The 72,089-nt window shown below is 33.1% G+C and overlaps 6 protein-coding genes and 1 pseudogene across 9 annotated transcripts in view; 4 read left to right on the top strand and 3 right to left on the bottom strand.

Annotated features, from left to right (window-relative positions):
* LOC145592963 (exosome complex exonuclease RRP46 homolog) overlaps positions 1–2,948 on the top strand; it is a 6,789-nt gene extending 3,841 nt beyond the window's left edge. Inside the window, exons 4-8 of the mRNA XM_081649482.1 lie at positions 326–346; positions 676–748; positions 895–962; positions 1,384–1,513; positions 2,561–2,948. Of these exons, the coding sequence (XP_081505608.1) occupies positions 326–346; positions 676–748; positions 895–962; positions 1,384–1,513; positions 2,561–2,676 (408 nt within the window). The 3' untranslated portion in view covers positions 2,677–2,948. The remainder of the gene's footprint in view (positions 1–325; positions 347–675; positions 749–894; positions 963–1,383; positions 1,514–2,560) is intronic.
* A 4,173-nt stretch (positions 2,949–7,121) lies between these two features.
* LOC145591718 (protein JINGUBANG-like) lies at positions 7,122–8,688 on the top strand. The gene has a single exon (XM_081648222.1). It carries the CDS (start codon positions 7,122–7,124, stop codon positions 8,577–8,579), a length of 1,458 nt encoding a protein of 485 aa, XP_081504348.1. The 3' UTR covers positions 8,580–8,688.
* A 5,474-nt stretch (positions 8,689–14,162) lies between these two features.
* LOC145592962 (aquaporin TIP4-1-like) lies at positions 14,163–16,427 on the bottom strand. Its single transcript, XM_081649481.1, has 3 exons — positions 16,121–16,427; positions 15,378–15,619; positions 14,163–14,688 (listed from the first exon to the last, which is right to left on the bottom strand). The coding sequence occupies exons 1-3, from the start codon at positions 16,248–16,250 to the stop codon at positions 14,311–14,313; spliced, it is 750 nt and encodes a 249-aa protein (XP_081505607.1). The 5' UTR covers positions 16,251–16,427; the 3' UTR covers positions 14,163–14,310.
* A 7,516-nt stretch (positions 16,428–23,943) lies between these two features.
* On the top strand, positions 23,944–31,155 carry LOC145591397 (lactoylglutathione lyase GLX1-like). 3 transcript variants are annotated; one of them, XM_081647836.1, is made up of 10 exons: positions 23,944–24,211; positions 25,553–25,757; positions 25,841–25,965; positions 26,127–26,191; positions 27,272–27,484; positions 27,585–27,632; positions 28,333–28,440; positions 28,564–28,704; positions 29,849–29,920; positions 31,137–31,155. In XM_081647836.1, the coding sequence occupies exons 1-9, from the start codon at positions 24,052–24,054 to the stop codon at positions 29,888–29,890; spliced, it is 1,107 nt and encodes a 368-aa protein (XP_081503962.1). In that variant the 5' UTR covers positions 23,944–24,051; the 3' UTR covers positions 29,891–29,920; positions 31,137–31,155. The 3 variants fall into 3 exon arrangements, with proteins under 3 accessions (XP_081503962.1, XP_081503963.1, XP_081503961.1); XM_081647837.1 differs by lacking the exon at positions 31,137–31,155 and adding an exon at positions 30,658–30,676; XM_081647835.1 differs by lacking the exon at positions 31,137–31,155 and having other exon boundaries at positions 29,849–30,073.
* LOC145591396 (VAN3-binding protein-like) lies at positions 30,015–33,106 on the bottom strand. The gene is made up of 9 exons (XM_081647834.1): positions 32,981–33,106; positions 32,279–32,562; positions 32,106–32,174; positions 31,549–31,617; positions 31,077–31,449; positions 30,749–30,913; positions 30,618–30,667; positions 30,411–30,468; positions 30,015–30,309 (listed from the first exon to the last, which is right to left on the bottom strand). The coding sequence occupies exons 1-9, from the start codon at positions 32,985–32,987 to the stop codon at positions 30,116–30,118; spliced, it is 1,269 nt and encodes a 422-aa protein (XP_081503960.1). The 5' UTR covers positions 32,988–33,106; the 3' UTR covers positions 30,015–30,115.
* A 21,873-nt stretch (positions 33,107–54,979) lies between these two features.
* Positions 54,980–57,576, bottom strand: LOC145591716 (uncharacterized). The gene is made up of 5 exons (XM_081648221.1): positions 57,202–57,576; positions 56,982–57,103; positions 56,636–56,781; positions 56,518–56,540; positions 54,980–56,428 (listed from the first exon to the last, which is right to left on the bottom strand). The coding sequence occupies exons 1-5, from the start codon at positions 57,574–57,576 to the stop codon at positions 54,980–54,982; spliced, it is 2,115 nt and encodes a 704-aa protein (XP_081504347.1).
* Positions 57,577–61,153: 3,577 nt separating this feature from the next.
* On the top strand, positions 61,154–67,814 carry LOC145591395 (protein NRT1/ PTR FAMILY 1.1-like; annotated as a pseudogene). The gene is made up of 5 exons (XR_014102304.1): positions 61,154–61,631; positions 61,859–61,976; positions 65,159–65,376; positions 65,756–66,327; positions 66,774–67,814. The product of XR_014102304.1 is annotated as a protein NRT1/ PTR FAMILY 1.1-like (transcript).
* Positions 67,815–72,089: the final 4,275 nt, after the last annotated feature.

Raw genomic sequence — 72,089 nt, 5'->3', positions numbered from 1 at the left:
CTGATGTTTTGACTGTCCATTCTCATGTTTGCTAATTTAATGTGAGTTCGTTTATCAAACTGAAACTACAGTGAAACTATCTCTAATCTCCACTAATTCACTACAGTTCTAGAAAAGAAGAAAATTTAAATAGTTCAGAAATTATCTTATTGTATGTGATGGTGCTTGCAAATATTCTTTACTTATTTTCAAACTGAACTGCTCTTTTATAACAATCCACCAAACTGCACCTAGCATATCAATGCAACCCCTTTCACATCCCCACTCCCCTCACCCCATATTGGAAAAAGGCTGTTGTAATTTTTTTGTATGTGTTTATTTGCAGGTTGTTAATGATGATGGTGCTGTATCCTTATGTTAATCTACTTGCACAATGTCTTGTTGTACACATTGATATTCTTACTGGTTTCTTATCAACTTTGTCTTCTTCTATCTTTACCTGTGGGGCTGTGATTATTCTTTTCTCTCTTTGTTTATTTTACTTCCAATTTCCTTACTGCTTTTCTTCTAGCTGATGTGGTGCTGATAATGAGCAAAAATTTGACTACTAACCCCGTGTCGTTGTGTACGTACTTGGTTTAATCCCTAATTTGCTTTGCTTTACTAGTCCATGAATCAAAATCCAATTACAAGATCTTGTATCATTAAAATTTCCTTGACTGAAACTGCCACTAGCTTCTTCCTTGTGCAATTAATGCTGCTTGTGCTGCACTTGTTGATGCTGGAATCCCTTTGAAGCATCTTGCTGGTATTTTTTAACTCCTCCCTCAATTAGTAAAATGACATGAATGTTTCAAATTTTGGAGTCTTGTTATGCATTGAGGTACTTTGATTATGTACAGATATATTTGTTTGTAATTTTTATTGTAACATTACAATTATTTTGTGCTGCAGTTGCAATATGCTGCTGTTTGGCTGAAACAGGATGTGTTATATTGGATCCTACAAAACTAGAAGAGCAGGCAAGTGATGGTCGTGTTTTATTTTCTAAGATTCTCTATGGTACTATCTTAGTAACTGGTGATTGGTCAATGTTTCTTAAAATTTTGAGAATAACCATGCTCTCATAAGGATATTCTAGAAGCTAAAGGCTCAAATTTAAAATCTTTAAAAACTTCTTAATATGTGAAAGTTCATGTGGATGGAATAGGGGAAAAAATTATGGCTTTTGAGATTTTTATTTTTTCAAGTTCATAGCTAATCCCGTTTTCAGTCCACTAGGGCCTACCTCTTACCCTAACTTAGAGAGGCAAATTCTTATTTGTTATTAATATTATTATCGTAATTTTTGTTTTTGGTGTTGAGGGGAAATGCGAGGGGTTATGTGTTGCAAAATTGTGAATGGAACATCTACATCATCTAAGTATATTTGTTTGCTGGCAGAAAATGAAGGCATTTGTGTATTTGGTGTTCCCAAATTCCGTGTTATCAGTTGTACAAGATTCAGGCCCTACAACTGATGACCCGATGGAGCACGGAATTATCACATCTGTTACCCATGGAGCAATGTCAGGTACTTGTCATTGTTAATTGTACACTGCCCTCTCTCTGTCACAGCCAATTGTATGCACGCACGCATGCACATGTAATATAAGCTGCTTAATATTGTAGTAAGCATCATGAAGTAGGCAGTTCTTCCCCATTTAAAAATGAGGTGTTGAGCCTTTAATATATGAGCTGCAATGACACTTAAAGGGGACTTGATAGGGCTGTTTCATCTAGCTGTCCTATTCTCTATGCAGTTACATTGCTACTATAAGCAATATATAGCTTTGAAGATATTTTTGGATGCTCTTGGGTGAACTGACGTGTAATTGCCTGCTACCCATCCCCTGTTGTTGGGTGGCTCTTATGATAGATGTTAATTTTACATTAATGCACATAATTATGTAGTAAAGACTATGCCTTCGTTTTGGGTTTAATTAAAGGGTGGTTGATGGGTTCATTAAATTTCAAATTTTCAATCAACATCTTCACTCAGGCTTTGTCATTGAACCAGGATAGTTTGTCATTCAGAATTATTTCTGATGTCCAATTGCTCAACATGAGCAAAATATTTATGCATTTTGGAGCAATTATCCACAGTTGATAAAATTAAAATTAACTTTACAAGAGTTAAAAACTCAGTACCATTTTCCAGGATGAGCAGGCAGGCTTAATCCATAAGTCACTAGTAGCCTGAGTATTATTTTGAAATAGAAATAAAAGTCTCATCTGGTGTAACTTCCATTCGGATACTCTTATATGTGGAGATGGAGATTATTGCAACCGGTGTATGATGTTAAATTATTTTTTTTTTAACCAATCTTACTTGATCTAGTAATTGTTTGCTTATTCTATTCTTTTTAACCAATCTATGTAATGCTAACTTGTTGATCATGTTTACTTTGCTATGCTCTTCTGAAACATGGAAGAATTGAAATCTAGGCTCTTGGTTATAGTCGTGTGTTTTGTTGCATATTTGATTACCATAAATTTATATGTAGAGTTTTTATCGGTACCCTCATTTCTGCATCATCACCAGTTGTGATTAGAATTAATCTATACCTTTCTCTTGCAGTTGATGACTATTTTAACTGTCTCAAGAGTGGACGAGCTGCCACAGCAAAACTCTCTAATTTTCTAAGAAGCCGCTTGCAAAATCGGCTTCCAAGCGACCTGCTTGGGGATACATGATTTATCTGGCTAGGTAAATTGTATGATTACTGTCATTGGGAGATAAATTTTTCACAAAGTTACTTGTTGTATCTACTTCCATATGATATGAACAGCTGTGCTTTGTATGATTTATTTCTAGCTGAGTCTGCATTACTTTTGAGTGTGACATTGAAAGCAATTTTACTTCTGGCTTTTTAAGCTCAATACTGTCAGTATATTTAGAGTTCTTCATTAAGTTGTAGCTGCAATATTTAAAGATAATTACTGTCACTGTCTTTTGATGATAAAAAGCAACTGTCTAACAAATTTATGGGTTATAAGATGACAGTAAATTCATTTGATGTAAAAATCTAATGTGTTTGTGCACATTAAAAGTAATGTTGTCTGATAAGGTGACTGAAACTGATTACAGGAAGTAATGTTGGTGTTTGGAAGTTCAATTTTGTTCATTTTAAATTCCAACAAACTCGTAATGAAACTGGTAAGATTTTGTCCGGGAAGAGTATAAATTTTGACAGAGTATGCCTATTACAGTATAAGGATCAAATTTACTGTACTCTGCATTAATCATCGATAACTTTAAGTATGTAGTTGCATATAGGACCGTTGGCTGTGCTGCTCTTGTATGGTAACTCTGTTAGAGTTTGGACTGCTGCTGTATTCGAATCTTATAACTCCCTCACATCCTTAGTTAAAAATATACAAGTAATTTCTTCACCTCAAATCACTTTTTTTTTTTTTTTTTTTTGGTCCTCTTCTATGCTAAATGTCTTAAATTAATGTGTTCATTCATTAATTTGGTACTCCCTCCGTTTTTAAATACTTGTTCTATTTCTCCATGTGCGGAGTTTTAGGAGAAATTGAAGAAAGTAATAAAATATGGAGGTAGTGGGGTTGGTGGAAAAATAAAAAATTGTAAAAAAGCCAAAAGTGATGGAGAGAATTGAAGGAGGGAGAATATGGAATTAATATTATTGGGTTCACTTGGTGAGAGAAATTAATTAAATATCGTAAAAACTTTCCAAATAAGTAAATGGAGCAAGTATTTAAAAATGGCTAGAAAAGGAAAGTGGAGCAAGTATTTAAAAACAGAGGGAGTATTTATCTTCTCTCAAAATTTCCCCAAATGTTTATCCCACACTTAGTTTTATTTTTACTACCTTTTCATGAGTCTTAAAACTTTGTGTCAATCGCTTGCGAGCAAGTAACTAAGGGTAAAAGAGTAAATTTTCCGTTCTCACCCATAAATGGGACATACAATTTGGATTTGAAATAAATTGAAAGGGAAGCACAAAATAATGTCGTCCTAATGCAAACCAAATTTTATAAGAAGCAGAAAATAAATGCACACATGGGTTGCGTTAAGAATTTAAGACGAGTAGTGACTTATAAGTACATACAACAATGACAAGTCGATGTCTCACAGAGTTGGGGATGATTTAGTTGGTTTGAATTTCTCTTTCGATTTTAGGAGATCTTGAGATCAATTTTCATCACCTATCCTTGTGATTCTTTAAAATTTAGAACATGAACTATTGACCGCAGACAAGTAGATGTTTCATTGTCAAAAAAAAAAAAAATAGATGTTTCGGCATATGAACTATTGACTGCAAACCTCCATCAATGACTGGCTTTATCTAGCATGCTAACTCACAAATTACTCCCTTTAGGATAGGTAGGAATGTAGGATCTTCCACCGGATCCGGTTGGGGACTAACCCATAATATAAATACAAGGTTATACCTTGTACTTCGTATGTATAATATATATAATTTTTTTTTCAATAATATTGTTTTGGTTAGCTATGGAGTATTTGTTATAAATTCTACTCGTGTATTGTATGAGTACAAATATACGCATTGGCATTGCTTACATCAATGACGTGCCATAAAACTCCTAGCTGAGTGCACTTATTTTAAATGGACAAGAGTACGGATCGGAGGTTCAATATTGGCCCCTCTATTATTATCAGTTATCACTACGTCCGTTTCAGATTATTTACAACGATAAGACATTTTTACTCACACTTTGTATCAAGTTATTACAAAAAATAAGAAACGGAGGTACTAGGATCCACCATTTTTTAAAGACTACTAATATACTCTTTTATTTGGATCTAATTGTGCCATATTTGAATTACAATAAGGGCTTGTTCTGATTGACTGAACTGAGTTGAAATGAATTGAACTGAATATTTTATGAGAGAAGGAAATTAAGAACTGAATTGAACTAAACTAAAAATAATCTGAAGAGAACAGACTCTTAATGTGATTATTAACTCCGAATCAAATAAGTATAATATTATGAATTTTGAGGCCGGTCACTGATTTCAAATGCTCTATTTATTATGTTTTATTGAAGTTGAATTATCTCAAGTTGGCTTGTTAATTTTTACTTATTCGATTCGAGTAAAAGTCAAGTGGATAGAGTGATTTCATATCCTTGTATGAAGTACAAGTAAATATCAACTTGATCCTTCTCATTATGATTTGTACTATGTATATAAAAGAAGCTATATTTCACAAAACTCTTTAATGCGAACCTCCAGCTTGACTATTGTACATTTGTACGTATGGTGACAAATCAGTGACCTAATTATGTTATAGAGATTGTTAGGTTTTCTATTAGTTCTTTAATTAAATTTTGAGCTGAGTAAACCTTGACCTCTCAGTTTTTTGTTTGCAGTGAATCAATTTCAAAGTAAATCAATATCAACAAGTACACTACAATTACAAAGAGCAAAAAACAGAAAAAAAAGTTTGAAAGTACAATCGTCTAAAATAAATATAGAGATAAAAAATTTTACGGGTTAACAGACACACGTTGAAATTAGTGAATTTAGGGTTACATGTGATGTCTTTATGCCTAATTTTATGTACCTTGATTTCTTGGATGTAAAATTTTTTGTACCGAATTGTCCAATACTCATAACATTATATAACAAGCTGCCAACTTTTCTTATTATGAGTTTATGACATCGTTACCCATTCGAGTAATTGGAAGCACCGAAGCATCCAACCCCATCTCATATTCGTTACCCATTTTGAGATAATTTAACCTTCAATTCACATTTGTCCATAAACATTATTCTTAATTAAAATGTTGTACATATTCCTAAGACCTAAGTGCTATATAAGAAGCGAAAATAGCAAAATGTTAAGAATTGTATTCATTAATTACACAAATTTACATGTGATTTTTTTTATGCATTTCTAAACTAATATGACGTATCAAATAAAGAAAGATATTTAATACTACGTACTTATTTAATTTGTAGTCCTAAAGGGGTAGCAATGCACTTATATAAATTGTTTAACCAACCCTTTTTCTCACTAACCACCACAATAGTTATGCCAAAAATTAGCTAGGTAAGACCCTGTTCTCTTCACCTTAAAAAAATAATATTAAGTAAAAATAATTTCACTTCAGTAAAAATAAGTTCAGTTGAGTAAAATTAATTTTAAATCAATAAAAATAAGTTCGGTTCAGTAAAATTCAGTTTTCTTAAAGAAGAATCATAATAGAAAATCAGTAAAAATAATTTCAGTTCAGTAAAAATAATTTCAGTTCAGCAAAATTAAGGTGAAGAGAACGGGGCCTAAGTATTACATATGTCATAATCATACATAACGAATCAAATTAAATAGTCTCCTAATTAAACATTATTTGGCCTTTTGTAAACTATTCTTGGAGTAAATACAAATTTATCACCTTCATGCTTGAGTTGTTTATGATTGTGGCAAATATGTAAATAAATAACAAAAAAAAACACTATTCAAGGAAGAACCGTTAATAGTGTTAGCAATTCTATCATGAACAATGTTTTTTTTTTTTTGCACTATTCATGGTAGAACCACTAACACTATTAGAGGCTCTACTGCGAATAGTGAAAAAAAAAAAACAATATTCATGGTAGAATCGCTAATGGTGTTATCAGTTTTAACATGAACGATGTTTTTTTTTTTATTTAATTACAAATTTGTCATTTGATAAACAAAAGGTGATAAACCGGACAAGCATCCTATTCTTGTGGTGAAAGATGCAACGATGTGTTCAATATATATACTTCAGTGCAATAAATTTAAACTATTTTTGCGGTCGATACAATAATGATTTTAATTCATGCACACGTTTTCTAAAGTACGAGTACATATTTTGGTGCGAATTTTCTTACATACATAAACATAAATAGATTAATTTCTGTGGGGGTATAATAAATTGTTGCTTAATTTGAATTGCATGTTTAAATGCATACCATTCCCCCAACCAACTTAACCCATTATATTGCCAAAAAATCTTTTACTCCTTATGTAATTTTTCATTAAATAATGATTAGCTAACTTTCCGACGCTTTTTAAATGCCTCTTGCATGCTTAAATGCCCTACACGTACCACCTTACATTCTTACAACGTAACGTTCTCCAAAATTTCTTCACTTTCTATTCAATTTCTTCTTTCTAACTATGAACCACTCCATACAAAGCGTCAAGATTGATAGAAATAATTCTATGTCTAGTTATATTCATGGTGATGAAGATGATAATACCTATAAGGAAGTTAATCAATCACCGAGTTTTAATCAATTTTCGTTACACCACCTTAGCTTCATCCCTGAACCACCATCATCGCCATCACCATTGGTCCCACCAAGTCCCGAATCCATATGGTCCCGTTCACCTTTATTGACCCCTACACACCCTTCTCTACTTTATTGCTGTATTTCATCTATGCACCGCGATGGAGATATCTACTCCATCGCGGTGTCAAATGACCTAGTGCTAACCGGCTCATCTGGCCGTCGTATTCATGCATGGCAGTCACTTGACTGCCATGCAAAAGGGTACATACATGCAAGCTCAGGTGAGGTTCGAGCCATGGTGGCTCATGGTGAGGTACTCTTTACTTCACACAAGGATCACAAGATTAGGGTTTGGAACATGAAGAATTGTAGTGGTACTAGTAGTAGTAGTAGTAGCTTTAGACCTAGGAAGTTAACTACCCTACCAAATGATAGTCATTTCAAAAAAATCATTTATAGGCCAATTACCCCACAATTTAAGGGCACTTCTAAGCCAATTATTATCCCACAACACAGGGACACTATCTCTTGCATGGCTTACTACCATGTTGAAGGGATTCTATACACCGGCTCATTCGATCGAACCGTTAAAGCTTGGAGGGTTAATGAGAGGAAATGTATTGACTCATTTATAGCTCATGGTGGCAACATCAATGATATGGTGGTTAACCAACAAAATGGCTATCTTTTTACATGTTCATCCGATGGAACGGTAAAAATGTGGTTAAGGGTTTATGGTGAAAACTCTCATGCCCTAATCAAGGTTCTTGTATTTCATGCCTACCCTTTTCATGCTTTAGCCTTTAGTGTCGCGGTGTCACATAAGAGCTTCTTATACTCAGGTTCTACGGATGGTACGATTAACTATTGGGAGCAAGAGCTCTCTTGTAGGTACACTCATGGAGGGTTCTTACAAGGGCATAGGTTCGCGGTCCTTAGTCTTGTGACTATTGAGAATATTGTGATTAGTGGATCTGAGGACTCGACGATTAGGATATGGAAAAGAGAGAAAGGAAGAGGTAATATACACGAGTGCCTCGCCGTGTTGGAGGGTCATAGAGGGCCTGTAAGATGCTTGGCTGCTTTTTTACAAAAGGATAAGTTTGCTTTGAGTTTCTTGGTGTATAGTGCTAGTTTGGATCAAACGTTTAAGACGTGGAGAGTTAAGTTGTTGTCTTCGGAAGTAAAGAAATCGCCTTTCGGAGATGATGATCATGATGATGATGATGATGATAGGGAGGAGAGTAAATCTCAAATGGAGTTTGAGACAAGTCCTGTGTTGTCTCCTTCATGGGTCAAGAAGAAGCTCCAAATTAGTCGCAGTTTACATAAGTTGGTTTAATAATTTAATTACATGATGAATTGATGATTATGTTTTATGTAGTGTGTTATTTATATTTATATTAGTACATACCATATTATTACTGTCATTAGTTATCTTTTTATCCTAATTTTATACCTAGCTATGCCCTCTAGGTTATTACATTTAATTTGTGCTACAAAGTAATGTATACTTTTATATATATATATTAAATTTTTTAATAAAACTTGGAACAAGAAAAGACGTCAACCAAGATCAATAGCAAAATTAACTTGGCCGCCTACAACCTCAAATTAAATTCTTTGACCTAGAATACAATAAAATAAAAGATAAAAAAAATATAAAGTTATATTTATTTTAAATTAGGTACAACCAATCATAAATGATCGATAGTGATTTAAACGTACGGACTTTGATCCCTTATATATTTAGGATTTCATATCATTCTATATTATTCTTCTATGTATGTTGTTAGGTAGAGTCTACTATGTTTTGTTTAGGCATGTGTAGGTGTGTAAACTACAAATAGAATTACAACTAATATAGCACCCGTACGATGCACAACTTAAAAATCTTAATACTCATATTCATTTCACAAAATTTTAAAATAAAATGATTTAATGAGTAATAATAAATTTACTTATAATATGCCTTAATCATATATTTTTAACCCTAAAAAAATCATTAAAATAATGATATACGAAGTACTATTTGAAAATAACCTCTTTTTTTTTATTATTTTTAATTCTTAATTTGTATGGATAGATTTGAAAAATAAATCAACGAACTCAATGAATTAACAATCAATACCCATATTAAGTCATATTATTTCCCTCATTTCTACTTGAGCCACTGGCCACCTCATTTTTTTTAATGGTTTAGGGGATTTTTCTCTATGGATAGTCACATCGTTTGGCTGGGGTTACTCGAGTTACTCTTGATCGAGTAACTCCTCAAGTAACCCATGACCGAGTAACTCCTCAAGTAACCCATGACCGAGTAACTCGTAAACCCTGACCAAACCCCTTGAGTAACCCCTGACTGAATAACCCCTCAAGTAATCCATTACCAAGTAACCCCTGACCGAAACCCCTCAAGGAACCTATGACCGAGTAAACCTTGTCCGAACCCCTAAAGTAAACCCTTATAGAATTACTCGAGTAACGTCTGACCGAGTAACACCTTGAGTAACCTTTAACTAAGTAACCCCTTAACTAACCCCTGACCGAGTAACTAACCCCTGACCGAACCCCACAAGTAACCCCTGAGTGAACCCCTCAAGTAGCCCCTAATTGAGTAACTCAAGTAACCTTTGATCGAGTAACTCGAGTAACCCCTGCCACACGATGTGGCGAGCCAACCACATATAAACATTTGCCTTTTAAATGGCTATCTCCGTCCTCTAACTCAATATATTTTTGGAAAAATTTGCCATTATAATAACAACATGATCATTGTATATTGTACTTCGTATATCACAAATAATCTCGTATCTTTTTTCTCCTCTATGGCCTCTTAACATGAATCTTTTAAAAATAGAATTTTTGATCCCATCACTTACTACCTTAATTTTATTACATGATGAAATCACCTGATCATCACCACAAATCTATCGCACCTTCTACAACCAAAAATTTACCCGACTAACAATCTACAAAGCCACTAACTTAAAGCTTAGTACGAAATATAATTTTTTTTCTAAAATTTCAACCTTGGAATGATGTTTAAGCTTGTTAATTGTTTGATTATCTGTCTTTAACATTTTTTTTTTTACAGAATTATATCAACAGTATACAATTGGCTCACAATTTACATATTTTAAAAACATAATTAACAAAATACTACTATTACAAAACATTTATCAAAATCAATTCGTAGTATATCAAATAATCAATCAAAATTCATAATTTTGTGATCGATTTTTAATTAGTGGTATATCATTTTTATATATAGTGTTCTGATAGTAGTTTTTGGTCAATTATTTTTTTGATTGATTTTTTAGTGTAATATCATTTTTTTTAATGTTACATGTTTTTAGACTAAGATTCGCGAAAAGTAATCATATCACCTTCAATAAATGAGTATATACAATGTTTATGAGTCTATAAATATGTAAAATGATCAAATTCGAGTAAATAAAAAAAATATGGAAATACACTTATCATAATTTTTTTATTTTGACCACGTGTTATTTTAATGCACTTAAGATTATGTCTGTAGGATACAGAATTATTTACTATAATTAAAGTATAAAATATAATTCAACATCTTTTACAAAATTAATCTGCTACTTAATATTACCCTCGTTTTCCTGATTTCTATCCATTTACAATTCCTAAGGTTAAAGTGAAAGTAGTACGGAGTATATTATTTACTATAATTAAAGTATAAAAATATAATTCAACATCTTTTACAAAATTAATTTGTTCCTTAATACTACCCTAGCTTTCCCGAGTTCTATCCATTTACAATTTCTAATGTTAAAGTGGCAGGTAGTATATTACGTAGTATATTTATAAAATTATTTATACAAATTAGTGTATTTGAGTGATAATCTACCTCTAATATAATCTTTACTAAACTGTAATATAATCTTAACTAAAATATTCAATAGTTATGTGTAAAATGTATTGGATTTTATATATCATGAAGATTATTTTAAAATATGCAATCCATAGAATCTTTGACAATTATATACATTCTAACAATAGACAACTCAAAAAAGAAAAAAAAAAAAAGGGACACGTATCAGCTTTGGAGTTGGTGTACCCTGTTTTAGTACATAGCATTGCACGTCATGTACTGCAGACTCTCCCTACTCCCTAGTTTATTACTCTGTATCATATTAGAGTTCTCAACTTTTATCCTTCTTCTTTCAAGCATATCGTTTATATTGTCATTACGATTACACAAATATATAAACATTTTTAAAAAAATCTTTGCAAAATATTAAGTATAAATTCGCTGGAATTGAAAATTGCAGTTAACCAGTTCATAAATTGAACTTTTTATACAAATAAGGGTTGGGAAAAATGGCAACCCAAAGTTATACTTGTAGTACTTAACTAAAATGATTTGTATTTTTAATAATCTACTAATATATTCTATTTTTGTTGTAGTGTTTAGAAATATATATGTCAATTCACTATACAAATTGGGATGCATCTATATAAAGCAAAAAAAAATATTTTACAAATATAAATTATTTACTAATATAATGCATCCATATAAAACAAAATGAATATTTTACAAATATAAAATATTTACTAATATAATGCATCCATCTAAAGCGAAAATAACTTTCATTTAAAAAAGAAAACACTAAAACAGGGACACGTGACAGTCATGGAGCTAGTGTACCCTATTTTAGGCCCCGTTCTCTTCACCTTAGTTTTGCTGAACTGAAATTATTTTTACTGAAACAAAATTATATTTGTTGAACTTAAATTATTTTTACTGAACTTAAATTATTTTTACTGAACTGAAATTATTTTTGCTGAACTGAAATTATTTTTACTGATTTTCTATTATAAGTCTTCTTTAAGAAAACTGAATTTTACTGAACTGAACTTATTTTATTGAACTAAAATTATTTTTATTGAGCTGAAATTAATTTTACTGAACTGAACTGAACTTATTTTTACTGAACTGAAATTATTTTTACTTAACATTATTTTTTTAAGGTGAAGAGAACAGGCCTTAGTATAGTACTTCCTTCGTTTTTATTTTATTGCACCATTAGGACTTTTACACTATTCACTTAATCTTCTTTGACCATCATTTGTGATTTATATATTAGGAAAAATATAGTCATGTGTGATCTAGTTAGATTCGTATCGAACTCTACTTTTCAAATATTAAATTTTTATAATTTTTACAAACGTATAATTGAAGATATTGATATCCAAAGTAATGCATTGGCAAGCGTGAAGTCCTTTATAGTGTAATAAAAAAAGAACGGAGGAAGTATATAAATTCTTAGTTTTGCTTTCAAGTTGACACTAAGACTTTTTTAAATTTAGATAAGAGTTGACACTTAAGTTTCTAATCTGTGCTAATTAATGCATGAAATCACCCTTCTATATGTATGCTTTTGCTTAATAAAACATTCTCACTTCGTTATGTTCTTGAGAGTTTAACTTTTTGGTTTGAGCTTACAACTGACGTTCTGACTCATATCTTTTTTTTAGGATGGTTTTGAAACTGAAAATTGACACGAATTAAAAAAAAAAAAAAAAAATCTCACGTATTTATGTTTTGAAAAATATATGTAGTTTAATTTTAAGGTATTAGATTTCATAAAATTGGAAAAAAAAAAAAAAAACCATTATGTAGAGTATGTTGTCGTCATATCTACAAGTATTGTAGACTTGTACAATGTTACAAAGTCCATGAATTAATCAGGAAATACACCTACATCTAAGTTTCGAAACCCTAAGCTCAAAGGAAAATTTGTCCAAATAAAATTTATAATTTCATCATTTTTATAGTTGACATAATTTTACTTTTAAAAGTATTCATATAAGTTACTTTTGGATGACATCCTTATAATTTATATTTAAGGATAACATAGTTACGTGGAGTAATTTTAGATTCGTCAACTTTATATTACATTTTCTTATTAATAGTTGAAGATCGACATTAAAATGTACTAAAAATACGTTTGTCTAAAAGCGTGTCAATTAATAAAATGATCGAAACAAAGGAATTGCAATTTGATGTAGTTATGTACTACGTACTGTAGCACTTTTTTTAAAGGTTGAAAAATACGTAAGACAATTGTTACATATCAAAATTATCTTGTACGTATTGTTTAGAATTGAAGTTATACTAATACGGAGTAGTACTTTTGAAGAAACATTTATTGCTCTGTATCACATTTCACTATTGCTGTGTCCTTTCATCCTTTGTATAGTTTGTCAATTTTTATTTATTTATTTATTTTTTTTTTTTGTTGTTGTGATGAGTTACGGAGTATTAGAAGTTTGCAAATGTTATAATCTGTTGGACAGTATAATTGATCTGTCATGTTCACATATACATGTATCACATGTTTCTGAATTCTGATGTGTGTTATTATTGCATTCATAATTTCTTGAACATACATGCATCAAATCGTTTATTATTAGAGTTTGGTTGTTATATTTATGTTAATATTGTATATTTGGTTAGTTTATCTTGTTAGGAGTTTTAGGCAAGTTATGTATTGTGTATATATATGTTATTATTATCAATACAAAAGGGTAAGCCGTTTTCTCCACAATATTCTTGAGTTTAACATGGTATCAGGCCTCTCTAATTTTTAGAGAAATTTTTTTTCGTTTTCTCCACAATATTCTTGAGTTTAACATTTATGATTATATTGTAGAAATTGATTATGACCTTGATGTACCAAATAAGAAGTATAAGGCATCAAACTTTAAGCTTTTTTTTTTTTTTTCACGATATTTAATACACATTTTAAAATATATATTTTACACGTAAAAACTAAAAACTATGTAATTTTGATCAAATACCTTATATAGCCATATTGTCAGTTGTGAATAAGTGATATTTACGGTAAAAGTTTTAAAGTTTATCCTATTAAAGTGCAGTGGAACAATATTCAAGACAGACTTACGTTGCTTTTTTATTAGAGACCAATATTCGATTAAATTATCCACTTAATTGCAAAGTTACATCAAGAAGCTTGCTCTTTTCTCAAATACTCAAGTGCAACTAATTACATTTTAATTGCACAATAATGATATTATTAAAATGCTTCATCATCTCTTGTAAGAGGAACATGAGATCTAACAATGAAGAAGTTGTCACAAATGAGGCCACCAAGAGCTCCACCAATGAGTGGGCCAACCCAATAAACCCAGTGATCAGTCCAGTTCCAGCTAACAAGAGCCGGCCCAAATGACCTAGCTGGGTTCATTGATGCCCCAGAGAAAAGCCCACCAGCAAAGATGTTGGCCCCAACCACAAGCCCAGTAAGCAATATACCTTGGCTTTGAAGTGGGCCCTTCTTTGGGTCCACAATGGTGGTGTAAATTGTGAAGAGGAGAGAAAATGTTAGGATCACTTCCATCACCAATCCTTGTAGAGGGTCCACCCCCTTTGGAAGAGAGTGTATAGGGGTTACCTGCATTGTGAAAGGAAAAAACGTCAAAATTAATACTCTCTACGTCTCTTTAAATAAATATATACTACTCCGTAATACTCTTTCAATAAACATGTATAAAAATGGAGTAAATGATATACTTCTGTGTGATCTCTTATTTTTCCGTTTCGTTGTGATATATTGTTTCAAATTATCAACTTTGTAAAAGTTTCACATATGAACCTTGCTACTATATTTCTATGTTCTACGTGCCACCTTTTTGCTTTTAAATTATGTTTTCGACGGATTGATGTAACTACTAGACAAAACTAGACTTATTATGTTGATGTAAAGACACATTTTAGGACCAAAGGTAGGTGGATATGTCTATATTCGTCTCTCCACTATAGTTCTATTTAACCAGCAATAAACTTAATTAAAACTTAATTACATTATTTTGCACGTCGTATATAGGAGTCACGTACATAGCTAGTGAATTATTTTAGAATTTCTCGGAAAAAAAAAAGTTATCTTAATTATTGAGCTTATAGTTTATAAATGAATGTCCTAAAATGTTCTTATTATATATAGTAATATTATGTATATATAAATAAAAGGTAAGATAATTTGACAACTGATTTTGAATATAATTTTAAAAAATACCAGAAAAGATAAAACATATTTTATACTCTATCAATAATAATTAAGGTAAAAAGGAAAAAAAAAATTACCAGTCCACCAGTGACATAGGTAAGCAAAAAACAAGCAAGTGCCGAAGCAAGACATTGGATGATCCAATACAAAAGAGATCTGATAATTGTGATATTGCCACCAATAGCAAGACCAAGAGTAACAGCAGGGTTCAAGTGACCTCCAGAAATGTTAAATCCTGCAGCAATCATCACTGCTACTACAAATGCATGTGTTATTCCCACGAATAACAACCCTACTATGGTACTTGCTCCTGCTTTATCTGTACAATTCACATTTTTCAACTATGTCAAAATATGCATAATTATTGGAATATAAACATTTTTCTTGATGATAGCAAAGTGATCAATTCACAATTGATCAAAGTCGTAAATATCATCTAGCTTAACTGGTTAAAGTTATACGAAGTAAAAGATTATGATATCTAAGATTTAAGATTTAAGACAAGTTTCCAACCACATGTAATATAAGATGATGACTTTTGGTAATTTGGTAGGTTTAGGATAACGTATGTGTGGAATATCATACAAGTGGAGCTAATTAATATGTGGAGCATAACCTTATCATTATTATGCAAAGTAGCTTAGACCTATAGGAGTCATCGCTAATAGAATATTCCGTTGTAAAACATTAATTAATAAGAAAATTAATTTTATTTACAAGCCTCTTTCCTTTTCTCTAATTGAATTATAAAATTCGAAGTACTCTGTATATACTGTATTATTTATTTAAAATGATCATAAAAATGGAGAGAAGGCGGTACCAGCAGCCATGGCGGATCCAACACCGGCAAAGACGAAGAGGAAGGTGCAAATGAATTCAACGACCAGGGCATTGATGCAATCGGGTTGCGTTGCCTCTCGGCTTGTTCCAAGGGCTATTCTGCTAGGCATGTTGATGGAGTAATTTTACAGACTTTTTCTCTCTAATAATAGAGTAGTATATACTCTACTACTCTTACGTACAAAAAATTTTGACGAATGAGATGCAAGTGCATGCCTTAGCTAAAAACGAGCATACATTTATATATAAAGATAGTAAGAAAGATTATTAGTGAAGGGTGGAGCTGCAAAGGTGGAGATTCCTTTGTCCATGTGATCATGTTATATGGTCAAGGGTGAAAATGATATTTTAGTATACATTATGCCTTACAAAATTATTATTATTATTATTATTATTTTTTTTTTTTTGGATGCAATGATTTATTAGTATACATCCCACTTGATAATTTAATACTACGTATATAAACTATTAATTTTTTATTTTATATTTTTTTAAAATAATCTTAATTTGGTTTTTTAGATATAAAAGAAGTTCAAAAAAAAAAAAAAAAACTGCTTACATGACGCTGAGAAAATCATTTTTGAAAAGTAGATTTTTTTTATTTTTATTCTTTTTAATTTTTAATTTTTTCACTTGCTACATTTTTTTTAAAAAAATTTGTTGCTAGTACATTGTTGATTTTCATACACGAGTACTATATTTCTCTGCTAATAAAGGTTTTTCACAGGTCAACGTCGGACCAATAAGGAACACCCAAATTAAAGGAGGTTTTTGCGTTAAATCAAAATCATTATCGATCCACTAATTATGCGTTTTGCATCCCACCAACATACTAATTATTAATTCAAAGATAGCACCAAAAAAAAGGGGGCTAAAATACAAGCTGAACTGATTTATTATTATGCGTAACAACGGATTCGTCTTTGTCACATTATTTTGTTTTGGAAGTGACTGGAATTTTTTTAAAACTTTTGTTACACACATTTGACCTCAAAACAGTGACAAATCAACTAGCAGGCTTACTAGTTTTTTTTTTTTTTTTTTTTTTTTTTTTTTTTGAAAGGAGGCTTACTACTTACTAGTAGGTTTATTATGGGTTACAAAGCATTTTTGTAATTCAAAGGGACACCCTTCATAACCATTTCAATTTGGGAAATTTTTTCAAAAGCATGAATCATAGTCTTTAGTTATGGATAATTTTCGACTTTCTTTTGCTCGAAGGAAAGAGGAAAAGACGATACCTATGGATTTCACAAGACATTTGGTGACTATTTACTTGGTTGTAACCATTCTCTTTGCCTCTTAAATTAATTATTGATTTAGCCAAATACATAAGAAATTTATGTCTCCATTTCATCAATTCAAAACCATCATGGGCTTTTATGTGACTGGTTAGGGGGCGTATATAGTTACAAACAATACAATATGATCTTGGGTTGCACCCTTTGATGGGATTTCGACACTAATTCCGCAATCCAAAATATCTAAAAATGATGTATTTTCAATTTTCATGCATTATTAAAGCATTTAGCCTTCAAATTTAGACCCGAAAAACATTTTTTACTCAACAAAAATAAGACATCGAGGTGCATACTTCTTTGGGTTCCTAAAGGGGCTCGAAAGGCCTATTTAGTGCCTAGAACCATCTCATTTGTATATTTATTTGCTCACCCCTCATTAAATTTTTTGCAATAATATTCTTGTTTTCAGATTTGAAATCAATATTGCTATGACTTACTCCTATGATAATCAAGGTAAAGTTGACAAATATTGCCAATTCAAATTTCAAAATATAACTGTAAATCTATAATGAATATTGAAACATATGGAATACATAGAGGTACCCCCAATCTTATCGTTACATGCTTATGTTTTGTCACTTTTGTGTACTAAAAAATTGTCCAATTACATTAGTGAGTAATTCGAAGTAATTTGGACCAAAAGGCGTCAACGTTCATGCACCACTACACAATTGACAAATAAAAATAATTACAACTATCCCAAAAGTTTGAACGTGCATGATGATTTCCTTTGAAGTTGATCAAATATTTATGTGAATTATTTGCATACTAAAGCTGGCAACCACGTAAGTACGTACGACTTTTGTCCGAGTGGCCGCCCTTCTTATCATTTGTCAACTTTACTTGTTTAACTTGCTAGAGTCTCCTTTCAACAAACCAAAAAAAAAAAAAACTTGCTAGAGTCTAGCTACTTGCCGGGGTCATTTGTATGATCCAGCCAAACCATCCTAGCTATAGGATGAAATCGTATACGGAGTGGCGGATTTTTAATCGTAAAAGATAATGAAGTTTAATTACGATATTCATTATACGTATTATGTATTTCGTATTGGTATAATACATGATTATTAAGAAAGTGTCATTAAACATCATGTACGAAAATAGATAATAAGTCGAAATTCAGCACGAGACAGCAGAAATCCAAATTATTGATGCATTTCTTTGATTAATTAAGGACATGTTTTGGATTTAATTTTGCCAATTTTGTTGCCCTTGAGATGTATTTATGGCCCATGTTCTGGTTTAAGGGGCATTTGTTTTATCTAGCTTCGTTCCTTTTCGTTGTTCTTCATGTTAGATGACTTAGGTGTTCTTTTATTTCGCTTTCTTTATTGCTTTTACTGCAAATTATTTGCATGACGTGGGAAGTGTTGTGGTTACTCTTTGTTTTTTGTAGGTTGGTACATTTTTTAGTTTGTTGAATTTGGCTCTCTTTGTTTGTGTGATGTCAATTAAATGTATCAGGATCGGAGTGTGTGTCTAAGTTGGAAAATTGAGGAGGATGTAAATTTGGGATGGGCTAGGAGGTAAAGAAGCTTCAGATGATGAAAGGAATGCAGTTGGTTTGTATGATGTTAAACAGGCCAGGCCAACATGAATGTGGACCATGTGGTCTCGATTTTTTGAAGGTTCAATTCTTGTGATGTGTTTGGATAAACAAAAGAAGGGGAGGGAGAGGAAAGGAGGGAAGAAAAGGAAAGTTTGGTGCGGTGTAGACCAAACTCTGTACACCCATATTAGGACCTATAGAAACACGAAACAATCGGCCTATAAATGGGTCTTTGGACTTGTACATCACCATTATATAACAAAATATCCTAATGTAATTATTATAAACATTGAACTAACTACATTAGTTATGACAATGAGAAATAACAAAGAAAGTTTTATAACCAACCATCATTCATTGTATATGTAGCCAATACAAATTATCATAATTCGTAATTCACATATCATCTAGATTACATGGACACTTCATCCAAATGTCGTGTCCGTGTCGGACACCGACACTCGTGAGATGCACGACGATTCGGACCATATCCTACTATTATATGAGTTGTTCAACTTTTTTTAATAAGAAAATTCAAGTAAAGTAAGATGAATAAGGTAATTGTTAAATAATATAAGTGCCTTCATATATAGTATGATCTAATAAGAGGACGGTGTGACAAATATAGGGTTAAATTCTTTTTTTTTTTCAAATATAAGATGTGAATTTTATCATCCCGTACCCGTGTCCCTTATTTTGAGATAGACATTTTCTCGTATAAATATGATACCCATATTCGTGTCAGCTGTCAGTAGGGGATCTTGTGCAACCTAGCATATCGTAAGAATTATCGAATTTTTTGAGAATATCTGGTTTTCGACACGCCCACAATGCCCACGGTCCCGAGTCGTGCTTGGGCCATGTTTTTGCAATTTTAGGCCCGATCCACACATAACCCGCCGATATCAGGACGTGGTAAGCCCGATGTTAAGCCCGAGAAAGTTTTCAACCTACTGGCCAAGCTCAAGATGTGCCCATCTCTAAGAGTGTCCATTCGGTTTTCGGTTTGGATTTAGTCCAAATCCGATCCAATCCGAAATATAATTTGGTTTTCAATTTTCCAATTCGATCTGATCAGAATTTCTCTCCCAATTTAATCCAATCCGAATTAAAATTCGGTTATTTGGATCCGATCCGAAAATCCGAATTATAATACATTATTTTTTAGCGCCTAATACGATTATAAAAATAAAGCTTTAATATAAATACAAGTCTTCAAAATCATGATTAAAATATATAGTTCAACATCAAGTCATTAATTAATTAATTAGTACAAAGTCTCCTTAATTTATTTTATGTACTAGTAAGTATTTGAGCTAAACTACAAAAAATAAAGAAATACATATTTATACAAGCTTAATTTTACTATAAATTTTTCCCTAGACTCTAGTCTAGGCAGCTTCCCCTATACACCTCAACTAACTACGTCGTTTTATCCCCTTTCCCCCGCCAGTTTTATTTTTTTTTTCTTTGTTTTTTTGTTTTCTTCTTTACTTTCCATTCAAGCAAGTATATAATGTTCTTTCCAGACCAAATTTCCTTCTTTTTCTCTCTCCTCATTTCACCAATTTTAATTTCTCTCTCCTCTTTTAACTGATTTCACTTTCTCTCTTCTATATTTTTTGATTTTTTTTTCAAATTTTTCTCTTCTTCCATGGAGATTTATATCTCAATTGCATTTGATCATGATTGTGACTCTATTTTTCCTCCTTGCTGTACTCGACTCGTTTAATAATCAATGTGAGTAATTTGTCATTCAATCAATGTGAGTAATTATGATTATAATGCTTTCGATTTCATAGTTTTTGTTGTATTGATTATAATTTTGATAATGCTTTGGTTTTAGCATTGTTATTGTTGTTATTAGTTGATTCATATATAGTTTTGGTTGTATTATTCTTCTAATTTGATTCTTATTTGTGTTATTGTTTTTATTTTGTAATTTTGATTGTAATCTTATTATTTGATTGTTGCCTTTCCAGTTTTGTGTGTCTTATATGAACATCTATAGTTTTTATAATAATATTGTTAACCGATTATTTTTATCAGCTTGTTGTGTCGCATAAAAATAATCTTAGTTAAAAAAATGATCACTTGTATAATAGTAAATGTTCATTTATGTTTAATGTATGTTTTTTATAGTAAACTATAGGTTTATTTTAGTTGTATTTGAATATATATGTTGTACATGTGAATTTAAATGATTTTCATTCTTTTAAAGATGCTCATATCTATTTTAACTAGTGAACGTATTTTAATATTTGTTCCCTAAAAAAAAAATCTTAACATTTGTTATTCTGTTTTGTTGTAATAATGTTCAATTATGCAATTATAAATGTTCATTTATATATATATATATATATATATATACATATATATATATATATATATATATATATATATATATATATATATATATATATTTGTGTTTATGGAATTATAAGTTGTACATGTGACTTTTAATGATTATCAATGTTTTTTAATTTCATAAATAATATTCAGTTATGTAACTATATAGATGATCATTTATATTTTTACATATAGTAATTTAACTGTAAGTGATCAAATGCATTATTGTAATTGTCCAAAAATGCTACTATATGTGTTCATCTGTTACATGTTTATTTATTGCAGTGGAAAAGAGGATGCTATTATTTTTCAAGAAGCAAATCAGTTTGATTTTTGGGGAAAACAATTTCCTTCCGAAGATGATGCTTATGAAATGTATAATGAGTATACTTTTATGAAAGGTTTTTGAATTAGAGTTTGGAGGAGTAAGAGGCGAAGGGATGACTCATTTTCTATGAAAAGATTTATTTGTTTTGATGAGGATTATAAAGATAATAAATGTAGAAATATTAGGTCCTATGAGAGACTTGATACAAGAACCGAATGTTTAGCTTTCGTACAGTTTTCTATTGATCGTTCAGGTGTGATTATGAACATGTATATTCTAATATAGTTAGTGAATGATGGTTCAAAGTCAACAATTGTAAATGCTCGACCACAAATACAAGTTCTTATGAATATTTAGTTTTTTATTTATGAACATGTTGTTTCCCTAATATGAACATTATATAAGTCGTCAAAAAATATGAACATATATATATGTTGTTTCCCTAATATGAACATTATATAAGTCGTCAAATAGAAATTGTATGTCCCCAAAAATTAAAATATTGAATATATAAATATACAACACAATTCCACACATGCATATTATTATACACAATGAATTCTCGATCCAAAATCGAAAAATTCAAGCTCGTGTTATTGGTCCGTGTAGTGCGAATCCATGCCTTCTTGCTTTCCTTATTTTTGTCGTCTTCCTTTTTTTTCATTGCTATTGTGTGGTGTAGCTCACTATATCCACGATTCTTTGTTAAACTAATAGACAAAAATAAATGAATTTTTCGTTAGATTTGAGCAAGAATAAGTGTTGAAATGAACCAATTTTCATATGAATATGAATAGTATAACAATTGAAATGATCAATACGGAAATGAACATATATTAATATATAAATGAACATATATTAGTGTATAAATGATCATCCATTAATATGAAAATGAACAACTATTAATAAATAATGAACATTTTTGCATAATTCAATATGAAAATGAATATCTATTAATATATAAATGAACATGCATTGGTTTAAAAATGCCTATGAAAGATATCAATCAATGAACATGAAATATATATGTGAATAACTCTTGAAGCTATCAATATGTGATTTACCATACATCCATATGAAAAAGACATATATTGAAACTCAAAATTGAACCGAGCATGAAATATTTGAAGAGGATGACCAAAATATAAATATTTATCAATATTCTAATAATCGTATACTAATATATGTGAAAAATCATATACTTTTATGTGATTGAACATACATCTGTCAAAATACAAATGAACACTCATCAAAATAATTTTCCACTCCAAACTATGAAAAAGAATGAATATTAATACAATGACTACGTAGTAATATGTAAATGAACAATTATATTAATCATTTATTAACATGTGAATGACTGTATACTAATATATAAATGAACATTTATCAAAATGAAAATGAACATTCATTAAAAAAAAAAAAACCACTACGAACTAATTTAACTAGTGCTTACTTTTCTCCATATTCTTTGATATTCTTCTCTGAAACTGTTTCCTTTGTACTGCAAAAAAAAAAAAAAAAAAGACTTCACACCCAAAAATCAAAATGTATTTATTCAGCTTGATAATATTTAAATGAAAATTAGTAAAAATTATTAAAAAGCAATAGTTAATACTCTTTTTTCCATGTTTTACACTTTGATGTTATTCCTGTAACACAATTGCAACAAAAATTTATTAAAACTAGTGTTTATACTCTTTTTCGAACTAAATATGAACAACAACACTTGCTCCTTTGAATTTCGACCTTGATTTGGTAGTAATTGAACAATTTTTTTTGATAATTTGTCACAAATTCGTAGAAATGTTCGGATTTAAAAATGCGAAAAATGGGTGTGGAGAGAGAAAATGCAGAAAATGGGTAAGGAGGGAGAAAGTGAAATGAGAATGATGGTTTGATTTTTTTTTTTTTTTTTTTTGTATATATATGGTGGGGAGGGGGACAGTGCGTTTATGTAGTGAAAGTGAGTATTTGAGGAAAGGGGTGTAGGGTAAGATGCCTAGACTAGAGTCTAGCCATAAATAATTATAATTTTACAATTCGGTTTTCGGTTTGAATTGGATCCAATTAGGGTCAATCCGATCTAATCCGAAAATCCGAATTTTCAAAAAATTTTGATCCAGTCCAATCCGATTTAAATTTCAAGTCCTATCCGAATTGATAATTCGATTTGAATTGGATTGAATTTCGATTTTAATCCGAATTATGGACACCACTAACCATCTCATAGCCATCTCTAATATTGTCCGCTGAGCCACAGTCGAGACGGAGAACCAAACCATTATGACAAATTGACCACCAAAGAAATATAACAACAGATAATTAAGAAAGCGCCAAAAAAATCTGTTGCAGAGAGAGAAATTAACACTACAGCAGCAACAATGGCGTCGTCTTCTCCACTCTCATTCGCACCTCCACTTCGACAGTCTCTCTCTTCAACATTCTCCAACTCAAGGTTAATCGCTTCTCATTCTCGCGTCGCATTTTCTCTCTCCTCCTTTCATATCTCTCGCCGCCTCTCTCTCCTTCATTTCGGTGCTGGTAATTACCTCTAATTCCTCTTTCTTACTGCAATTTCATATGCGCTGATGATATTTTTCGAAATACATTTCGAATTTTGATTTTATTTTTTTGCATTTTGATGTTTGATTGTTTAATTTAGTAGATAGGAAACTATAACCCATGTTTTTCATGTTGAAATGATTAGTTTTGTAATGTTAGGGCCTAATTGATGATAATTTGGATATAATGCTTCTTTTTTGAAATTAATTATAAGACAATTTTGATTAATTAATGCTAATTTTCATCATACGTTTTTGCAGAGTTAAGTATTGATGAAATAAAATGTGAAAATATCATTGCTAAACTTATTGCAAAATCTAGATTCATAAGATATTGTTTTATTGTTAATTTTTTTTGTTGATATTGTGGAGGAAATTGACAGTAAAAGTTGTCAAATGTTGATAAGAAAGGATAAAATCGCGCTATTGTTATACAGTTGAAGAGTGGCATTCGATTGTTAGAAACTTAGAGCATGTTTGGTTGGAGTGTTTTTTGATTGGAAACGGATTCAAATAAACCATTACCGTTATCAAGTGTTTGGTTGGAACTTGGAAGATTTGGGTAACAATTACCATTACCTCTGTAACCTAAGGTAACAATTACCCTTATTCTCCTCAAACAAAAATGAAGGAAGATAGGTTTAAGTGATTCTTTTCCATGATTAAACCAAACAAATGGAAAGGTAGAGTTAAATGATTCCTTTCCTCCCACTTATTTGTTTCCTTTCCACTCCATTTCCATTAGTCATATCAAACACCCCCCTAGAATGTTTGATGCGAGGATTATATGATAATAAAAAATCATGTCATTCAGTTGTTGCAATTTTTGAATTGTAGTTGAATTCACTGTGTAGATTGCTATAGTTTGATGCATTTTTTTTATTCCGTTGGGAGGATTTTTCGACAAGCAAGATGGCTTGTGAATCTTATAAAGAAGCATTAAGAGACGTTAAAGGAAAGAGTTTTAAGCATACGATCACATTAAAATTGATATAAATTCTTGAATCCTAATGAGGAGTTTCACATTTATGGAGTGGTGGATGAAACCCAAGTGTATCTAGAAATTTTGAAGCAAGCTCTTGTCCATTGTCTATGACAGAATTTCTTACCGGAGAATGGTTTAGGTGGGAAAACTGTACTTTGGTATCTGCAGAAGTTGTTGTTTGATGTGGTGCTGCCAGGAGTTTGCGATGTTCAATGTTTGTGTATTCGTTTGGGAAATGTTGTTGGAGGAAATCTGTTGAAAAATGTGGAAGGAAATGATATTGATCTCATGAAGTTAGTATCAAGTTTGCACTAATACATATTTCATGCTCTACAGCTGTCTCACAGCCACAGTTGGTTGGTCTTAAGGAATCTACACTGCCAAGGCTAGAAAAGAATATACTGGAGGCTGGTACAGTCGGTAATATAGCTGAAGCAAGACCTTCTGTCACCGAGGAATATGCTGTGGAGTGGGCTAAAAATGACAAGAGAAGATTACTTCATGCTGTCTATCGTGTTGGGGATTTAGATAAGACTATAAAGTAAATTTCCAACTCTGAACATCTGTGACTTTAAGATTTGCTCATTATGAAGCAGATGACTTATTTGTGTGGGAAGCCTGTAGATTCTATACGGAATGCCTTGGCATGAAGTTATTACGGAAAAGAGACATTCCAGAGGAGAAGTATTCAAATGCGTTTCTTGGTTATGGACCTGAAGAGTCACACTTTACTGTTGAACTTACATACAGTAAGCTATCTGGCTTTAACTCCATTTATTTCCAATACCATGAACACCCAGGCCAATTATTTTAGTTGATTTACCTTTCCTTTCATGCGGTTACTTTGTTTCTTTGCTGTGTGAAGTGCATCTTACATGATAAGGTGTTGTCCTTAAATTAATTATTGCAGACTATGGAGTTGACAAATATGACATTGGGGCCGGTTTTGGTCACTTTGGTGTTGCGGTAGAGGATGTGAGTTTCCTTGAATTTCTTAGATTTTCCAGCACTTAACGCTATAGATTACTATGTACTACAGAGTATCTTCTAAGGTAAGGTAAGTAGAAACTATATCCAATGTCACACTTAAGAATAATCTTGGTAAAGTTGAAACTTGTTTTAGATGGAGAAATTATATCCTTATAGAATTTCAGATACAATCTATTCATGTCTAATATTTCCTGAAAGTCGCTTTGCTTGTTTGAGAGCTTGCAATTATTTCCCCTAGTCCCTACCTTCTTTTCTTAACTTTTGGGTTGATATCTTGTATATGTTCTCAACCTCTTATTTTGGTTAACATCTACTTTCTGCATGGAGAATGGAGATTAAGGAGAGTGAAGAGTAGAATTACTTGGTTTATGTGCACTTGTTCTAAAACTATAGCCCGATCAATCTTAAAGGTGCACACCTCCCTTCTCTATAGAACATGAGGGAAATATACAAAGATCTATATAAAGAGCATCCACTTCATACGAACAGAACACCAAGTATAAGAGCATATAGTTCAAACGTAAACAACATTCTGTAAAGAGCATGTATAGTTCAAATTCAAAGAACATAGATAGCTGTTTTTGATCGAGCGCACCATGAGCATTGTGCACCTGGGGGACCATGTAATTTGTAGAAAAGTAAAGAAATTAAGTGGTCGGTGAGTGGGCCCAACTTAATAGAAAATGTAGAGTAGAAAATTTTTACTCATGGGATGTCCCAAAATAGAATATGCTAACTTAAATATGAGATGACGTTTTATTTTTGTTTTTGATTATCATGAGCCTTCTTGTACATCTTCCTGTATTTATGTGCACCAGATATAGTATAGTGAACGCATTTGTTCAATTTGACCGAGAAGGATTGATACTAATCTTTTTGCAAGCTTCTAGCTTTCCGTGTACCCTTTTTCTCTTAACATGTCACATTTTAATTTTCGTTTTCATTTTGGACTATTTTCCTTTTAGACGTCCTCTTGATATTTGAAACTTCAGTTTTTGTTTAAAGATGCATGCTATGAGAATATGGCCAGTTTTTTACTTTTTTTAGGACATTATTTTGCTGTAGGTTGCTAAAACAGTGGATCTTGTTAAGGCAAAGGGTGGAAAGGTCACAAGGGAACCTGGTCCAGATAAAGGTGAAAGTTCCATTATTGCTTTTATAGAAGATCCAGATGGTTATAAGTTTGAGCTATTGGAAAGGGCATCTATGTTAGAGCCCCTTTGCAAGGTGATGCTTAGAGTTGGAGATATTAATCGTGCCATTAGTTTCTATAAAAAGGTAACTTTGACTCAATGGCTGGTTTGTTGGCCATCAGGTGGTGTTTTTTACGTGTTGCATGTCTGATTGTTCATTTGTTGTGCGCTTTCTGAATTTGAAGGCATATGGCATGGAGCTATTCCGCAAGATGGATTTTCCTGAGCACAAGGTAAAAAAAACGTTACCTGTAATTTAAGGTCTTGCCTCATTAGGTATAAATCAGATGGGGAAGGTTTTCTTTTGTCACCATATGGTGGATTGTTAGGGGCTTGTTTAGTATTTGTCAGTGACTTGCTTCATTATAAAACATTGGGACAATGATGAGATAAAAGGGTATTCAGTACCATCTTTTCTTTCTCTAGAGCTTTGGCCTCTTGTGCAAAGAAGTGAGCCTGTAAAAAATGTCGGTGTCTGTGTGATGGACTCAGTGAGTTCTATGCTCAAACTTTCTGCCAGCACATATAAATCTTCATAGCTCTTGAGGATTTTTTAGGTGTCCAGGTGTCAACTTGAAACAGCCTTGTTATTCATTGCAAGGGTAAGGCTGCATAGCCTGGCTTCCTCTTCTTCTAGAGAAAGAGCCTCTTTAGAAGCATTGAAAAAATGGCTTCACCATTTCAGGAAGCTGACTTTTGGCTCAAAGTAAACTGAATAGCCTGGAACCTAATCTATTCAGATAATTCTTAGTTTCCAGGGAGCAGTTAAGATATTTTGGATCCAGCAACGGGAAAGACTGGCTTTTAGTGCTTTTGTTAAGCTATTAAGCTCTCATCATTCTTGATGTGTCATTGTGGTGTATTAATTTTTAAATTTATTGATTGGTATTGTCTGTCAAACATCTTTGCTGACTGAAAAATGATGTTTTCCAGTACACAACAGCTATAATGGGTTATGGTCCAGAGAATAACAATGCTGTTCTGGAGTTAACATACAATTATGGAGTCAAAGAGTATGACAAAGGAAATGGTTATGCACAGGTAAATTTCCGATCTTGATGAACTTGGACTTGAAGCATGATATCTACTTCTACTCTAGCTTCCTTGGCTTTAACTTTCATATGTGTGAAATATTTGTTGATGTATTTATTTATTATCTGTCAGATTGCTATTGGAACAGGCGATGTATATAAAACAGCTGAGGCAGTTAAACTTAATGGAGGGAAAATTGTACTTGATCCAGGCCCATTGCCTGGATTAAATACCAAGATAACTGCTTGCTTGGATCCTGATGGCTGGAAGACGGTATAATTTCTCTAATCATGAAACGGCTTAATTTTATTTTATTTGTAGCTTAAAATTTCATGATTTTTCCTCTTGGTGGCAATTTCATGGTGTAGGGAGATTTTTGTATCTTGTATGTCCTTGTGAAAATTTGAAGTTCTAAAATTTTACATTGTGATTGAAGCAACTCTGGAATATTCCCTAAATGCATTGTATTAGTAATATTTAGTATATTTACGACACAGAAATCTCCAAACTTCAGCTGTTACTTAGAGGAGTTGATAGGCCACCATGCCTCCGTTTAAGCTTTATATTTTTAGGAAGTTGGAAAAATTTAGTGGAAAATGCCAACCAAGTAGATTGTTAGTCATCTCACGTTAGCTTAATCTAATGTATAAAGATCTAGTTTTGTTGGGTAAACTTCTTTGGGTCTTATGATGCTGAGTGTTTCCTGTATGCGTGAGGTCTTTGTGCATTTGGACCTTGGAGGAGTTTAATTTGAGACACTAGCAAAACATAGACATTAAGTCATTAACATTAACCTTATGCGCCTGCAGAGGTCCAGTCCTTCAACAGTTTAGTACTTTAGCTTTCCAAAAGCTGCCTAAAGCGTGGATTTAGTTTGACATTACTTTGACTGCTCAACAACTTTGTTTACTTTTTGAGATTTCTCCTCTTTCATTTCTTCTCTTTCCTTCCCTGAATATTAGCCGAACGTTGAACCTCAAGGAAGTGAAGTAATTTGGCTGACACAAAAGGTGTGGTGTATTTCAAACTCGATTTGACAAAGATAAATAGAAATTATCTTAAAGACACATTGAAATTGAAAATAAAAAAAAGGGGTTTAATCACAGAAGTGTCCCTAGACTACTAGATTTTTTTTTGCAAAAGGGAAAGTATTAACAGTTTTATTGTTTCTTTTTGCACTTCACTGTATTATTTGCTTCATCCAATATAGAAAACATATTACGTAAAGCAGGATAGAGGAATTGTTATCAACATGAGAATATGAGATGTACTGTGATGGAATTTGTAACTTTCCTTTCACAAAATGTGGATTTGGCCTTCAATTTCTAAATTCTTTATTGTCTGTTAAATAATTTTGTATGAACTTCAACAATTATATGATGTCAGTTTTACGTCTTTGCAAATGTGATTTCTACAGGTATTTGTTGACAACAAGGATTTTCTCAAGGAACTTGAGTGACCAAGGGCTGCTTTCTGTAAAACAGAGATGGTACAATTTTGATGCTTGGAAATTATCTATATGAGCATCATGTCAAAGATTGCTGTATGTTGTAAATTTAAGTTTCTTTATAAATGACTTGAGATTTTATCAGGAAACTTTTCTCATAATGCACTCGTGAAAGAAATTTCTGATTTTATACCAGCCAACCTGCAACGAAACTCTTACACTTACAGTAGTTTGTAATTACATGCTAATGCGGCAATTCAGCAAATTTTGGATCCCATCAGTCCACATTTGTTTTTCGCCTTTGTTTTTACATTCGAATTCTATGACCCTGTCAGCTGTTTGTATCCCAAAGTAAGCCTTCTGCTCGCTGTTGTCTTCTCGCTCTCTTCCAGACCATGCTAAAACATCAGAATATACTCCAGATACTGTAACTGCCGAAACAATGTCACTAGTTAAATTTAAACATAACAAAGGTGAGCAAGATATTGCTCATTTTGTGTGCTAATAAAGGAGGAGGGAATCAGTTGCTTACATTTCTTCTTTTTTGTGAAAGCCCCTGCTATATGCGTGCTTTTTAGCTTCACAACTATCTGCTTAGCACAAAAGATTTAGTTATCTGCTTATATGCTGTGCTCTGTCTAGGAAATTACTTAATATAGTTGAAAATCAAATCATTATACTGTCTTTCTTTTTCTTGCTGTATATATGGGAAAAATTATATATTAGTAAGTTGTTCTACCTCTAATGTTGAATTTATGCTGAAAGAAACTTGCTTCCAGTGTAAATCACCTGGGGTCAAACATTTACAAAGAGTCAGACACTCTTCACCAGGACACTGCCTATGATCGACTCAGTCTGTTACTATATTACCTTTTCTGGTACGTTTCAGAAGCTCTCCACCCTGCATCACAAAGTTCATGGCGGTCATTGAGTTTGATTCTGTGCCATCTTCAGACTGCTCCTCACTTAGAGCGAGACCTGGTGCTCCATACCCTTTGTGTAGCCTTGCCTTCAAGGTGGCAGCTCCTCTTAGCGCTGCATAGTGATAAGAATTTTTCAATAAATTTTCTTATTGAGTGTTTAGGATTGGAAGTAGGAATTTATAGATGTTTTCTTATTATATAGTGGCATGTACTGATTATGCATTTTTTTAGTTCAAATATACCACATTAGATAGTTTGTGTAAATATTACTATACCAGTAGCTGCTCCTGCTGTTAAAGTCATGATATCTCCATTAGTCCTTGCATTTATTGCAGAATTAACAGCTGTAAGAATCTGATGTTGATCAGCCCCCATATCCTCTGCTATCTCAATGCAATGTGATGCTACTAGTGCAGCAGCAGATGCAAGGGCAGTAGTTGGTCTAATTGGTGCCTTTGGTTGTCCAGATGATGCCTCAGTTGGTGTTGCATTTGAGGCTGTTAAAGCCGCAACAGCAGCAGCCACACCTGCTACTGACACTGCAGCATGTAGCTGTGCATTGTGAGTTCTTATTTCATGCTTCTTTCTCTCCCTTTGATCCTTCATCCGTCTCCCCATTGTTCTCCCTTTTATTATGCTTTTGCATATCTGCTTAATTATTACATGTATTAATTAGTTGCTGTCATGTTTGCGAAATTAGTAACTTAAATCTAATACCAAACTGAAAGGATGTAGATTTTTAATTACCCCACTTCTTAACAGCTGTTGATTGGATAGAAAATCAGGATGAAGTGCTTGATGAAGTAAGAAGAGTTCCTAGCCAAATTAGACCCATGTCAGATATAATTGAGCTGATGAGTAAACCAGATTAGCTGATCACTTAAATCCATGTAAACATTAGAAAGCTGAAAGGTCTGGTTTTTCAATCACCCTAATTAACATTGGTTTTTCATTCACCCTAATTAATAAGCGCACTGAATTATTTCATCTCTTCATTTTATGATATATATTGAGTTAAAATATGGAATAAACAAAATTAAAGTAGATGAATTTTTCAAGCACTGGCATAGTTGCATGTTCTTTGTCTCTCTTGCTCTCTTTTGCATAACTGTGTAAGACATGTAGTCACTCATAAGCTTTCACCCTCTCTTACATGACGCTTAAAGAGTTTAGTACATTCAGGAAGTTGTTTCTTAGTTCTCTACAGTTTGTCTATATAATAGAACTTTATTTTCTGATCATGATAACTTGAAGAAATTAAGATGATGGAAGGCATGGGGCTGAAGAAGTTAAGAAGTATATACCTTTGTGTCATCACTACCTCTTGGAGAAATTGGAGGACTTTCTCCGCGATGGGGTTGTTCATCTTCCTGCTAAAAGAGAACAAAATTTATAAAAATGATTGCTACATCTATAGATATAACGTATATATACCGATTTTCCTTCATCAGATGAGCTTTAGATAAGATGATATTACATAATTATTTGGAAGGATGGTATGAGCATCTGCAACATTCAGCTTCAGTTCATCTTTAAGAAAATCAAATGCCGTCTTCTCAGTCAATTTTGGCGTCACATGGGTGGTAGAGAGGGCCTTGGAGAGCTCAGTCGCTGAAACACTCCATGATCTTGCTAAAAACTCCATGGACTCAGTAGGAGTCTCTGGCGGAGGTACAGATGTCGGCAGCCATTTTGCAGGACCATTTTCATCAATGTTTGCAAGCTTATTTGCCACGCTTTTCATGCCTTCCATACTAATCTCTGCATCCAAAGAACAGGTAAAATACATCATGAAATTTTCCTTCCTATACAATGCTGTTAGATATCATTGCTTAAAAAAATAATTTTTTTGTATAATCACAGCAACATCCTCCTACAAGACCCCCTAATACAACCTACCCATAACACACCCTAAAAATTCTTACATGTACCCAGGTGTATCTAGTTTAAGGTGCATCCACAGATGTACATTTGCTCATTTCAAAAATCATCAAATGAGCAAAAAAATATCCTTAGATGCACCTAGCTCTAGGTACACCTGGGTTGCCAGGTGCATTATAACACCCCCCCCCCCCACCCTAAAAGACTCGAACCCCTGCCTCCGAGGGGGCAGGATGGTAGGAATGGAAGCACTAGCAAGTGTTCCATCCTCGCATTATCTATTAGATATCATAATTACCTTTCATTGTAGTTATCTAACCTAGAACTCTAGCAGGATAATGAAGAATGTTACAGGGAAGTGTGATATATATAACCTGATTCTTTGAACCAATAGTGAAAGTCAAGGAATGAAAGCAGAGTAGTAATATATTCTATATATCAACTCGAAAAGACAGAAATAAAGATTAATCAACTTTGTCCAGAATTTATTTTCAGTGATATCTCTTTTAAGCGTGCTTTTAACTAGTGAAAGAGTAAAAAATAAAGACTGTTTTAAAGTATTGAGCGGCGAGATACTTGATGACTTAGGGCCATATTTGCTGCCATTATTACTGATTAAAGTAAGAAATTTGGGGCCCTTTTTCTTCTTTAAAATGGTAATGGTATATGCAAAGTTTTGTGCAACTGCTATGTTATTTTTTAGTTTGATGATTAAATATGCTTTTGCAGGTTTTGGTTTCTGGTGTTCTTTTGTCTCGCTCATTTGACCTTGTATGTGCGCACGACTGCACACTGCACAGGTGATTCGTTCGTTTTCATGACTTGTTTTAGCTTTGCACTTTTGCAGTACAAGAGTGCAAAAAGAATAGTAGTATATGTTTCGCGAATTTGATTATTTGATAATATCGTATTTGTATTAGCCGAGGCATTGTTTAAATATGTTTCCTAATGCATAATTGTGCATATAGAGGTAGCTTGCTACCTTAGATCCTGCTTTGTCTCAGATTTGAGTCATGATGAATTGGCGACCAGTTTCTATTTTACAATCAATTGTAATGCAATATGAGAGTTTTAAAGAATAAAGAGCCCATAATTTACCGAAATACTTCGTATGCATTAACTCACTGGACCAGGGTAATTAGGTACGTACATTGAATAAAATACTTCGTAGCTAAAGGTGAGTATATCATATCATATGATTAACGGGAACAATTTCATTAAACATGATTATGTAAATAAACAATGTCTTAGTGGATTAAAAAGATATGAAGGTCCTTAAATTCAGCAAAACCAAATAAAGCAGGCGCAACAAATCGCCATATTTTTGCTTTAATCATTGCTCTTTGAAGCTTAATTAAGTTGTAATGGTGGCAAGTCCCCATGTATTCAACTATATACGAAGCTGACGAAGTTAAGTGGATTGTCATCCATAAGCTTTGTAATCGATCCTCGCTACAATCATATTACCTGTTCCTTGGAAATTTTTGTTTTTGTTTTTTGGTGAATGGAAAATTAAGGTTTATTCATATCTAAATACTTTACTCTTAGGGCCTGTTCACTTGAAATGAACCGAACTAACTGAATTGAACTGAATTTTTTATGAGAGAAGGAAATTAGAAATTGAATTGAATTATCTGAATTGTACCCGTGTTTAAAATTTATGTTATTCAATTTTCTTTTCTTCCTTAATGGAAACTCTGTGGTTGTAAATCAGAAGTTTCATCAATTAAAAAATATATTGTATTATTTTAAAGTAGTACGTGATGAATAACTTGATCACAAAGTATTAATTTAATTTAGATTATCATGGGCTAATTCCGATCATCATTACCCAATCTCTCATCATTTCTTATCTATATTTCATTTCTTATCAAAGCGATAATATTACTCGTACTTTAAATATTTTTACAGAAAAAACTCTGCAATTTGAAGTTAAATATTGAGAGATGGCCATATTTACGTAATGTCCCATCCATTAAGGTAGAAGTAGTATAATGAAGTACTTCATACATGAATGCGTCTAAATAATTAATCATTGCAAGGTCCAGCGCTAATGCAAAGAAACAATTGACAAATGAGTTAATGGTAATACTTAACGAATGTACTCAATTCCTTGAAAGTGGCAAACCATATGATTACTTTACAATATGCTTTTTTTATGTCTCGTGTGGGTTTTACGTTGCATAATTATTAATTACATGCATCACTTGTCCTCTAATATGCTATTTATCTTATTTTTTAGTCTTACATTAATCATGTAATTTATTAATAAGATTTAACTAATCTTAGAGGTGTTTAACAGTGTTTTTTTTTTGGTCAAGCAGGCTTAGGCAGCACTCGCCACAAGTGTCCATTTTATAAATCCGAGGTAGTTTTACCTCAAATCATCTGTCAATGAATAGTCCTTTAACCTTTTAAAGTGGACACAACCTTTTTGTTTCTGAGACACGCCCCAACACTCCCCCTCACTTTACATTCGTTTGATGTTGGACAACACTTTTGCTTACAAGTGAGTTTGTTTAGAGACTCGTCAACAATTATTAAAATAGATTGAGGGCTATATCACATCACATACATATAATTCCAAGCTTGTCTAAGATTTCTTTGTTTGTTACACCTAGAGGTGGCCACTAGGTTGGGTTTACACAACCCATTTTATATTGTCCACCTATTAGACTTACTAGGCAAACTCCGTCGAAACCATTTAAAGGGTTGTGGATCAAATGGTAGATGATTATGCTATATAAGAATCCCTACTCTCAAGGTAATCGAAGTGGAGATCTTTCCTAGCTAAAGATGGGCATGGGCCGTGCCGGCATGGGCCTGGCACGATTCCGGCACGACGGCCAACTTGTGGGCTGTGGGCCGTGCCGTGAACAAAAAAATTGAAAATCGGCACGGGCACGGCGGGTGGCACGGTGGTTGGCCCGTGGGTCGGCACGGCCCACCAGCCCGGCACATGGCACGGCATGGCCCACCAATTATTGTACGATTTTTAATTATCATTAATTTTGTGTATTATCGATTTATCGTACCGACTACCGGCATATAATAAAATAAGTTATTCATCAATTTTTTGTATTAGCGGTTTATCGCACTCGTAAATTTTTTTAATTATATGCATTATTGTTTTTTGCTAAATTAATAAAATTATTTATATAAACTTAATTAAATTAAGGTTGTTCAAAAAAAAATATATTAACATTAAAATAAGCATAAATTAATAAAATTATTTATACAAAGTATAAACTTAAGTTGTTAAAAAAGAAATTATATATCAATTTTTTTTAATATATATACATATATATATATATATATATATATATATATATATATATATATATATATATATATATATATATATATATATATAAGAAAAAAAAATCGGGTTGGCCTGCAGCCCGGCCCAGCCTGCTAGGCACGTGGGCCGTGCGATGGGCTAGGGTGTGCCAAAACTTGGCACGGCACAGCATGGTCCGCCGAGGATCCAGCACGGCATGGCCCGACACGAGCCCCACCCAGGCATGAAAATTTTTAGCTACACCCTCCTTTAGCTATTGTTGTCTACTCCCCCCCTTGAAGCTACGTCGTTTTGATCATTTCTGGCTTTTCTTTTATTTATTTTTTTTTTTTCTTTTTTTTTCTTTCATTCCTTTTTTTTCCCCTTTTTTTTTCCTGACTTTCCTTCCTTTTTCCCCTCTTTCCTTTTTTTTTTCTAATTTTCCTTACTTATTGTTCAAGCTACGTATATATTTCAATTTCAACCTAATTTTTGCATTTTTGTCTCTTTTTTTTGTTCATTTTCTCTCTCTAGATCGTTCCTTTTTCTCTCAAATATGGATGAATTCATGATTATAGATGTTGATCGTGATTTCGAACTTCAGCATTCTTCCATTTCTGAGTTTGATCGTTATTGTGAAGTTGTTTTTCCGTCTTCTACTGGATTGCTGAATTCATTTGTTGATCAATGTAAGTTGATTTGATCATTTTTGTTGTTGATTCTGTTGTTTTATGAATGTAATTTGTTTGATTATGATGAATGTGAGTTGTTTTGATTAATTTTGTATTTTGATTTTGTTGTTCATACGTGTAATTAGTTTGATTGTGATGAATGTAAGTTGTTTTGATCATTTTTGATTTTGATTTTGTTTGTTTTATGAATGTAATTTGTTTGATTATGATGAATGTAATTTTGTTTCTGTTTTAGTTGTTTAATGAATTTGATTTGTTTGATTATGATTAATGCTAGTTTTTGAATTGATTTTGCTTTTATTTTAGTTGTTTTATGATTTTGATTTGTTTGATTAAATTGTTTTTGATTTAGTTTTATTTGTGAATTTTGATTTTGATTTTTTATTACGCTACTGTGTACTATTATTTTGAACAGTTGTATAATTTAAATGATCATTATCAATTACACTAATATTCTGTAATTTATTTTATTTAAATATTTTGATCATTTTTATTATGCTAAATGATCATTTATATATGTACTGTTTTGTATTTGTACATATCTGTTATTCATTATGTTCATTTTTAAAAACTTATGCAGTGGGTACTAGTGATCAATCTTATAATGCTAAATGATCATTCATAAAGCTTATATATCAATTTTATTACTGTTAAATGAAAGTTCATAGTCGATAAATGTTCAATTTTATTAATGCTAAATGAATATTTATAATGCAAAATGATAATGATAAATGAACACTTTAATAATGCTAAATGTTCATTCATAATGTCAACAAATTAATTTTAATAATTATGATCAAATAGGTAATGATAAATGATCATTTATAATGATTATGTTTAAATATTGAACATGTATGCCAATGTTTGTGTTCATTTGTTTAATATGCAGTGGGAAAAAGGATGAAATTGTTGTTGAAGAAGCAAGTAAATTTGAGTTACTTAATGGTAAAGAAGCAGAAGCTTATGAAAGGTACAATGAATATGCTTTTAAGAAAGAGTATAGTATTGTCCAAGTGCGTGCTCCAAGAAAAAGCCAAGTTCCTTCAAGTGCTCCAAGTAATGTTCAAGTTTCTTTAAGTGTGCCAAGAAAAAAGGTTCAATTTCGTCCAAGTGTTCCAAGAAATTTTCAAGTTCCTCCAAGTGTTCCAAGAGATGTTCAAAGTGTTCAACGTGGTAGCTAGTCAACATATTTCTTCTAAGTATGATAGGTTGTTAGTTTTTTTTGACACTAATATAGCGAATAGGTTGGCAAATAATAATAAGTAAGAATTTGGATTGAAACAATATATATTTGTTCGAGCTTAATTTTTTTTTTCTGATAAATGGTATGTAACTGAACATAATTTGTTTTGACACTGAACATTTTCCTTTTTGGTTATGAACATTTTATTGTATTTCGTTATAACTGTTACGTGATTGAACATATTTTATTCTGATAATGAACATATGACTTCTTGATAATGAACATTTTCATTCCAGTAAAAAAAAAAATATGTATGTATATGTATATAACAAGCACTAGTGAATTAAAAAAAATATGAATATTAATGTACTTGATCAATTAGAATTCTATAAATGATCAAATATCCGAAAGAATAATATTTTTAGTAATCAAAGCTTCCATAAATCTTCTTGATCCTTTTCTATTGCCTCTAAATTATTGCAACGTGTGTTTTACTCTATATAGAACATCACCACAATATATAGTGTTTGTATATCAATATATATGCATAAACATTATATTGATATTACAAATTTAATGAATGTTCAATTGGCAAAACAAAAATGTACATTCTGTTTTATATAAATGAACAAATTATCACAAATAACATGAACATATATAGTCTAACCAAAATTCAAAATATACATGTTCAAGAAGATATATATAAATGAACATTAATTATCTTTCAATTATGTTACATGAACCTAAATAATCTATATCAAAGAATAATATTTGTAGTAATATAAGCTTCAATAAATCTTCTTGCTCCTTTTCTATTGCCTCTAGCTTCTGTTTAATCCAAATAGCATCAATTGAGCAATGTATTGTATTCTCAGCTTCTTGATTTGGTTTATCTATAATTCAAACAAATTACAATGTCAATGTGTGTATTCATTGTTATGAAAATGAACATTATGCTATATGTCAAATTAACTTACTTGTGGTTCAACATGTTTCTATCAAAATATGATTCCCACCAATTACTATGTTATTCATTTTTATCTTTTAATATGATTGATGGCATTATCTCCTTTTAAATATAGGCTTAGAGTTTCCATCTGTAAATTATTGCAATGCGTGTTTCACTTTATATAGAACATCACTACAATATATATTGTGTTTGTAAATCAATATATATGCATAAACATTATATATATTGATATTACAAATTTAATAAATGTTCAATTGGCAAAACAAAATGTACATTCTGTTTTATATAAATGAACAAATTATCACAAATAACATGAGCATATATATATATCACAGATAATGTAAGTGACAATATGTGATTTATTTTTGAACATTTTTAAAAATAGAATCATCAAAGGTTTATGATGAATGAGCAATATGTGATTTATTTTTGAACATTTTTAGACATGTGAATGAACATACATTAACATATGTGTGAATAATATACACAGAACCAAATGAACATCTATGTATAAAATTCGAATAAGCATCTATCAATATTAGAGCAAAAATGTATGTAGTATAATATTCAAATGACGCTCATGAGCATATAATTTAATATGAAGTTAAACATGTATTATTATAATCTATGTGGATATTTTCAATATGAGAATAAACATGTACGTATTTACATTCAAATAGACATATGTTTAAGTACCAGTAAACATTCATTAATATGTAAAGATTATAAACAAAATTAGGGTAATCTTCTCTCAAGAATAAACCCTGGCTAGTAGATGTAAGGTAAGAATGTAAATGATCATATACTAGTATCATAATGAACATTTATCAAATTGAAAATGGACATTTGTTCAGCATCGTCTTCTCCGACGGAACCTTCGAAGTGTTCTTCTCTGTTTCATTTCTACTAATTAAAAATACCACCAAATATAGTAGATTTTAGTCTATTTTGCACAAAAATAAGTGTAATTAACTATAGTAGAGTTTGTTTTAGAATATCAAAACGCAAAAAATATAAAATCTAGGGTTTACATTCAAAATTCTACTTAAATGGACAAATTCTTACTCTTCTTTTTCGGAATTTAGTTGCGATTGACGAACTTCATCTCGAATGTAGACATTTTTACATGTTTTGATGCAATTTGCAGTAATTTTGAAGATTTTTTTTCTTGAATTGTAGCGATTTTGAGTATTTGAAGAGAGAGAATATGGTGTTGAAGAGAAATGGAGAATAAACTGCAAAATCTAACTAGTGCGATGCGGGTGGGGTTTACCATGGTTAGTGGGTGGTAACTGCAAGTGGTTAGTGGGGTGTGGTTAGTGTGGGTAAGGGTTTTATTGTAATTTCTGGGGGGGAGTAGGTAATAATGGCCAAAGGGGGGGTGTAGTGAATAGGAATTAACCCAGGCACGGCCCGTGACGGCCCCGATACGACACGATGCCCATCTTTACTCCCAGCCTTTAAATGTATAATCCTTACTATTATGTCAAACTTAGTTTGGTGTAATTCACATACTCTGTAATATAGGATAATAATAATTGTTTATAGAGTTTTGGAATTACCAAATGAACAATTTCACATACTGATAATCATTCATTGATAAATTGGAATGGAGTGGAGTTATAAAAAACATTTGCATCACAAAAACAGGGAAACCTTCTACGAACGATACCACAAAAGGTTACTTGATAGTCTTATACACCCCTTCCAATAAACTTAGTATAAGTTACATTTTTCTTCATAGTCTAATTTAATATAGTTACCGCTTTCAATTGATTTCATTATTGACTTACCACTTTCAATTGATTTCATTTTTGACAAACGTTATATTGAATAAACTCTAATATGGCATACCACAACTAACCCACTTACGGTATACTAATGTCTACTTGCATTGTAGGGTGATAATAGGTCGCTTTTACCATAAAAATAGTAGTGTAAATATATTTATAACAGACGTAATGTTCCGTCGTACCACACGCACTGATGTACATTGATCAAAGTTTGCGTGACATAACATTTTGAATAGCCTACAAAATTCATTTTTACTGAAATGATGTGTTACATATGTGTCTCTTCTAGCATCATCAGATTAACAAACATAAATACAGTTATACAGTACCCTGCAATGCTGGATTTGTGCAATACTAAATCATAGCAACATGAGCTAGAATAATCAGCAAAAGATAAGTTTATATACAAATCCGAAAAACTTTACAGCACAGTCCAACATACCACCATGTTGCATTAGAAACTTGTATATTCCTACAGATGACTTGTTCCCTCCTGCAGCATAAAAAGATTACCTCTTTCCGAATTTGGCTTTTCTTCCCTAGATTGCATAACATCAATCCCATTGAGCCAAATTTGCTCTTAATATGAGAGCAAAAATTGTCAGAATTCACACCCTTTGGCAAGCCAATTTAAATATAACCTGAGAGCAACATGTAGGCTATGCGATACCACATTATATTGGCACGCACCACATAATTCATCCTATCAAAGGTATTGAATGACCTTTCCGGAGCTTTTTTGCAAAGCACTTGTGATACCATTCACAACTCCAAGCATATCACTGAACTTGTTAATGTATGAGATTGGGCACAAATTCAATTTGATCCTGCTCTAAGCTATCAGAGGGGCAAACCTACATGAGATAGTTCCATAATGCCCTCTGCCACTTGTATAGAAGAAGACTGTTCAAAAAACTAGTTCTGAACCACAGAGAGGAAGGGCAATGGATCCTACCTCGAGTACAATTACCAATTTGTCCCACTCCTAAGGTTCACCATACAACTAGTTCTCTAAACAGCCTTATAGCTACTTATTTGAGTTAATGATTCCAAGCATATCAATTCCGGACATTGAGCTCTAGTAGCAGGCAGGTGGTGTTCATAAGGCTATTATTCAGAATCTCAGCTATATGTATATATTCCATTCTCAGAAAATCAGTATCTCGCTTGGGAAGTTAATGCAACATTATTATAGGTGTTTTAAGACCTGAAATACCCCTCAGCATGATGCAGGAAGCGGGAGCTACTAGCTAAAATACACAAAATCAATTACCATATAAAACTAAAACAATGTTTTGTACATGTTTAATCAATCATAGTATGGATCCTATATCCTCTATCAGTAGTTTGATACATCTGGGATTTGTTATTTATATATAGCTGTCCATACTAACCTTTCTTAAATATAATATAAAATCAACAACGGACAGCAATTAACTACAAAGAAACAGATTTTGCCGAATCCACCCCAAGCTAGAAATTTTCTAGTTACCTGCTAGATTTCAAAATCTGACTGCATCAACCCAACAATCCAATATTCCTCGACAGACCACCGGAAAATATTCACATAACCAACGGCAGAAAACCACTAACAAAATTAAGTAGATTTCTAACAATATAAATAAGTCACTATCTTTCAAAGACATCCTCTCTTTGTGCATCAGCGACTTCATCAGACAAAAGCAAAATGCAGAGTATCATACCTAGGCATTTTCTTGTAGCTTCTTGTATAAATTAGGTCAGTAAAACCTATCAAGCTAAAGAAAATCTTGTGGCATATGGACAGGAAGGATGAAGAAACATTTAATCACTAAAAGGCATTAAAAAAGATGAGCTTAGAAGGATAGAAAAACAGATCTCTTAGCATCAAGCACTTTGAATCAAGGTTTCCAAGTATCATTTTCATGGTTGTTCCATACCTAGACTCAAGTGACCGTATAGCACCAATTTATTTAACTCAGTCTTTCAGAGTAGAAATAGCTTCAAGATTATTGCCAAGCCATATCAACCAGAAATCATTTTAAAGTAGGAAATTCTAAACTTTAATCAACTTTACATGTAAAGTTAAAAAAAGGCTTCCTCAATTGGAGAGATTTAAAAAATAAAAAAAAAGTTTACAAAGAATTTGGAAAGCAAAAAAGACTTAAATCATGCTATATTTTATACACAGTTGTCTTCTTTAGAAGAGACTTGGGTACAAACAAAAAAGAGTTGGATGACTCATTTTTCACAACTCATAGAATCATAGCGCATCCCTGCCCAAGATCACCAAGCAAAGACCTAGAATTTCTCCTCTATAATCCACCTCGAGAAGAAGTTATTGTTTAGCAAAGAAAATCCTAGCTCAAAAAGGTTTTAAATAAAATTCACATACCATAGCCAAAAGGAAGGTAGTTACTTGATAACAATAGTACTCAAGTTTGATAATATAAAGTGATGTAAGTTATTGACTAGACTCATCGTCCCAAATTTGAGATAACGTTTTACTCTATTAGATGATGACATGATTAATGACCATTCAAGTTATTTTGAAAATGAAGATCTAGCTCTCTTGCTCACTTTCAGGAATTGCTGACCAATAAAAGCATACACAAGGGTTTTTTAAGTAGAAATTACTTACGCAGTACAGAAATCAAAGATTAAAAAATCATAATCAACTATTAGCTACAGAAACAATTGGCATGGAGTTGATGGAACCATGACAAAATTTCAAGGAGATTTCAAGATGAGTCAAAAAACCTCCTTGATACTTGAAATCAAGTGCATCAATTTTCAGTTAGTACATCAGAAAGAAATAGAACAAAAAGAACAAGGACTAAAAACAACACAAGAACTACAAAGGGGGACATGTAGCTTATGAGCATTAAACACTGAGAAGGAAGTTAGCTAAAAATTATTTACAACATAATCAACTTTCAAGCATAGGGTTTATATGGAAATATATTACTTTGAACTAATATGGTTTCAAATAAAACCTTAGTTTATCATAAATTTACTACTTTGTATCTAATCTTTATTCATATTGAAGAACACTAAGTTACCCACATTTTTAATGCCATCCCAATTCAACTTCGAGTTAATGATAACGACACTTTCGGCATGCTTTCAACCTAAGCTTGTAGGCTTCCTTCTTATTACACTCCTTAGTCGCAAGTTCCTTGGCCATTTTAACTTCATCGGTCTTCTTGGCAAGCTCAATGACCTTACCTTGAAGCTCCTTTTTTGTCGACTCAAGCTCACACACAACCTTCCACATTTGTTGACGATTCTTTTTTATTACCTCGTCTAATTTATTCTTTTCATCCTCGAGATTTTTCTTAAGCTTTTGGATCTCAACATCATATTCTTTACAAATATCTTGATATGTAATGCTTTCTTTTAAAATCTCCTCATTTAGACCATCATCCATCTCAATTTTCAACTTCTTTGTAGGCACAAGACACTCCGTAAGCTTCCTATACAAAGTTTGTGTTGGTTGCCTTTGCATAGTTACTTTTGAAAAGGACAAATCTTTGGAGTGAAAAGCATGGCTATCTATTATCTCCCCCTCTTCAATATCATAATCTTGAGAGTACTCATCATTTCCATCTAGTATCTCTCCCTCCTCGAGATCATAATCTTCATAGTAATCACATAACGCCTCCCTCTCCTTGGAACCAAAACCTTTGGAGTGTGAAGCATTACTATGTACCACCTTTCCCTCCTTAATATCATAACCTTCGGAGTGCGGAGCGTTCTTATGTGGAAACTCCCCCTCCTTAATAGCATCATTTTCCATGTGTGGGGTGGTGTAATGTAGCATCTCCTCCTCTTCAATATCCATGACTTGTTCACAAACTTTTGCATCACAAACCCTACAATAAAAGGGAATTGTTATGCCATATTCACCTCCTTTAATATGGTGGATATCAAAATTAGTTTGGGCGAACCTTAGAGAAGAAGCACAAATGGCAAATGTCGAGGCTTCACTTCTCCCTAATCCTTGGTTAGTGGAACGGTAACAATTGTCACTTTGTTGACCACTAGTAGTAACTTCTTTATTAAGAGAATTGTTCAACAAGGGAAGTTTTTGTACATCTAGAGGAAACTCCAAAGTGTTTATTGCAGTAATTTCTGCAAAACGTTTAATATTGTAAGCTAACAAAAAACATAATCAAGAATTTTCAAAAAAAATTTGAAATCAAGAAAATAAAGGAAAAAAACATAAGTGTGACTGGAAAAGGTCAAATCTGATTCGAATATAACAGAGGTGATCAACTACGGCCTGACTCAAAAAAGAATGGGTTTGGCTTGGCCTAAAAAGTACATTTTTAGTTAAAAACCCGAACTCGACTTGAAAATAGTCGAAAAAGCCTGCCACTTTTATGCAGGTTAGGGCATGAGATTTTATGCTAAGGTCCAACCCGGCCAATTTTAAAGAATGATATCACTAAAATTTGAAGGAAATCAACATCTTCATCTCAATTTTTGATGGAAATCAACATCTTCATCTTCACATGTACTCTAGCTTCGAACGCAAGATAATGGCCCCACTTCAATTAGGAACACACCTTATCTTACCACCTTGCACCTTGAAGTGTAAACCCCATTTCTAAGTGCGCCATGAGAAAGAACTCAAACTACACTATTTGAAGTCATCTGTTTCATGGTTTAAAATAAGGTTAAAAAAAAAATATGCTATACAATACAATACAAGTTAACGACTATCCTAAAATTTTTATTTTAACATTTGACCAATCAAAAGCACAAAAAAAATACATTATATTTCCCGTTTCCAATAACAAACATTGTTTGATAAGAAAAAAATGCTCCATACCCAAAACATGTTTATAATAAACTTTTCACAAAAGATTTAAAGAGGAAAGTAGTTGATAGGCTATCTAATAAAAAGTTTTTAAAAGGTTAGAAGTAGTGAGAGTTAAAAGAGGGTGTAAGGACCAAAAAGTTTAGTATTAAGAAGAGATGATTATTAAAATATGTCTTTCTAAAAATGGAATTGTAAGAGAATTATAATAAATAGGTAAAAAAAAAAAAGGGAAGTATAGAAAGTACTCTAAAACAAAAGGAGTACGTATTAAAACTCATAGGGAGTAATATAGATAGCAAATTTACAAATTAGTTCAATTCCTCCATATATCTAGAGAATATTTGAGAAAGCCACAATGAGCTTAGCTAATAAAGGAGTTATCAAAGGCACTTTATCCCATAGCAAACTAACAACACAAGATAACATCCTTCAATTTTAACCAAAACTTTCTACTCAATCACCCTAAGTATAGTTCACCAAAGCACTTTCTTCCCATTCTCCATAAAAACCCACAAAGCGAGAGATGTTTGAAGAGCACACTCATTATGAATAGCAAAGAGTCTTCCCCAAAGATAGCTTACTTGTTCACAATGAAGGAAAACTTTTAAAGACCGATATTCTCAGATAACCAACTTCCATCTAATTATGTAGCCAACTTATGTCCATGTTGATAGAGCATAACCCATGTTGACCATTACATCTTCCAAGAATAACTGCAAAAGACTTTTTGTCTTCATATGCATTGTACGAGTCAAATCCAATTTCCAAAAAGGCAAAGAGGGTTGCACAAGCAAAAAATCCCTTGTCAATACGGCAATTTAAGAAGGAAGGACAACAAATATCTTCAAATTAACAATTATGGGGCTCACTCCAATCAAACACATGTTCCGTTATAAGGACTTATAACCTAGACCTTTACGAATTTAGTCCTCGAGACGTCTAATTTGTATATGCCTATTTCAATACATGGTAGTCTGGAGACGTCTAATTTGTATATGCCTATTTCAAATACATGGTAATCCAAATTGCAAAGCAAGCTAAAGTACATTCCTCACTGCTTTTCAACAAACTAGCATTCTCAACCCTTCAACAAACTACATTTCGTTGTTACCCACATAAAACATATTATATAACACTCCGTTGAAAAAATTATGCAGCATGCCCCTTTTCAGAACAATCAAATATTTTTTACTGTATACCACTTTTTGAACCCAATACCTAATTTCCAATACTTTTCCATTAACCTCTAATGCTAAAACTTGATACAAGTCACACTCGGGGGATGATCCAAGCCATATCCGTGTATTCAGGACTTGAAGACACTTTCAAAACTTGCAACAAGTGTCAATAAGAACATACAGGATCAAAGAGATAATGTGAAGGTATTAAGAGAGGGCCAAAGACCAAGTGCTTCAAATACAAGTAAGATAACATTAGCTAGAAGTATGATGCTTTCCACAACCATCATCCGCTATTATTATCATCTAAAAAGTCAACATGTTTGAAGGAGTTTTAACGTTTATTTCTTGCTTGTTTTCATCCAGCAAAGACGAGACTTTCTATACGAGTTATTAAAATTAAGTAGCCATACCTCCAACCATTATGCTCTTTTGCTAAACTCCATGCTACTCAAACATTACTTAAGATTGCAAGCATTCCCTCCATTTTCTTTAAATTTAACCATTTACTCTAGATTATTATATTAGGAGATATGAGTGGGTATAAGAAAAAGGTTCATAAAGTAAAAGACATGTGGCAAAAAATAGGTGGGTGTAAAAAGGTAGGTAAAGTAAGAGATGGTAAGAGAAAAGTTGTAAACATTAATAGGTAAGGGGGTAAGATAGTTAAATTGTATTTGTCTAACGTAGAATTAAGTAAAATTGGAGACAGCATATACTCAATATAGAAAGTGGGTACATCACAATATAAAAAACACAAGGAGTGCTTTTATGCCATCGAAAATATAATTTCATGTTACAAACTTATGAAAAGTGGTCTAATTGGTCTCAATAACCTTCACGTTTAGAATAGGGAGTCATGATGTAGTAGAAGGTGACAATTGTCTCTCAATCTCACGAAGCAATAACACTTATCCTTGTGGAAACACATGTGGCACTAGGTTGTAAGTAGTCTGTAATGCAAACTTTACTACATGGTGAACAAGTAATTAAAGGATAAAACGAGAAAAAAGATTCAGCAGATCAACCAAGTGATGCTATCCCTTGAAAAAATTGGAAAGAATCATATCATAAATAGTTGAAAACTTACCTTGATTGGTTATTTTAAGATCAACTTGGGGAGCTCTTTCTTTGGCATTAATGCCATCTCCTATACTGTTCAACAGACAAAATTCTCGATTGAAGGCTTCAGCATGCACTCCATCCATCTTTAAAGGATTTATGTTAATAAAGGTGTCAACTCCGTCTGACTCGCATAACTTCTTCTGCATAACAGCTTTTGGTGCAGAAAAATGTCCAAATATTCAACCATGTAAATTAATTAGCTCCACAAAAAGGAAAAGCTAGATAATTGGCTGATATAGACTCAAGTAGATCATCGCAAAAGTACAACTGTTACCTATGGCTGGAGAACCATGCAAGGTAGGTTCGCGAGCATCTACCCCCTTCCATGAGAATGTCGATTTCTTACACCTTTTACTCCTAGCTCTCTTGCAATGAGGCCCTAAGGTAGGTATAAGATCAAACTTAGCTTGAGTCAATCTCTTTCTCTTTATCCCAGAGAAGGATCTGGTACCAATAGCTGGAAGACCCATAACTATAACTTTTTGGGGTTCACCATCCTCACTAGAAACCTTCTGACAAGCATCAACAGTACCATTAAAAAACCTGATATTCTCATCAGAATGACCTGCATTGTATTTCTCATCCATTTCAAGACTGGAGTCATCAAGAACCAGAGTTTGATGGGCAAAACAGTCATACGCAACTTCTTCGTATTTTTCAACTGGTTTATCAAGATTGGAAGCTAAGGGAGGAGGGAAACAACTCATACTTTGGATAAGTATTTTCCCCGATGGACTTGCTAATAAAACTACTCCCCTCATAATCTCTTCAGGGCATTCCATGAAAGAAGAAACAGCTTCCTCATACTCTTCTCTATCATTTAATAGATAGTCCAAGGATAGTGAATCTGTATAATTTAGTTCTGAGATGCTATGCTGCGATGATGGTGGCAAAATGCACAATGGTTTTATCTCTTCTTCAACATAAACAATTGCATTCTTATCTGGAAATCCCATATAAAAAAATCTAGTTAGATACATGCAATGATCCAATAATAGGCAGAGAATAATAGTCATTGGAGCTTGCATGATCGGGGAATATAACCACAGAAGGAAGATAAAGTACATTGTTCACTTTCCCTTTCAAGTGCTATAGTAGAATCTTCAAAACATTCTTCAGTACTAGCGCCATAGGAATTGAGATCTTCGAATTCCATTGATGGAGAACAGTACTCACAAAACCAATCAAAAGTATCATTGACGCTTCCAGGTGATATGCCAATGCAGTATCTGGAAAAAAAAATATACAAAGGTGACATACCAAAAGGAAAGCATAACAATATCTGGTTAACAAACACAGTTTTAAACAATGTCCCATTCGGCTTTTTTAAGTTATCGTTGTGCACGTACAGGATCATCTACATGTTCTCTCTCTCTTTTTTTTTTTTCAAAAGCTTGAATGCTTGACTAGAACTGCCAGTTCCCTCAACTAGCCACTAAACCATACAGAGAAAAAAAGACTTACTGGTGCACGGTAGTATCTGAGCACTTTGAGCAGTAAATCAAAGCATTTGAGAAACCACAATGCCCACAAACGTTGCAAACTTTTACCTAACAATAACAATAAGCTCTTATCAAACACCTGTAATGTCAATTTCATTTATGATGAAAGCAAATCCTTATGTATGAAATGGACAATAATATAAACACAAGCCTTCAGCCTCAAGTATATAGAAGTACTACATATGATTAATTTTCATCTGCATGAAACAAGGAAGACCCTAAGATTATTCTCTACCAAATGCACGTATACAAATGATGTAGAAAGTTAAATATCTCAATATGCTTTCCAGCAAAGCATGTTCCTGGTTTTTTAATCATGATATTTCTCCACAGGAAGTCAATAAGGTAAAATGTTTACACATTCCTTCTTCCCTCGACATCCCCCCCTCTTTTTCCTTGGAGACTGAGAAATGGGTACAACAAAAGAGGGGTTGAATATTTATGACTACTATAAACAACCGGATAAAATCCTTCCAAAAGAATTTTAAAAAGGAATCCAGATAAAACACCAAATAATCTAATGGACCCATCAATACCCGAAACTTAACGTAAGCATCAATGATCCACAAATCCGAAACTTAACAATACCCCCCACAAAACTACATCAATGCACCACCATTAGCAGTAATACAGAAAGGCTACAATTAATTATTACTTTGTAACGTAAGCAGTAGAATGCAACTTCAGGATCACTCTCATCCATACTATATGATGAGTTTCTATCCTAAAAACACAACAAGTAAAAAATTTCATCTAGAATGGAAATTTTCGTCTCCCAAACCAAAGGGAAATAAGAATTGTAGTAGCTATAAAGGACTACAATCAACAATCAATATTTCAAACCCCAATGATTAATCACAACGTAAATTCTTTTCGACAACCAACATATTTTTTTAAACAACTTTAATTTTAAAATTTTGGATTTAATACCATAGAAGTGATATAACATAACCCTGTGTTTATAATTGTTCTTCCTATTATAAGTTCACATTTGCACCCCTTTCCAAAATAACCCCAGCTCATAAAAATAAAAATAAAAAAAAAACAATTCATGCAAATCATAAACAATCCATCACTACAATCAGACATTAATATCAAGAATTATATTAAAACATAAACAACAAGAAATGTACTACTGCATATAATAATCTCAAAACTTAAAAAACTATAATCAACAATCTATCACTGTAATCAAACATCAACATCAAGAAAAGGTAATAGTAAAAAATTAAAAATTAAACATTATTAAACTGATTTTCACCTGGGTCCCCTTTGAAATTTCCACAACTTCAATTCCCTCCTTTGGTCCCCAATTTCCCATCATTTCTACAAAACAAAAGAACATACACATTAAAAATATAACGAAAAAAGGACAAAAAAAAAAAAAAAAAAAAAAAAAACCCCAAAAACAGGGGAAGTCTAGAGTATATCGAAGGGTTAGAGGAAGAGACGATCATACTTAATAATTTCTATCTAAATCTTCAATGGCGTTCACACCTGAGTGAATTTTAGGTATTGTTGAAACCCTAATGAAATAAAGGGAAATCAAAGAAGCAAAATTAGGGTTTAATAACAATGGAAGTGAAAAGGGTTACTAAATTGAACTCTAATTAAGAGAATAATTAGGGTTTTTGATGAAAGTAGGAGAGAGAGTGATTGTTTGAAGTGTTAATTTTGGTGAATTTTCTAGGGTTTTCATGGAATTCTGACGCTTCGAAGAATTCATATGATCACTACTCTACTGAAAGTGTAGGAGATGAGTGAAGAGATGAGTGTCAATTTTCAGATGGGGTTTTTTGTGGGCCATGAAATGGAGAAAGTTGGAGGGTTTAAGAGTTGATAAGTTATTTGCATTTGATTTCAAGTAGGGATGTCAGTGGGGCGGGTCAAGTAGGAGACCCGCCCCATCCCCGCCCCAGTGGGGCGGGGATGGGTCTTGGTTTGGTGGGTGGTGGGGCGGGGATGGGGATGAAAACGATACCCGCCATGGGTGATGGGGCGGGGGTGGATTTTAAGTTGTACCCGCCCCACCCGCCCCACTTCGTACCCGCCCCATCCCCACCTCATACCCACATATACTTTTATATTATTTTATAAAAATAATTACGTGAAATAAATATTAATTATAATATTTTGTACTACACTTATGTTATAAACAAAAATGTGTGTAATATTAAGAATATTTTTTTTAATATTATAATCCGTATTAATTATGTAGGATTGTGTATTTGAGACACGGAAATTTGGTGGGTCTTGGGTGGGGATTAGGCGGGTATTTGGTGGGGATTAGGCGGGGATGGATATCCAAGTGGGGGGTGGGGCGGGGATGGTTTTGGAGTTGTACCCGCCGGGGCGGGGATGGGGATGAATATTAGACCCGCCGCGGGGATGGGGATGGGGATGGGGATGAAAATGATAGGTGGGGATGGGGATGGGAAGGCCAACATCCGCCCCGCCCCGCCCCATTGACATCCCTAATTTCAAGTCCATCTCAATCCAAATTGAATTGTTCTTGGAATTAAAAGGTTGAAAATAGTATTATTGGAATTATTATTATTTTTTATAAAAAAGTTACTTCAATATATAATTACACATTTTGTTACATAATTTTTGGTATTTGATATATGCCTTGTTTGGGAATTGGCCGTTGGTTGCCAGTTGTTTAACTTAGCTGGTTTGATTGGATGTTTGTACTAATTGTTTGACCATTAATTGTATATAAATTTGTTTGATAAAATCATCTGATAATTGTTAGTTATAACTATGCAAAATGACATTAAAATTAAAGGACTTTCCCTTGGGCCTTACTCTTTCTTTTAATACCTAGTGTCTAGCTCACAAGTATTATATTAAAAAAATAAATAAATATAATAAAATAAAAAAGGTCAATCACGTTTATTAGAAGTGGGCAATAGAGTAGTTGTACCAGCCAAAACTCATATACGTATTATTCTAACATCTGCTGATGTACTTCATAGTCGGGTTGTGCTTTCCTCATGTGTCAAATGTGATGTTGTACCTGGTCGTTTAAATCAGACCCCCACCAAAACGAGGGTCTTCAGCTTTCTCCAACTAGCACTCTATGGTGCTTCCATTCTTGTATTCTCAGTAACTGGTAATCCCACTTTTGCTAGTTATTTGGATGCAGGAGCGGAACTGCCGGATCTTAATGATCCATGCCCTGGTCTAGCTCACAAGTATTATATTAAAAAAAAAGGATAAAAGTCTAATCAGGGTCCTCCTTACCAACAAAAGAGATTATGAGATTTTGCCTAGGTGTCATGTCGCCAAAGTTGATAATTTTTTTTTTAGTGCAAATGAGGGGCTGAAACTAAAAAACAAAACAAATGGAACTAAACGTGGCAAAGCCACTCCAACCACATCCTCGTGCAAGATACATCCTAACTCAATAAGAGGGAATTGAATCAACTCTATTTTGTTGTTCTGGACGACACCTTGATTTGCTAGCCAGTTTATTACCTATTAGCCTCTCGATACACATGATCCAAAGTTGATAATAATATGATAAATGTATTATATATTCATCGTAAATCTTTATCAGAAAATAAAGTTTTATGGGCCAATGCACCAAATAAAATAGATGAAGTGGAATTAAAATTTTGGATTTTTGAATAAGATCCAAAGTACCTAATTTTAAATTGGGATGGATTTAGGGATAGTAATCCAGTCCGGATCCGATCCTATTCCGCCCCAATCCGGGGTAAAAAATTTCGCTTCGAGTCCGAGAAAAAAGTTATCCAAGTTCGACTCCGTCAAAATAATGTGATTCCGAGTCGGAGGAGAGTCGGAGTCGGATCCTACAAAAAATTCGAGAAAAAAAATCCGACTTAGACAAATGTCCGACTCTAACGGATTATCTGACTCTGATAGATAGTAGTGGATTATTGTATTATTGTATTTAAATGTGCTTGATTTATGCCTTAAAATAATTGAAGTTATTGTTTCAACTTTAAACAAAGAGAAAGTGTTTCTTGCAAACCAATAGGCAACTACATTTAAATTTGAAAATTTAAGAAGCTGAAAATAAAATATTGACAATCTATTAACTTAATAATTGATAATCTATGATCTTGGGAATGCATTTGTATACTCATCCTGTGATTCATTTTTGAAACTATGGTACTCTCTCCTCTTTTATTGTAAAAAAAGTTATTATATAAAAACAAGTAATAAAGGTGAGATTCAATTTTAAATCTCATATATTTTCCTCTAACAACATCCACAATCAACATAACGATTCTGTGGTTAAGTTCCAATACGCTACTAGCCTACTATTGGGGGTGAGGTTACGAGACATTACTTTGCAAATTTGCAATCAATGAGAATGATATACAGTGTTATAAAACACCCAAATTAAACAAACCAACTGATGTGTTGTGGGGGAAAATTGTTGGAAGCGATCTAAGCATGGAAATAAAATGAATCATATATTTGATATTTGCTTTATTTATCTCCTTAAAATATTCTGAGCCTTATACCAAGTACCATTCTACCTTTTCTCCTCTAATGTTGTACATTTTTCCCTAAAGTGTCATTCATGACCACCCCGCCATTGCATCAAACCTTCTAAATACATCAAATTACCGTGTTTAATCTCTACTAAGAGCACTTTAAAATTTAAAATCCCTTTTTTGTTTTTACGGGAATCAATCAAACAATCTTTATTAATCAATCAAGGAGCTTAAGTTAGCCATTACAAATTCAGAAACACTCAGAGGAACTTCTTCCATCCACACTCGAAGTGAGTCGAAGGAAGAGCACAGCTTGGCAAGAGCATGAGCCACTCGGTTGCCGTTCCTCTTAACGAAAGAGAATTGACAAGACAAACAATTACTAGCAAGCTGGAGTATATCATATATGATTGAACCAAAGGCAGTAGCAGGTGAGCAACGCTTGGTCAAGTGACTGTGAAGCTTGAGGCAATCTGTTTCCAAACAGATTTTTCTGAAACCCAAGTCGATGGCAATACTTAGAGCGTGTCTCATGGAAAGAGCTTCAGCTATATCGACTTCGAGGTGACCATGGATGGCAAGCAAGTTGAGGCAACTGTATCCCCCACGACATCTCTCATAACAGCCCCTAATCCCACTCAATTCGGCTTGAAGATTGCTGCATCCGAATTAACCTTAATCACCCCAAGTGAAGGTGGTTTCCATTTATCATTATGCTTCGGTCTTCCTTCACTCACATCAGGAGCATCCCGAGCCAGAGCATACTCCCCTGCCATACCCATAGCTTTGTGGATAACCTCACCTATATCCATTTTCCTCCCCTCAAACACCCACACATTTCTGCATAGCCAAACACCCCACAGCAAGCAGAAAAACACATTCCACCACTCTCCATCCTTATGCCTCCTACGAAGAGAAACACACCATTCCCAAAAGGATTCCCCTTCATACCTCTTCACCTCTAGTCTTAAAGGGGAGAGATACCAGAGGCGTTTTGAGTCCTCACACAAGCTGAGCATATGCAAAACACTCTCATTCTCACCACCACACAAAGGACATATGGGATCAATATCCATTCCTCGATGAATCAGACTTTGCCGAGCTGCCACCGCTCCCTTAATAGCTCTCCACGCGAAGTGTTTCACCTTTGGGGGAACCTCGGCATGCCATATGACATTCCATTTAAAATTGCAATGCGAACTCGAAGCAGAAGCCTTGTTTTGTTTTTGCTCCATCGTGATCAGATTATAAGCACTTCTCACCGAGTATTTTCCATCCTTGGTGTGATGCCATACCTACGCATCTAAACGGTCATATAGAGGGATAGGAATGTTACAAATTTCTGCAATTTCCACTTGAGAGAAAAGAGTATTTAGAGCCTCCAAGTTCCACGCTTTATCCACCCACAATTCACGAACATTAACAGGTCCTTCCTCAATATTATCTTGAGTCGAGGAAATCTTGAAGCCAGGAAGATTTGGCACCCAAGGATCATGCCAAATGCTAATGGAAGAGCCATTTCCCACTGCCTTTCTAGCACCCTTCATCAACACATTTCTAGCACCCAATATCAACCTCCATGTATAGCTCGCATTGGGACACATCTTTGCATCAAACAATGTTGAGTGGGGGAAGTACTTACCCTTAAGCACTCTTGTCGCAAGAGAATTCGGAATTGAAATAATACGCCAAGCTTGCTTTGCTAAGAGAGCACTATTGAAATTTCTCATATTTCTAAACCCAAGCCCTCCATCTTTCTTTGAGGTATATAACTTTTCCCACGCCACCCAACAAAACTTCCGTTCTTCACCTTTTTGGTCCCAAAAGAACTGTCGATACAACCTCTCAATTTCATTGAGAATACTAGCCGGAAGAGCAAAGCATTGCATTGCATATGTTGGAATCGCTTGAGCAATTGATTTAATCAAGACCTCTTTACCCGCTTGAGACAAAAAAATTCCTTTCCACCCTTTGAGTTTTTTCCAAACACGATCCTGAATATTTTGGAACACTTGTTTCTTCGATCCACCAATGTAAGTTGGCAAACCAAGATACTTGTCATGTCCTTCGACGGCCTTAAAGGATAACTTCATCTGAAGCATATTTTTCCGTTCTTGCTCTATATTTCGGCTAAAAGACACCTCCGATTTGTCCATATTCAGTTTTTGTCCCGAAGCTAACTCATAAGTAGAAAGGATATGTAGTACATTCTCAATTTCTTCCTCTGCTGCTCTCACAAATAGAAGACTATCATCCGCAAAAAATAGATGAGAAATAGGTTCAACATTGCGTCCAATTTTAACACCATGGATGATTTTCTTCCTCTCCGCATCACGAAGAAGAGCCGACAGACCTTCCGCACACATGATAAATAGAAAGGGCGAGAGAGGATCACCCTGTCTAAGCCCCCTACTAGGCTTAAACCGTCTCGACGGTTGACCATTTACCAGAATGTCGAACTCTGCAGAGCTAACACAATTCATAATCAAAGCAACAAAGTGACCCGGCAATCCCAATTTTAGCATCATTTTCTTCAGGAAATCCCACTCTACTCTATCATAGGCTTTACTCATGTCAAGTTTAAGCCCCAAAAAACCTTTCTTCCCTGTTTTCTTTTTTCTGAGGTAGTGAAAACATTCATACGCGACCAGAACATTATCAGTGATCAATCTTCCATGAACAAAACGACTCTGTGACTCATGAATAATAAAAGGTAATACTAACTTTAAACGGTTAGCAAGTACCTTGGTGACAATTTTATATATTACATTACACAGACTAATAGGTCTATAATCAACAGGAGACTCACACTTTTTTTTTTCGGAATTAATACAATATGAGTCTGATTAATAGAACCTATGTCACCATCATTATTCAAAATATTTAGCACTTTATCAACTACATCCACCCCCACAATTTCCCAAAATTTCTGAAAAAAATAGCGGACATACCATCGGGCCCGGGGGCCTTCGTCGGATGCATCTGGAATAAAGCCATACACACTTCCTCGGCAGTGAAAGTAGCATTTAGGGCGTTACATTGTTCGTCGCTAATAATTGGAGTCACTTTCTCGACCACAGGTTCCGTCTCAATGTGGCTGTTTCCCGCAAAAAGATTTGTGAAATATTGAACAAAGATTTCTGCAATTTGCTCCTCCTCATCAAAAATATTCCCTGCTTCATCTTTTATTTTTTTATGCTATTTCTTTCTAGTCTCTGCTTGGCTTTTGTATGGAAAAAAGAAGTATTTTTATCGCCATGTTTCAACCATTCTTGTCTACTTCTTTGTTTCCAATACATCTCTTCTCTCCTCTCCAATTCATCCATTCTATCATCAATTGCTCTCATTTGAGCAATAATCTCCTCTGATTGATCCTCCTTCATAAGCCTTTCCATATCCGATCTGCAAGCTTGTAATTCCTTCACAAAGTCTCCAAATTTCTCCTTACTCCAAGCACTCAAACTACTAGAAGTGAAGGCAATTTTAAAACATAAATCGCCCCCCCCCTCTCCCATGCCTCCGAGACAATATCAGCACAATTTGCATCCCGAAGCCACATCTCTTCAAAGCGGTATTGTTTTTTCTTTTTCTTCTTCTCCGGGGTATGTATCGCTTCTTTCACATATAACAGTAAGGGGAGATGATCAGATTTCCTTTTTGAAAGGTGAGACACAAACGAGCCCGGGAAGCATTCCCTCCACTCACGGTTTGCAAGAAATCTATCTAACCTTTCTTGAATATTCTCCATCCCACCTCTATTATTCGACCAAGTGTAATCATGCCCAATGTAACCCAAATCTTCCATATTACAATGTGAAATAGCCTCTCTGAGAATTTCGGCTTCCCCACTGTTAAATGCCTGATCTCCTGTCTTCTCATGAGATTGCAACATTAAGTTGAAATCCCCCCCCCACACATAGCCACGGTAAGCCATCAACCACCCATAAACTCTTCAATAACAATCCCGTCTTGAATTTAAGCTCATCTTCCGGATGACCATAGATGCCCGAAAATCTCCACTCTCTATGTCCTATGAACTTAACCCGCACATCAATGTGATTATGCGAATATGAAACTACATCAACATTAACCGAATTTTTCCACATTAAGGCTAATCCACCCTTCCTCCTTCTTCCCTCCCCTTCACAGTCAACAACAAGTGCACACTCAAATTTTGTTTTTTGTTTTATTTTTTCAAATTCAAAGGCTTTCAGTTTCGTTTCACAAAGGAAGACAACTTGGGGGCTTTCAAGAAACACAATGCGTTTCAACGCATTAATCACAGGGTTGCCTCCTAACCCCCTGCAATTCCATGATATGATGTTAATCATTGATCACCTAGAGCCCTATGGGTGGGGCCCGCCACACTAACAGTTTCATTCAAGTTTATCCTTCGTTTAGTAACAACACTCTCCTCTTTATGCGCTAAACTTCCAGTCACCTCACTTGGTTCTGAATTTTTTCTTTTTTCACCAGCAAACTTCTCATTACTGTTCATACTATGATCGACATCCCTCATGTTTCTCCTCCAAGTTTTATTTTTTTGAGGTCCTAACTTCTTTATTTTCCCTCCCTCAAGCTCCTTCTCAATCCCTTCCCCTGACTCTTCCCCACTACTGAAAATAAATGTTTCAGTATCCAGCACAGGTGTATGAGTAACAGCACCATCATTGCTATGTATCCCAATATCAACAAGTTTTTTCGTTACCCCTTTAACTTGGTTGATGGTGGCAGCCTTCGACTCATTGCTCTGCTTTGGCTTTGTCACAAACAAATTCTTTGCACAGCTTCCACTTCTCCTCTCATCTTCTTCTCTGCCTCCCAAGTTGTACTTCCATGGCGATGCCTTCAACCAAGCCCCAAACAGAAGATTTGGTTCTTCGGTTTCTCTGTGATCCTCACAATCTTTGAGACCATGTCCCATTATCCCACAATAGAAGCAAAATATAGGCGGTTTTTCATATTTAACTTCAAATAATTCTTCAATTCCACCCCTTAACTTCAATCTGACATTCTTGAACAGAGGTTTACGAACATCTACCATCACTCGCAATCGGATAGACTTGTCTATCCCTACCTTTGCTGCTGCATCCATCTTTACAAATACACCTAATTTGTTCCCTATCTTCTCCACATTCGCAAGATTTAATCTACCCTTAAGAGTAAGACTATACACCCTAACCCACATTGGCAAGTGAAATAACTCTATGTCCGAGGGTTTAACAGAGTTAGTCGTTTCGCCAAGGATCAATGCGTGTCTGTCAAAGTGCCAAGGTTGTTCATCGAGGACACGCTGCTTGTCCTTCCAATGATAAAATTGAAAAAGAAAGCGGTTTTTTCCTATATTGGAGATATCCACACCGTGCTTTGGTTGCCAAACGCCTTTGATTGTCGCAATAAAGGCATTCGTATTTATGTTTCGATTTGTCCAGAGCGATCCCACTAGTGCGAGTTCAACTCGCGCATCCTCATCATCTACACCATTGTCATCCCAGTCTATTGCTGCGTTTGGGTCCTCCTTGATTGGGGAATCCTTTTTACCACGAACATCAGAGTCCTTCTCTGTTAGTGCTAACGTTGATGATTCAGCCTCCGCCATTGGATGAGCAGGCCAATCAACAGGAAATTTCGGAAATTAATTGCAAAAACTCAAGATCAAATCGAGAATAGCCTTGAAAAACAAGGAAAACCAAGCCAGGAAGCTAGAGAGAAACCCTCCCAAGGAAAACCTAGAGGGAACTTTTTTTTACTAATGGGAGTAAAATCCCTTTTCATCTATATCTAAAAATTTAAAGTATTTAACCTGCTAATTTAACTCAGATTGATATGCAAGTATTCCAAATAGGTAAAACCATTTTGTCTTACCTACCAATTGTATTGCTTAGTTTTCGAATATTATATTAAATAATCAGTATACAAATTTAAAATTATTGTACTCGAAATTCAGGTACTGATATTAATTACTAATTACCAGGTAGAATTATTTGCATCATTTACTCAATTTGAGGTCGATTCATATCCCAAACATCGTAGAATTATGATTGTTGAACTAAGTTCGTATTGTCGTACGTAATAAATAAACAATAATTTGGTAGTTGCCACGATGCCATTTCACCGTTAGCTATGTGGCTACGTGTATGTTCTTCACAATCTGATTCTCTACCGATTTCCTAGACTTTAAAGCATCCATGAAATAAAGTAATCTTATGAATTAAAAACTAATTATATCAATAAAAAGTTTATTCTTTTCAATTGATAATTTGATGATAATCGTGAAAAAGAGATTTGTACAAGATTGAGTACAGATCTCGCATTGATGGACAGTTGGATTGCATGCCATGCATGCTTAATTCTTCTACTAAAACATTTACACTAACTAAAATACAAAATTACTCGCACATATGTAGCACTAGCACGAAAAAAAGGGCAAATATGCCCTTATTAATGTTGAATATGGTTTAATTTTATTATTATTAACATGAACTTCTTAATTCTCTATCAAATTGATGATCACTTGGATAAAAAAAACTAAGGTTCTATTCTATTCACTTAATTTCAGTTCAGATTTTCTTCTTTTATAAACAATTTATTTCATCTCTATTCAGTTCAGTTGAGCCCCAATTAGTTCAGTTCGATCAGTTGTTTTAATATATCGGAACATACCCTAATTCTAATCAATTAAAAAGACTAATTTTAATCAATAAAATTCAATATTTAATCCACATGGATTTTTTTTAGATCAATACATTTCATTTTATTTTTGATACTTAAAGAAAATAAATTAGTAGTAACAAAGTAAAAAAATGATTTCGCTCCGATCAACTTTTAAGGTAGTGTTTAAAGTTTGGCAATTACTACTATTAATTTAGTTCATTTTTAATTTACCTTATTTATAAAAATTTCAGAATAAATAAGTTTTGATCATATCATATCATAAAAAAATAAGTTCTGCCACACTTTATCGTTTTATGTGTGATTATTTATTACTAAATATTTTTAATTTTGTAATAAAAAAATATTTTATTTTAATAAAATGCGCATTATTACGAATAAAAAAAGATCTCACATTCTCACTTAATATATTTTTTCTCTACAAATTATTGTACACATATGATTAAAGTTTGGTCAAATTAAAAAAAAAAAAACAAGTTTGATATACCAAATCAGATTAGATCATACCCCATCAAATAATATCCAATAAGCTATACCGATCGACGCGTAATTTTGTCATATTTTTCCAAATTAATACCACTTTAGATAATATTTTAAATACTTATCTAAACGCCCCAAAAATATTCGTTAGCAAAATCCATAAGGTGAATTAAACCAGTCATACACCATTAGTGGAGAAATAGAGTATAAGACGCATGACACATAAAATTTGGTGCTATATAAACAAAGCTAATGTGTTATGTGTCTAGGAGTCCTCACATTGCGGACCATGCGCAACCGCTAATTTGCACATGAATCGCACTCCACTTTATTCGTCACCCCATAAACTCACTTTCTTCTCTATTTTTATATTTCAAAACATTTTACATACTTTATCTACAACTCTTATAAAAGTCCTGTGGCAAAAATCAGCTCCTAAGAAGGAAGAAGGAAATACCACCATTGCCCTTTGTCTCATTTGCTGAATCACCAACTTTCCAGGGGTAGAATTGTCATATTTGTTTTGTTTGTTACTGGAACAGAGTTACCCAATTACCTTTGCTCCCATCCTCACAATTTTTCATAGCTCACAATTGAAGTCCGCACTCTGAAATCTGAATCCTTCATTGGAGCTCCTTATTAGCTCTCCCTCTTCCTTTGAAGCAGCTTTTAGGGTTTTGTTCTAATAGTTACTATTTCAGTATTTATCTTTTCCCCAAAAAAATCAAACCTAACCCAATTACCATATCGAAGCAGTTTCCGAGCTTTCCCTCAGCCATTGAAGCGGTTACTCAAGTAAGCATTTTTTTTTTATTGTTGTAATTATCGAATACCAATGTTTTATCTTTATGAAGATTCATAATGTGTAATGTATGCATAATTTTTGGGTCTGTTATCTGTTATACTACCTCCGTTATATATTATTTGCAACGATTTGACAAGGTAAGGTAATGGAGGTAGTAAATATTTTTATCCAACTTGCTATGCTGAGTCTCTCTTGTTGATATAAAACTACCTTAAAGATCATCAATTTCATGGAAACTTTGGAAGATATTGAAGATAATAAAGGGATGAATGAGCCTCTCTTAAACACTCCCTCCAAGCTTCAAGGAGGTCTTAGAACTTTGCCTTTCATTTTAGGTAAGCCACTCCCTCTTCAAACTTTATCATTTCTTCATTTTTAGCTTTTATTATTACGAAATGTTTGTTCCTAAGTTTTTGAGATGCATTTCTTCGGTCTAATATTACATTATGCTCTTCCTCAATGATAGAGTATAAAACATATTCCTGGGCCTCAACCATAAGCTTAAGCTTTTGGTTGAGTTGGTCCTCTAACATGGTATCAAGAGCTAGCGTGACACAAAGGTCACGGGTTCGAATCTCATCAACCCCCCACTTTCAAGTGGAATATTAAGCGCAGGGTATGAGGAGGGCCCATGCTGCATCCACACTTCTAGCCCAACGGGCTCTCGTGTGAGGGGGCGTGATAGAGTATAAAACATATTCTTGGGCCTCAACCATAAGTTTAAGCTTTTGGTTGAGATGGTCCTCTAACATGGTATCAAGAGCCAGCGTGACACAAAGATCACGGGTTCGAATCTCATCCACCCCTCCTTTAAAGTGGAATTAATTCGCACCAGGTATGGGTGGGCCTGTGTTGCATCCACATTTCAAGCCCAAAGGGCCTTTCATGTGAGGGGGAGTGATAGAGTATAAAACATATTCCTGGGCCTCAACCATAAGCTTAAGCTTTTGGTTGAGTTGGTCCTCTAACACTCAAAAAAAAATATATTACATTATGCTCAATATCAACAAGGCTATTAAGTTCAGATGAAGGATATATATATATAGTCATCGTATTAAGATTTGCATTATATTACTACTCCATATTTGTTAATTTTTTTTTTATCTAATCCTAGTCTTTCATAGATATGTGTGAAAATAGTAAATATGAACATAAGGTTCAGGTTTTTTAAGGTTTGATGAAAAAAATTACGTTTTCATTGTTATTTTTATTTTTTTCATCGTTGAGTGGTGTAAACTGTAAAAGTAAGTGGATTATTGAAAATTATGGTATTCGCAGGTGGTTTGATCGAGGTGGTACTCCGTATTATAAAGTGTCTAAATCCTGTTTATTAGGGAATTCCATTTATTGAACATCGAACTCCTATCACAAGGGTGGAAAGAAGACCTCAAATCTCCAATTAACTTGGCCAACACTAATTTTCATATGATTATCTGAAGCATTACTATTTCAATTCATGTGTTTAAAGATGAATAAATTAAGCAAGATGGACTAATATTTACAAGTATATTTTTTTGGAGTAATTGCTAAACTACGCTACAAACTTCTTGTGTATTTATGTCATGTAGTTAAGAGTATGAATAATGAAAAATTAATAAAGAGAAACTTAAAAAAAAAAATTTAAAAAAATACTATTGGGTTATATGAATATAATAATCTGTATTATGATTTCATGAGTAAGCAACACGTAGTACTACAACTATAGTTCACCACTTCACCTAACACTTCACAAACTTTATAACTACTCCGATATTGGAAGTATGAAGTGTAAGTTTCGTATCAGAAAACTTATTTTGCGTAACTAACCATGTTCTCCTAATTCCGTTCCCAAAAAGTTTTGTACTTTTTCGTGTTAAAGAATTTCTTCAAGAATGTAATACGGAGTATACTCTCTTTATTATTGTAGTTTTTGAAGTATCCCACTTTATACTTTATAGAGTAGTTAAATTTTTTACGGAGTATATAGGATGTACATAGAAGTAGGTGTACTGATAATTATTTATTTATTTATTTAACAAAAAAATATCAAATGAGCACAAAATAGCCTTAGGTGCACCATGTATCTAACTAGGTATATATAAATATTTTCAATTGGCCAATACGGAGTATTAAGTTTTAAAAAGGTAAATTGAATCTGGTAACATATTGTGTACGTGTGAGTTGTAATTTGTCTTGAAATTAAAAAAATAATGTGTAGTTTATTTAAATCAAAGGATGTTATTCCCTCAAAAAGAAATTTAAGGGATGTTAGAGGAAATTAATACTACATAAAATAGGTATGGGAAATGACTATGGCCATGTTTGGTAAAACTTGTGGTAGTAGATAGTTTTTAGTGGTTGAATAGTGAGTATCTATCAAGATAATGAATAACTGTTAGTTAGAAGTGGCTAGAGTTTTTTTTATTAAGGTAACGATTGAAATATTAATATACAATAAAATCTACCGTGATACATATTATATTTTAGTTTCTTTGAAGTAAAATCCATACGTATTGTTAGAAAGTAATCAAAATTTAACAATATTTTAGTTTCTTTAAAGTAAAATCCATACATATTGTTAGAAAGTAATCAAAATTTAACAAACACTATACGCGCCTCAAATGCTACAATCTACCATTTCAAATGTGCAACGTACAATTTGATTATACAAAGAACTCAAAGGAGGAGGAGGAGGAGGAGGATATTAACATACTTTATAAAACTTTAAAAAGTGACTTGTGATTTTAAGAATGACAAAAAATTCATGTTATAGCCACTAGTCCGTTACAAGGAAAATCCACATATAAGTCGTCATATTTGGGACAGAGAGGCAAGGATGACTTTTACACATTGTCGGTTAGTTTTATGATAGCTTATAAGTTATAACTACTAATGTAATCAAACTTGTCTCAAATGTTAGAGACGTGCAGGACTTTATTGTGATCCAATTTAGGAAAGAATACCATTAAACTTTCTAATTTTTGAGTATTATATTTTATACATCGTACTTAAATCCCTACCTTATAAAAATTTCCTACCTTATAAAAAGTCTAAGAATGCTCTTATGAATAGTGCATGGACAATATTATCCCTAAAAATGTTCTTTTACATATTTGCCCCCATTGAATTCAAAAGTGTTAAAATTGTCTCTTGAATACCAAACATGATTAATTGTTTGTGTTTATAATATTTAAAGCATTTTTTAGTCTCTTTATATATATTTTTTCTATTTTTCCCATTTGGAATGTAAGCACTAATAAATACAAAGTATAAATTAATTTTAATATATATGAAATACAAAAATTACGAAGTATATTTTTCCTCAAAAAAAAAAAAATTACGAAGTATATTATTGTATGATTTGTCAATTTAATCAATTCATCCCAATAAGTATTTATATATTACCAAGAAAATAAATATAATAAAATACCATTTAAATATGCATAAGGTCACCAATAATAATTTTTCTTCAAGAGCTAGCCATCTTGCGCGCGTAAGAATTCCTAGTTGAAATAAAGTTGTTAAATTGAAATTGCAGCAAATGAGGGATTTGAGAGAGCTGCATTTTATGGGCTGGAGCCCAATATGATAGTTTATTTAATGGGAAATTATGGACTGGAAATGGCAACTGGGTCCAACATTCTTTTCTTGTGGGCTGCTGCTACCAACTTCACTCCTATTTTGGGCGCTTTTCTTGCTGATTCTTATGTGGGCCGCTTCCCAATGATCGCATTTGGCTCCATTTTCAGTCTCTTGGTAACTACTATACTCCGTACTTCGTATTATTTACTACTCGTACGGGTATATGTTTTCTACTTCGTATTTTTTAACTACTCGTATATGTTTTCTACTCCGTAATTTATCTGTTTCCATTATTCCATATGCATGATTTTAGGTTTTAAGATATTAAGGAGATAGGGATTTAGTAGTCTACATAATGTTTTAAGATGCTCGAAAAAATTGTCACATATTTATGCTGGTATGAGTATGCAAGTCATAACAATCCACAATATACGATTTAAGTGATAGTGAACGTAGAAACGTATTAAAATATCTTCTTTTTTTTATGATCAGGAGGGATTGACATAATATGGGCTATATCAACTATATGCATGACATTGATACTATATCACAGGGGACGATGCTTCTATGCTCAACAACTATGATCCCAGGAGCAACGCCATACAAATTCGAATCCGCCGCTAACACCAACACTTCTCCAACACCATTTCAACTCATCCTTCTTTTCTCTTCTTTTGGCCTTATGTCAATTGGCACAGGTGGAATTAGGTCTTCTACATTAGCCTTTGGGGCAGATCAAATAGTAAGAAATGGAGTAGACGAAAATGCAAAACCGAATTGCGTTGGAATATTAGAGAGCTTCTTCAATTGGTACTATTTTTCGGTATCAATATCGGTTCTCTTTGGTCTTACATTTGTTGTGTACATCCAAGATCATGCAGGGTGGCAATATGGCTTTGGAGTTCCTACCTTGCTTATGTTACTTTCGGTTGTTTCGTTCTTCTTGGCTTCTTCATTCTATGTTAAGGTAAAGCCTCCTAAGACTAGCTTGCTTACCGGATTCGCTCAAGTCGTCGTTGCCTCTTGGAGGAATAGGCATTATGAGTTCCCTGGCGAGTTGAATGTGGACAAAGTTTATCATGTTGTGAAAGGATCTACGCTAGAATTTCCAAGTGAGAAACTAAGGTAATGTCCCTTAGCTTAATTTGTTTCTACTTATTGCTTTGTAATTTTGTTTCAAGCATATGGTTGTGCAATGATCTTCTCCAAAAGGGAGACATAATTACCTATCCCGTCCCAAAATTATATATACTTCGCATGTCACATGTATCGGTGTATGTGTTTATATTTATGTTTGTCCTAACTTCCAACATAATTTATACGAATTATTATTAAGTTGAAATTTGAACTTCTTCATTCCCTTGAACTTATTACAAATACCAGGGAAAAATTACATTTGTGTGGTGAAAAAAATGGCTAAATTTTGTAGTGTAAAATGTTAAATTTTGGAGTAACAATAAGAATTTAAGACCAATTTATACACTACTTTCCTAGTCTAGGTGCATATTTCATTATGTGATGGTAAAACTAAGGACATGAAAAATAATGGCTCATTGATTAAATTTTGATAGGTCTCTAAATAAGGCGTGTATTGTGAAGGACCCTAGACAAGACCTCAACCCAAATGGAATGGCGGTTGATCCATGGCGTTTATGCACAATAGATCAAGTTGAAGATTTCAAATCAATCATCAACTTAATCCCATTATGGTCAACCGGAATCATGATGGGTGTGAATGCGAACACAACTTCATTTCGAGTCCTTCAAGCATTCTCGATGGACTGACATATGCTGACCCCAACCTTCGAAATTCCTCCAGGTTCCTTTGGTACCTTTGCCCTTATCACATTGATATTTTGGCTCATCCTTTATGACCGCATTATTATCCCTATGGCATCTAAGATCGTGGGCAAACCCGTACGTTTGCACGTTATGACACGAATGGGAATTGGATTGCTACTCTCATTTGCGTGCTTGTTGGTGTCTGGAGTTGTGGAGAGTATCCGTCGAGATATGGCAACTAAAGGAGGGATCATACAAGATAACACCTCTTCCACGGTGCCTATGTCGGCCTTGTGGCTAGTGCCACAAATTTGCCTTTTTGGCTTGGCCGAAGCCCTTACAGCTATCGCTCAAATCGAGCTTTTTTACTCGGAATTCCCTAAGAGTATGTCTAGCATAGCATCAAACCTCCAAGGGCTAAGCATGGGTATTGCAAGCTTATTTGCAAGTTTTATCATAATTGTTGTTGATAATGTTACCAAAAAATTTGGGAAGGAGAGTTGGGTATCTAGTGACATTAATAAGGGTCACTATGATTACTATTATTGGATCCTTGCTGGTTTGAGTTTGCTTAACTACATATATTTTTTGTTTTGTAGTAAGGCATATGAGCAAGGAAAAAGGGATTTACAAGATACAAAGGGGATTAGTGATGCATGACTACATAGTTCACACTTTTTTTTTTTTTTTTTTTCTTTGAGCAAAGTTCACACTCTTTTTAGATAATATAAACTTTGTTTATTGAAATTAATTAATGTAGAATTAATTTTCATAAAAGAAAAATGTACATATGCCTAAAAAAATATATATGTACTTCCATGTTTTGGTAGGTCTAATTAACTTGTTGATAATATTTATTCTTAAATGTATGTGACATAAATCATGGACTTCTTTGTGGCTTTTAAGATAAGACTTGCTATGTTTTTCATACAAGTATTTGGCAAATGGTTCGAAATATCGATGATCATAGTGAACGCCTTGATAACTATCTATAGTTCTATTTTCTTCTAATTTTCCTATTTAACTATCGTTCTGTTATTGATGACCTCATCCTCAAAGGTTGTAGTTTTGTTCTTTTGATGATATATGGTAATTAATTAATACTTCGTATTGAATTTCATGTACAATAAAACTATCTCACATGTATCTTCAACGAAACTTAGCAAAATTAAAATATTATTATATCCGATCCATAGTATCAATCAAGTTGGTAGTGTTGTGATCAAGAACAGTGAAAGGCGGTGATAGATAATAAAGGGGTTGGCAAAGTAAATTATATTATATACCAGGATTATAATTACAACATTAAGAAGCTAGTTTTGACTCCTACATGTCCTCATGCTTTGTGTTTGCCTTAAGTTTCTCTCCCTTTTGCTTAATCACTTATTGCTTTCACATTCCCAAGCAATGTGTTCCATTTTAAAAATTTAGGTTAATATAATTGTCACAAAGAGCTATTTATGGTAACACTATTGTCGAAAATGTCTTATTATTAAAAAAAGTTGACTAAGAGGACCTAATCTAGCCAACTAAATTATTCAATTTAAACTTTGGGTGTCGTTTGGTTCTTAACGATTAAATTTGAGAGTTGGCAAAAATTACCGGGAACACTTTGGTTTGGGTATGATTAAAATGCACTTTTTTAGACATTGTTGGCATGCAGAACGAAGCAAATCTGATAATTCTTTGCCAGTTTGACCTCAAAAATTGGATTTTTAAGAACTAAAATGACCCCAAAAAACTTTAAAGCGAGCAATTTTCCCGCACGCAAATTGATACGACTTCGGATATGAAAATCAAGACATAAATTATAACTATAAAGATTACTTGGTTTGACTCACAAAATTTAGGTTTGATGTATGAGGTGTGAGTTTAGAACTGAAATTCAAACCAGTTCATATGTTAGGTTGATGATTTTAAGAAGTTTGAATCCAAACCCTAAACCTAACCCCAAGGTATAGAATTTAGAAACTTAAAGAAGTAGTGAGTTTGACTCATATCAAAAATTTCAGGTTTCAAATAAAAAACATGATACTAATCAAGGTTTAAACCCATGACATCATTGTTGCATTTATGATTTCAATCTTCATATTAAGTAAAAAAACATAATTTGGAAACAAAGTTGGATTTTTTTGTGTGTTTAGAGAACCAACGGGCGAGAAATGAGAATCAATTCTAACTAGGATCACTTGGAACTAGGAGGGAAACTCTAACCACTTGAACTATCTCACTCTTAAGTTGGATTTTTATTGATGTTATAATGTTAACTACTGTTTTCTAAACATGTCGAAATCATCATAAATAAATTATTGCGTTACGCAAATTGGCAAGTTGTGAAAGTTTTTGTCTAATTTGATTTGATTATATAATTATTGTTAATAAATCAGCAGAATTATGCCTTTCTTTGTAGACAAAAGGTCATTATCCATAGTAGATTAATAGTAATAGTATTAGTGCATATACTATTAAACAATGAACTAACTCAACAAAAAGCCTATGCACTTAAGAATAAATTATTAGGGAGGAAAAACTAACATTGTATCGGTACATATCAAATTCAATCCATAGTACGGAACACTAATAAAAAATTCGAGAAATAAAAAACAAGTATAGAATTTTTGCGGCGGTCAAAGGTGATCAATGCAAGTGTTCACATTGTATTGGTCAAAGCACTTCCTTAGCCCCCTACAAGAATGATGAGGAAACATGTCAAGCTAAATACCACTCGTATTGAAAGTCAACATACATATGAGGGAATATCCCCCACAAATTCACAATATATGATGCAATTATATTTGTCATTATAACGTAAACCAAATTTAATTGTGTACTCTATTCAAAAAAATAAATAAATTAATTGCGTACTAGTGTCTTAATTTTTATACTTCCATTTTTATGATCAACTTTTATAAACTTTTAATGCGTAGTACATCAAGTACCACATATAAAATCTATTGTTCTAAATATTAAAATCGTATATAAAAATTGTTAAAAACAAGGATTTTTTGACTTTTACCACAAAAAAAAAATCACAAAATTGTTTTTTTACTACCAAAAATTTTAAAAGTTTTATTTTACCACAAAAAAAGAATTAAAAATTATTTTTTATCACCAGCCGTCAAAAACCTAACGGAATTTTTAAAATTCTTCGATTTTCGTGCCAAGCACATGGTCTTTAAGGGTTTTGGGGGCATTTTGGGTCTTTGGAACCAATTTGAGGTCAGAATTGACAAAAAATGATCGAAAATGCTTCCTTTTGCGTGTTTAAAAATACCCCGGTTTGCGTGAAACACGCCAAACGAGGCATTTTCGATCTTTTTTGTCAATTCTAACCTCAAATTGGACCCATAGGGCAAAACCCTCCGCCAAACCTATGAATAATATGTTTTGTGCACGAAAATCGAAGAATTTTTTTTAAACCGTTAAATTTAACGGTTTTCTTGACGGTAGGTGGTAAAAAACAATTTTTAGAAATTTTTTTGGTGGTAAAATAAAACTTTTAAAATTTTTGGTAGTAAAAAACAATTTTGTGATTTTTTTTGTGGTAAAAGTCAAAAAATCCTAAAAATAACATATATATAAAAAAGATAGGTTTCCCTTTCGTACATAACCCTAATTTATGTAGTATGTATGAAGTATTGTTTCTTTGAAATACTTCCTCTTAAAGAAGGTTAGAGTAAAATATAAAATACGTACTCACTTGATCGACTCTACCCTAAATTCTTTGTTCTCTCTTTTCAAACGTAGCTATCATAGTTTAATCTAGGGTTGTCTTTTATAAATTATCGAGGTAAGCTTCAAATTCTTTTTCTTTTTTTAGTTCTTTAGTTAGTATAGATCACTTACAATATGTCTTTTCGGGTATAGTTGTCTCTCTCATATTGTTAGTCATGGTGGAATATTGTTAGTGTTGTTTGTTTTAGTGTGTGCAAGGATGCAAACTAAATTTGGAAGATTCGTATTTCAAATTTATTTGAATCAAGAGCCTAATTGTATATATATATATATATACATTAATAAATTATTGATGGTAAGCTTCAATACACTATGAAGAACGATAGATGCAAAGACTTAAAATAAAATTTTTGAGAGCAGATCAGAAGCTCATTATCATAGCAAGTGTTAGTCAATTATGTGAAGGGATGATGTGGTAATTGGTAAGTGTCGTTGGACTTTTATTCAATGAAATCACCCTTCCCTTATCCCCTTTTTTTTTAAAAAAAAAAAAAAAAAAAAAATCAAGATATATAAGATGAACAAATAGGTAGTACGTGTTTCCCTAATTTAAGATCTTTTTGATTGCCAATACTAAAGGAGCTTTGAGATGCTAATTAGATATTTGCTACTCAATACTCACATTGGGTTTTTAATGGGATAGAAGATAAATTTTCGATGATGTCACCAATGTTCAATATGTTTATGGTTGTTCAAATGGAAAATCATCTTTAGTAAGAAAATGCCTAGCTTTTATCATGCTTATGGTTGTTCAGCATAACATTATCCGATAGAATATAAAATCATATTCCTAGGTCATAATCATCAGTTTAAGCTTTTGATTGAGTTGGTCTTTTTAACATTATATTCAATCAGAAATAAGTGGAAAATGTCAACTTACTATCATTGACTTAAAATCCAATCTCTAGTTATGCCAACCAAACACCATGCATCTTAATTAAGTTCTATGTCTATCTACTTGCTAGTAATTTGTATCGCTCGGTGCATGAAATTTGTTAGTCTCGACCCACAAGGGCCACAACATAACCTATTAACCTACTAGCTAGTCATGTGTCGTCCATGTTACACTTGCCCCATGCTAGCTTGTGTATGGCTTACCATGCTATTTTTTGGATAGTGAGAATCTTTAATTTAGCCTCAATACATGAATACCCTAGGATGGATCAAAGGATATTTGTGCGGTATGTAAACTCTAAAATATTGGTTAATTTTTCTTAGTTTAGAATAGTTTTATGCTATATACTGATAAGTGTTTTATTTTTCCACTTATCATGGCATTTTAAACACGATTTTGTATTCTTTCCCCTATTTCAATCCCTCTTTCTATCTCGTTTTTGTACATAATTGTAGCTTTTGGTATTTCTACTCCT

The sequence above is a fragment of the Chenopodium album genome, chromosome 18, assembly GCF_948465745.1.
Source record: "Chenopodium album chromosome 18, dcCheAlbu1.1, whole genome shotgun sequence".
In the NCBI taxonomy this organism is placed as follows: Eukaryota; Viridiplantae; Streptophyta; class Magnoliopsida; order Caryophyllales; family Amaranthaceae; genus Chenopodium; species Chenopodium album.
This window is presented reverse-complemented; position numbering and strand designations above follow the sequence as displayed.

What these genes read in the sequence shown, in the direction of transcription:
- LOC145591396 (XM_081647834.1), bottom strand. An exon ending in GCATAAATTCAACATTAGAG is followed by an intron (nt 30,469 to 30,617) that starts GTAGAACAACTT and finishes TGTGCTAAGCAG; the next exon opens with ATAGTTGTGAAGCTAAAAAG. An exon ending in TTTCACAAAAAAGAAGAAAT is followed by an intron (nt 30,310 to 30,410) that starts GTAAGCAACTGA and finishes TTGTTTCGGCAG; the next exon opens with TTACAGTATCTGGAGTATAT.
- LOC145592962 (XM_081649481.1), bottom strand. Translation starts at nt 16,250, where the DNA reads ATGCCTAGCAGAATAGCCCTTGGAACAAGCCGAGAGGCAACGCAACCC. An exon ending in TGGATCCGCCATGGCTGCTG is followed by an intron (nt 15,620 to 16,120) that starts GTACCGCCTTCT and finishes TGAATTGTACAG; the next exon opens with ATAAAGCAGGAGCAAGTACC. An exon ending in CCTATGTCACTGGTGGACTG is followed by an intron (nt 14,689 to 15,377) that starts GTAATTTTTTTT and finishes TTCACAATGCAG; the next exon opens with GTAACCCCTATACACTCTCT.
- LOC145591718 (XM_081648222.1), top strand. Translation starts at nt 7,122, where the DNA reads ATGAACCACTCCATACAAAGCGTCAAGATTGATAGAAATAATTCTATG.
- LOC145591716 (XM_081648221.1), bottom strand. Translation starts at nt 57,576, where the DNA reads ATGTTGCAATCTCATGAGAAGACAGGAGATCAGGCATTTAACAGTGGG. An exon ending in GTGCTGATATTGTCTCGGAG is followed by an intron (nt 57,104 to 57,201) that starts GCATGGGAGAGG and finishes GACTTTGTGAAG; the next exon opens with GAATTACAAGCTTGCAGATC. An exon ending in GAAGGCCCCCGGGCCCGATG is followed by an intron (nt 56,541 to 56,635) that starts GTATGTCCGCTA and finishes ATGGTGACATAG; the next exon opens with GTTCTATTAATCAGACTCAT.
- LOC145591397 (XM_081647836.1), top strand. Translation starts at nt 24,052, where the DNA reads ATGGCGTCGTCTTCTCCACTCTCATTCGCACCTCCACTTCGACAGTCT. An exon ending in GATTTAGATAAGACTATAAA is followed by an intron (nt 25,758 to 25,840) that starts GTAAATTTCCAA and finishes GGAAGCCTGTAG; the next exon opens with ATTCTATACGGAATGCCTTG. An exon ending in CCATTAGTTTCTATAAAAAG is followed by an intron (nt 27,485 to 27,584) that starts GTAACTTTGACT and finishes CTGAATTTGAAG; the next exon opens with GCATATGGCATGGAGCTATT.